This window comes from Pelodiscus sinensis, chromosome 13, assembly GCF_052426305.1.
Source record: "Pelodiscus sinensis isolate ZL-2025 chromosome 13, ASM5242630v1, whole genome shotgun sequence".
Lineage (NCBI taxonomy): Eukaryota > Metazoa > Chordata > Testudines > Trionychidae > Pelodiscus > Pelodiscus sinensis.
In genome coordinates this window covers 46,823,344-46,892,632 of record NC_143064.1, presented here as the reverse complement: position 1 = coordinate 46,892,632, position 69,289 = coordinate 46,823,344, and the positions used below count along the sequence as shown (strand labels likewise).

Genomic DNA, 69,289 nt, shown 5'->3' with positions numbered 1-69,289 from the left:
CTCAGGGGCTCATTGTGCCAGGTGCTGAATAGGCACGTGGTCAGTGAGCCGTAGCCTCTGCAATGGGGTAGGGTGGCCCAATGGTTAGGGAACAAGGGGGGAGTGAGCCAGATCTGGGTTGGTCCCTGCTCTAGCGTGGGCAAGTTCCTTAGCCTCCCCGTGCCTCAGTTTCCCAGCTCTACAATGGGGACCAGGGAGTCAGACCTCTCACAGCTGTTGGGAGGCAGAGGTGGTGAGGGGAGCAGGGACCGGTGGCAGCTGAGCTCTGGCCATGAAAAGTGGGCCGCCTCGAGCGGGAGACGAGGGGGGTTAGTAATAACAATGTTGTCGACCACACAGCCGTGCGGTGGGGATATCACCCGCCCCCCTCCTTGGAAAGAGCTGCCAGGAGCCCCACGCAGCCACAAAATCCCTGGGGATAGAACCAGTGTCCACGGCAGGGTAACAGAACCAGACCCCTTCTCAAGGGAAACTGAGGCAGGCCCCTCGCTGGAGCTGCTCTGGCGGGGTACAGCCCTGCTAACACATCCCTCCTTTACCACGCAGGCCAAGGCTGCGGTCTGAGCTGTGGGCACACCAGGGGCCCTGGGATGCGGGGAGAGGGGCATGGCCCGGTCACTTTTTACCAGCTGTAAGGAGGAGTCATGGAGGAGGGGGCAGCGAGGAGCAAGGGGGATCTTGAGGGGAAGAGGTGGGGTTTGAGTGGGGCTTTCGGGGGGAGGGAGCAGTAAAGGGGGTGGCATCACAGTTCAGGCCCCCAGGGTTTCCACCGGTCCTGCTGTGGAATGGGAGGGCTTGGTCCCCCACCCCCAGTCAGAACCCGGTTCCGAGCATTGGCTGCCCCAAGCCGACCCAGCAGGGGCCTGGGCGGAAAGCTGAGCCCGCGGCGTGGTGGGGACATGTCCTCGGTACCTGCGGCCTCCTGCGTTTCTGCTGAAGGAAGTTTTATTGGCACCAGCTGCTCCTAACGGGGAAGGCCACTCCCAAGGTTTGGGGGAAGCAGCCTCCGCAAATGCTGGTAGCAGCAGTGTGTGTGGGGGGGTCCCTCTCCCCCCGTGGGATGAGCACAAGGTACCCTCACCCCCTGCCCATACTGGGGGAGGGGATACAGAGGGGGGGGGGCTGAGCTCCAGCTCCAGCCACCCCTGAACATGGCATCTGCTGCCGGCTCCCAGCTCTACATTTGACCAGCACGCTCGCCAGCTGCCCGTGGACGGACCCCCGGACTCCATGGGAGGCCCCTGGGTGCTCCTCCACCCGGTGACCCTGTGGAGGGGCAGGGAGAGGCTGAGCGCAGGGCACTGAGGCTGGCCTGCGTGGCCTCACTCACACAGGCTGACGAGCCTCCAACCCCATTGGAAATGCGTCATTTACCGGAGTTGTTTCTCACGCAAAATCCCGAGCAGTCATAGCGCTTGGGGGAGCCGATCGTCCTTTGCCGCCACCGACCCTTTCTGCCTGTCAACACACACTCCTTGGCCACCCACGGACGCCCTTTCTGCTTGGCGGTTGATTTCACTCTTACCCACACCGAGATCTTAATCACAAGGGAGGTAACTGGGTGGCTTTCTCCACGCAGGACTCTGCATCATGGCTGGTTTCAGTTGTTTGCAGGTTACAGTCTGTGGCAGAGGAACGATGCGAGAAAAGCAGAGCGGCCGGGACACCCCCAGCTGAAATCAATTCAGGAGCCTGACTTGATTGTTGTTGTTTTTTTTCAGGCCTCTGACCCCTTCCACAGCCGCCCACTTTAACCACAGATTGTGTCTCGGTGGATGACATGAAATGCACATGCTCTTCTGTGTGGGTGAAGGGCTGGGAAACGAACCGGATTTTTAAGTTCACTGAGCAATTTCCAAATGTCCAAAAAGGTGTTTTTAGTTGGACTGAGAACCAATGAATTTTTTTTTAAATTCAGCCGATCAGAAAGGGGGAAAACCACATCATTTTGAGCTAAGGGAAGCATTTCACACCAATGGCAACCAAGATTCAACGTTTTTGACATCACAAAAGAAAAGGAAAGGAGATTTTGAAACTGACATTCATTTCACATAGAACAATGGAAAGAGGCAGTTTTCCTTTGGACATGTCCACAGGACACTCTGCCATGACTTCAGAGTTTGGGAAGCGCTCAGATATGAAAGGTTTGGTGGGCGCAACAAGCATTCATGCCGGTTTTGGTGTTGCCAGATCGGCGGGTTTTTTTGCAGATCGGCAAGCGTCCACTAACAATTTTTGCCCCGCTGCCTTGTAAAATGAGGATGACTCATGAGTATGTTATAAATTGTGTAGGGCCTGCTGTGTGCACCTATAATGTGTGTAATCAACTGTGTGGGGGCATGTTGTGGCATCATACCACTGCATGCATTGTGTCTGTGTGTATTTGTGGTGTGCATCCTCTGGCTGTGGAAGGTACTACCTGCTGCGTGTGTGTGTGAATTGTGTCACTGTGCAGGGGGGGGGGGTCTGTTGTATGAAGGCGCGTGACTTGTGTGTCTCCATGTCCCCCTGCCCTGTGTGCGCGCGGCTGCATAGTGTCTGCATCCTGTGTGAAGTGTTGTGCCTGGAAATTCTCAATGAAAACATTCAGGCTGCAAATACAGCCGAGGAGGGACGTGCCTGAGCCTGGAAAAAGTAACCGGGGTCCCCCGGTTGACCCTGGGGACCCTGGAAAGGCCAGAGGTGGGTGCGCGCAGCTCGGGGTCTTGGGGTTTCTTTGCAAACTTCCCACTCTTGCGACACTGCGCGCGTGGGCAGCCCCCCTGTGCCCTTGGCGCGCGTGGGCAGCCCCCGGGTGCGCGTGGGCTCAATGGAACAACACCCCCCCATTGAGAAATTCGGCGGGCGGGAGTAACTTTCCCTGCTCGCCCCGCAGCTGGCGATGACTCGCCGGCGTCGGGAGACACCCCCAGGCCGGAGCCCAGCGCGCAGAGACGCTTCCTGCTTGCGAGCCGCAGAGCGAGCCGCCGGGGACAGCGAGCCGCGGGGCGCCAGGGGCGGCTTGGGACCGGCAGCCACAGCCCCGAGCATGGAGACCGGCCCCCTCCTCGCCCTGCCGCCGCAGGGTAACGCCGGGCTCCCGGCCGAGCTGGACAGACGGGCCCCCACGCTGGATCTGTGTCTGGAGCAGGGCGCCGGGCTGGGCAGCCCCCAGGACGCGCTGGATTTCAGCAGGTGGGTAAAGCGGCGGGCTATGGGGAGGGGATCCCCTCGGAGCTTTAGCTGGGACAGAAGGCACCTGCTGTGACCCCCCCCCGCCAGGGGTGCCCTTACACCCCCCCCCCACCTCCTGCCCTGTTCTTTGGTGGTGGTGGGGCCCTGCAGGGGGCTTTTCAAAGGGGCTACATGACTGCTTGGGAGCAGCAGGACGTTGGAGAGAAGGGCTGGTGGCCCTGGGTGCCGCTGAGCCCCGGAGAGCTGTGCGGCCAGGTCCCACACACTGACACCCGCAGGGGTGTTGCCAGTGGGCACGGGCTGGTAGTTGTGGCCAGAGTGTGACATCAGTGCTGCTGTGAGACAGGTGTGGACGGGGCGTTCCGGTCTGCGGGAGCCAGAATCCAACATGGGGTGGCTGCGATCGTCTCTGCCCCCCCTAATGCCCACATCCATCCCCCCAAGAACACGAGTAGAAGCCCACACTGCCCGGCCTGGCCCTGAGAAGAAGGAACAACCAGACTTGTGATCTGGAAGGCTGTACTAGATCCCTATTCCCAGTAACCAGTGTAAAGGGCGGCTCGAGTCCTTGGAAGGGACTGGCCAGCGGCTCTGGCTACTTCCCCATTTGTCTCACTGGGCTTGGTCTGCGAGCGATGTGAGTGAGACCTGACTTTCTGTCTGACACACTCACAAAACCCAGGAATCAGCCTCATCATAAGGCTTCTCGGAGCGACACTTGGTTGGTAATAACAATAGCCACAGACCAGCTAGACTGGAACCTGGCTCCGCTTCCCAGAGCTGTGGCTTGGCTGAGGTGGCAGGAGTAAAACACTGTCATTGCAGGAAATTGCATCGAGTTAGGTATGTTTCACTGGCAGCAGATCTGACTGTTGGTACCCAGGAGGGGCAGCGCTGTGGGACGAGAGGGTGACTTTTCTGTACCGTCGTTTTCCTGCTCCGAACCACCCACCTAACCCTCTTCTACCTAGTGTAGCTTCCTGGCTTGCGGGAGGGTGGGACAGCATTCCGGGGAAGCAAATTATTTTTCACAAACAGCGTCACTCTGAGCAGAAATGACCCAGATCCCCAAAAGAACGGAGGCGTCCAGGGCCTGGAATGAGGCACCGACATACCTCTGGGAATCTGGGTCAGAGCATTTGAGGGCCAGACTTTTCAAGTGCTCAGACTACTGGGTGGCTTCCCAGGCCTGGAGATCTCGGTGAGTCACACCACGAGTTGCTGGCTGCTTGGCCTGATCCTCATTTAGGAGCTGTCTGACTCAGACCCTACCGCAAGCAGCCGTGCAATGCTTTGCAACTAAGCTGGGGCGTCCGTCCTGCGCCGAGATTGACGCTTGATTTCACTTTGCAGTAGGTGCCGCCCTGCCACTAGATCTGCAGTTCTCAACTGGTGGGCCGTGGTGACTTTTTCGGTGGTCCATAGGAACAGTGTCCAAAGTCCACAAAAATGTTTTGGTTGGCCGGGTGGTCCGTGGAGTGAGAACCACTGCACTGGATAGGCTGGGAGAGCCAGGGCCTCGCTGGCAGGGAGCGGTGTCTTTTCCATCACTCCAGTGGAGTGGTGTCTATTGACAGCAGCTAGGGATTGGCCCCTGCCATTTTACTTGTCTCCCCCACCCGCATGCTTTCCTCCAGGTATTTAAAGAAAGCAAATAGCAGCCTGGCATCATGTGTGCGACTACCCTGCGGCCCAAACCAAAGGGAGCAGCGAAATGCCTCCGGGCAGAGGGAGTTTGTACATGCTGCATATCAATAAGCTGGTGATTTGCATAAACTAGACAGAGCCAATGACAGGCGAGCGTGGTTGCCTCCAGGACTTGGGAGCGTTGTTTAGAAGACGAGCAGGCCCCGTAGTCATACACTGCCCTGTTTTCTTTAACGTACGCACGAGATAGCACCACGCCACCACCGCTGATGAGGATTTCGATTGCATTAGCTCCTAGGGATCAGGGCCCAGTGGGCAGGGACCAGCCTATCTATGCAGCAGACTGATTTTTCTGAGGCTGGGCCGAGACTGCAGAGTGAACTGTCCAGGGGCTAAGGGCCGTGACTGTATGTACAATCTTATGGGGACTAATTTGGCCACAACTACTCGAGAGAGAGATCTCGAAGTTATTGTGGAGAGTTCTCGGAAAACATCCCCTCTGTGTGCAGCGGCAGTCAAAAAAGCAAACAATGTTAGAAATCATTAAAAAAGGGATCTGTAAAACCATGGGACGCCCACATCTTGAATACTGCGTACAGATGTGGTTGCTCTTCTCACAAAAGATGTATTGGTACTAGAAAAGGTTCAGAGAAGGGGAAAAAAAAGAGCGGTTTGAAACGGATCCCATATGAAGAGAGATTAAAAAGACTGGGACTTTTCAGCTTACAAAAGAGGAGACTAAGGGGGGATATGATAGAGGTCTATAAAATCATAATTGGTGTGGAGAAAGTGAATCAGGAAAAGTTATTTACTTGTTCCCACAATATACGAATTAGGGATCACCTAATGAAGTGAATAGGCGGCAGGTTTAAAACAAACAAAAGGAAGTTTTTCTTCATGCAGCACATAGTCAACCTGTGGAACTCCTTGCCAGAGGATGTTGTGAAGACCAGGACTTCAAAAAAGAGCTATATAGATTCATGGCGATTAGGTCCATCAATGGCTATTTGCCAGGATGGGTAGGAATGGTGTCCCTGGCCTCTGTTGGTCTGGAAATGGATGACAGGGGAGGGATCACATGAGGATTCCCTGTTGTGATCCCTCCCTCTGGGGCACCTGGCTTTGGTCACCGTTGGCAGAAGGGACACTGGGCTGGATGGACCTTTGGTCTGACCCAGTCTGGCCATTCTGATGACAAGGGAGCTTCCACTCCAGGTGTCAGGCAGACTGCTCCTGCCTGCCCTCTGACACACAGTCAGCGCAGCACTGAAAAAATAAACCCCCAAACCAAATCCCTGCCCGGCTCCCCCTGCTCTCCCCTCGGGGAGGAATGCATGAGAGAACCAACCACACCCCGAATGCATGAGTGGATGCAGGGCACCTATCCCGGTGGGGCGCTGGGCTTTCCTGGGACGCTTTGGTCTCAGCCGAATACAACCCCCCCTTGCACTGCGCAAACAAACAACACAGAGGCAGCCCCTGGGCCTGGCAGGGCCCAGCCTGGGATTTAGACGAAGGGGGCAGGTGAACGAGCAGACCCGGTGGGACAAGGGGGGAGAATAAGGCTCCATGAGAGGCAGGGAGTCTCAGGAATCACGGGGTGAGCTGTCGTGTACGCGGTGCCTGCTGGGCACGATTTGGCGGATCAGCAGAGGGAGACATTAAGGAGAAATTCAGAAGAGGCAGAACTCAGGGGGGAAAGAAAAAAAAAGTCTGGGGTGGACCCCTCGCTCCACTGACGTCAATGGTAGTGTTCCCATTGGTCCCACCATCCCCGGGATGTCTCGTCTAGGAGGGCAGTGGAGCCGCTGGCTCCTCCCCCCAGACAGTTTCTCGGAAGCCCCGGGAATTGGAAAGCACCTTGGGTTGGGGAGGAGGGTTGGCCCCCGGGGCCCAGACGCCAGCCAGCCAGCCTGCCAAGATTTGTTCTGCGCCGCTGGTGCCATTTTGTGCGAATGGTTTCACAAGATCATTCGCACGGTTGGAAAGAATTTGAACGGCGTAAGCCGTTCTGGTGAACACGCCCTGTCCCGAGCTGCAGGATGTGGGTGGGTCACTCCAGGGGCCGTGGGGGCTAGAGAGGTCTGAGTGGGGGGGGGGGAGGGGGCACAGGGAAGGAGAGGGGATGGGCTGACTGCTCACCAGATGCTGCAGCAGCCTAGAGTGAGAAAAAGATGCAAGTGCAGAAAAATGCCCCCCAGGCTTTTCCTGCAACCTCCCCTGTCCGGGGGGGGGGGGGGGGGGGGGAGGTGCGATGAGAGGGCTGCCTAATGCAGGTGCCAGCGGTGCAGCCTTTGGCAGCCCTGCTTGTCTTTATTGTTACTGCTTGTGCAGCTGCGCTTTGTCCTGGGTGTGGGGCAAACGCACAACACGACACGGCCCCGCCTGGCCGAACGGCGACTGCAGTGCTGGGAAGAGCCGCACAATCGCAGTACCCTGCTCCTTCGGCTGGCTACATGTGCGCACGTTCACACACATGTTGGTGTAAGCCACGCCCACATTGGTGTAAGCCACACCCACACAACGTGGGGCAGTGTCGCTCCCTGGTGGTGACTGGGCCACAGAGCGGGGGAGCCCCTCCTACAGCCCTCGTGGCCCAGCAGAGGCTCGCGTCTGTGCATCCAGAAGTGCTAGGCTCTTGCCCCGGGGCCAACAGCCCACTCCTCTGAAAAGCCACCGTGGAATGACGGGGGATTAGGACTCCACAGCCTGGTTGAGCTTTGCCCTCTCTGCTGGGACCGCTTAGCTGGGAACAAGCCCTAAGAGCCGGCTGGGGCACTCAGCTGCAGGAGCAGGCAGGGCGTGCCCTCAGTGGGGTTCTCCTGCCGGCTGCCCGCTAAGGGGCTGGCTGGGGGTGCACCCCACAGCAGTCCGGGGGCTGCTCCAGCCTCAAACACCCCCCCCCCCCGGCTTCCTTTAGGGAGGCAGGGGGGCTGAAGCCCCCCCATTCCTACCAACACTGCTTGTTGCTTGCACTTTCCCTTCCCTCGCTGCCAGGGACGTTCCTGCTTCCCTCCCCTTCCCGGCTGGGGCCCACACTCACTTCCCTCTTGCTCTCTGACAGTGACGAAGGGGGAAAGCAAGCAACACGCAGTGTCAGTAGGAATGGGGGGGGGAGCTGAAGGCCCCCACCCTCCCTAGCGGGCACTCTTGGCCCCCGCCCCAACCCCCCGCTGCACTTACAGTTCTTACAGGTGCTGTCATATTGCACCTCCCCAAGTGAGCCCCCCATGGGCAGTACAACAATACCCACGAGAAATGTAAATGACTTTCACCCCTATTTATAAGGCATGTGCATGGTGGGAGCGTGGGGGGGTCTGTGCTAAGAGTGACAAGATAGCCCCCCCCCCCCAAAACCACCCCACATCTAGGCCTTTCCTCAGGCTGTGCACAAGCACAGGGCTCCTGGGACACGCCCTCCCGGATCTGCTGCGCCCACATCCATGGGTCTTCCCTCCCAGCTTTTTGCTGCACCCCGTGGACCTGGGAGCCACTGACTCACCCTCCAGCCCAATCCACACTCCGTGGGCAATCAAAAGCCCTCCCCTAGGTCCGAGCCCCCCGGTGCCTGGGCAAGTAGCTCTCCGCTACCCCCCGAGGATGCTCCTCGAGTCAGCGCCGCTGTACGTGCCGTGTCCGCACAGGGCAGCGCGCCTCCGGAAACGCACCGAATTACAAATCGACGCCATGACATCATGGCAATTAACGCTCTGGCGCCTGGCGGGGTGAGCTGGGGATTTCCTGGCTCTGGCCTCTAGGGCAATTTGCTCATGAACAACAACAGAGACTCATCTGCCCAGGTGAAACCTTACCCGCAGCCAGCAGGTACTTGGTACTTTCCCATCGCAGGTTCCAGGGCTGCTACTTGAAGGGCTTACCTGTGCCTGGCATCCTGGGTAGTAAACACATGGTTCAACACTGACTCATCTGTACTGCACATCATCAGAGCCCCAAGGTGACTCTCATCCTAGCAGATCACAAGATGGAGATGCTAAAGTCACAGCATAAGAACATAAAAACGGCCAGACTGGATCAGACAAAGGTCCATCCAGCCCAGCGTCTGTCTACTGTCAGGGGCCAGCGCCAGGTGCCCCAGAGGGAGTGAACAGAACAGGGAATCATCCTTGATCTCTCTCCTGTCACCCATTCCCAGCCCCTGACAAACAGAGGCCAGGGACACCATTCCTACCCACCCTGACTATAAGTATTGATGGACCTAACCTCCGTGAATGTATCTAGTTCTTTTTTGAACCTTGTTAAGGACCTGGTCTTCACAACATCCTCTGGCAAGGAGTTCCACAGGTTGACTGCGCTGCATGAAGAAAAACTTCCCTTTGTTCATTTTAAACCTTCTGCCTAGTCATTTCATTTGGTGGTCCCTAGTTCTTGGGAATCCCTACTTCTTGGGAACAAGTAAATAACTTTTCCTTATTCACTTTTTCCATTCCTGTTTTGATTTTATAGACCTCTGTCCTATCCCCCCTTAGTCTCCTTTTTCCCAGCTGAAAAGTCCCAGTCTTTTCATTCTGATTAGTATCCTCTTTCACTTACACAGATCTCTCACATTCATGAGTTGCTGTCATTTTAGTGAACATAAGAACGGACACACTGAGTCAGACCATAGATCTATCCAGCCTGGTGTCTTGTCTGCCAATAGCGGCCAATTCCAGGTGCCCCAGAGGGAATGAACAGAGCAGGGAGTCATCCTATGATCCCTAGCCGGCCTGTTTGTGTGAGAGAAGGTTCCTCCCCAAAGTCAGGGTGAGCAGGACTGGGCCTGTTCAAAAGAAACCTGACCAGTGATCTTGGGTGCCCATGCTGAGACCCAAAGCAATGCCTGACCCAAAGCAATGCTGCACCCCCCGCACGCTCTCCAAGCAGTGGGGCTGTTGGACGTTGCGCCAAATTACAAGGCTGAGCTGAAGCCCAGTGTAAACACAGTTGTGGCCTAATGGGGTTCCTCACAGGCGGGCGGCGTAGTGCGTAGTGCGGGCGGGGTAACCCGATGCGAGTGCCATTCAAGATCCATAGAGGCCTGGGTTGAAGCCGGGTGTGTCTAATCAGGGCCGGCCTTACTATGAGGTGCACTGAGGCGGCCGCCTCAGGAGCCAGAGTGTAGAAAATTGTGTGTCTGCTGGTGCAGATGTAGGGAGCAGAGCGGGACCATGAGAGGAGCAGCAGAGGAAGGAGGCAGAATCGAGACCTTTCAAAGTTTTGGCCCAAGCGATGGGCAGGGGGGCGTCATTTGAGCTCCCTGCCTCTGGTGCCAAAATGCTGTGGGCCGGCCCTGTGTCTAATCCCCATAACAACCCCACCACCCCGGATCATCTTCAGAGATCGTCATTGCCAAGAGCACGAGCTTCTGCCACCTGCGCGAAAGGGATCCCGTCACTGGTTAGCAGCAGTAGTAGGCTGCTATCCTCTATCCAGCCATGAGCGATGTGAATGGACCCGCTGCTGTGGGGGGAGAAAACAGACAGAGCCCCCCTGCTCCAGAATGTACCGAACCACGGCTCCGTGCGTCGGCCCACAGCCGCTGGAACGACCTCCCTGTGCTCTCCTCCTGGCCTGCCTGAGAAAGGACTGTCTGTACTACTGCAGGCAGGGCCCGGGTATCACGGCTTCTCTCCCCCCATCCCTGCCTGAGTCGGGCCCTGCGGGATCCAGACATCGAGCCTCCTCTCTGTAGAGCGCGTTGAGATCCCCTGCGGGATGAGCGCCGATCGTCACCAGACGTGGTGCCCCCAAGCGCTGATCCTGCCCGAGGCCAGGGCCAGTCCTGTTTGCAGTCCCAGGCCACGTGCGGCAAAGGGACTGCTTTTTCTTCCCAGCACTAGCCTTTCACACCGGGGAACGGCGCCCAGGCCGGGCAGCGTGGGGGACGCTTGCTGTGCACCATTCCCTTGGGGAGTGCAGGGTGGTGGGTTCAAGTCCTGTCCTTGCCTCTGCCCATCCTGGGTGTGACCAGGCAGCCCCATGGGGATCACAATCCCGCCCTCCAGCGCTAGGCGAGCGTCGGAAGCAGCGTCGGCGCGCCAGGTAGCGAACAGCCTGGCCCTGACACAGGCACCTTTCCACGCCTGGGACTTTTCCGGCTCGGCGCGTTGGCAGCCAGCGCGCGTTACTGGAAATGTGCTGAGAGGGGGGCTCTCCGCTCCGCACGGGGAACCCCATTGTTGCTCAAGTAGCTAGAAGCAGGGTGGGTTTTTCGAGCCCTGTCTCGTGTCAGAGTTTCCTGTCGCCGGGGCCCGTGCATCCTGTAGCAGCATCACCACTTCCTGCAGCCGTGGGACTGGCCGGGCGGAAACGGTGCTGCCTCAGATTCTTGTTCCCCCCACCCCGCTGCAGCCCCCCTGGACTTTTAGGGGGGCTGCAGGCCGGGGGCGTGCGAGGGAGTCCGTGGGGTGTCCGAGCGCCTGCTTGCAGGGGGCATGCTGATTTGGGTCACGGGGGAGGGAACCTGCTCCGGGACTACCCACAAGCGCACGACTCTAACCAGCCCCTGGTCTGAGCCAGGCTCTAGGGACGAGCTGGTTTCTGGTTGAGGAGCATCCTGCAAAGCAGCTGTAGGCCCAGCTCATTTCTAGGAGCCGCCAATTGCGTGTGAGAGAAACGCTGCTCGCGCCTCCTCGCGGGAAAGGCTGGTCCCAGGAACGCGCCCGAGAGATCCGGCAGCAAGTTCAACCCACTCCAGGAGCAAGCCCCGACTGAGCCCTTGACCTAGAGATCCAACATAGCCCTGCTGGGAAAGATCCCGGAGTGGAGCCGGCCTTCCCGTGCATGGGTGTGGCACACAACACGGAGCCTGGCCTGACCAGCCAAGCAGCCTGGTGGGGAAGGCAAAGGAGCTCGCCTAGAGCAGAGCATGGGCACCGCAGGCGGCCCTACCGCTCCGGGGCTTTGCTCGGCCAGGCACGAGCCGTACCGGAGAGAGGCAGGAGCTGGGGATCTCCCTGGGAGGCGCCTGAGCTTGGCAGCACCCCAAGGGCTGTGCTCTCATGGGAGCGCTGTGCTCCCTTGGGGACCCAGCGGGCAGACTGGCACGACCCAGCGCAGGAGGCGCGTTTCGTCTGCGTGAGAGTCCATCGCTCCTGCCGCCGGGGATGCCGTGCCGAGCGCGCGCTGCGGCAACGTAAGGCCTTCTGCCATCCACGTCTCTGCAGGAACACCCAGCACGGGCTGCGTGCCAGCTAGTCCAGGGGACACAGGAAGGTTGCAAGGTTCCATAATAAAGCACAAGGCCTGAGGTGGAAAACAGGTGAAAATTGCCAAGGCCTGGCAAGCGGCTGGGGATTGCAGCTCCCACTGGCGCCCGGCAATTCTTTCCGAGGTGGGCAGGCCGAGAGGCAGCAGCCCGTAAAATTCTTCCCATGCCTGTCTCATCCCCCCTCCTCCCCCCGGCTTCAGAGCCCAGATCTCAAGCCCTGGCCCCTTACTGAGATTCAAGCCTCCTCGGTGTTTTTGCAAAATGCAAATCTATGCTAATATTTGTGCTTCTGCTCTAGTTCCCCCTTCCAGTGAACTGCCTGGGGCAGCGTGAGGCTCAAGAGGCAGCTGCTGGCCTCAGCAGTTCCAGTTTTCAGTCCTCCAGGGGGACTAAAATGACACAAGGTGGAAAAAAGAGCTCAGCGCCCTGGGATTTCCGCCGGGCCGGTGCTCTTGGGCCCCAGCTAGCTTAGCTCTGGTAAGGGCGCCAGGGTGCCACCGGGCCGGCCCTGGCAAGGGATCTGGCTTTCAGTCATGACCTTGTGACTTCCCCCACCAGACGGAAAATGCAGGCAGCTCAGCTCTTAGTTCTGCTTTGGGAAGCACAGGGGGTCAGCTATTCTGGAGGCATCAGGCCTGGATTTGGGCTCAGTGACGGAGGTTCAAACCCTTTGGTAGACACGACACCCCCGGGTTCTTTTTTTGGGAAGGCTACAACTCAAACTGGGTCTGTTTGCCCGGGGAAGAGGGGGATTTCTGACCTGGGCTTTGTTTTAATCCTGTCGAGTTAAACAGCTGGCTGGAGATCTGAGCAATAAGGCCGGGGCCGGCGGTGCCCCCCGCCACATGTGGCCTGACAAATAGGCATGGGTCACGTAACAGAGGCACTCTAGCCACGATCACAGTGTAGATTCCACTCGCAAACCTTCCATGGGGCCATTTCTGGTGGCACGTCGTCCACTGGACCATGCTAGGGCCTGCCTGGCCGGGTGAGCGGATTGGGGGCCCGCCCGGGTGAGGGGCTGGGGGGCCTGCCCGGGTTGCTGGGGGGCTCAGCAGCTTGCAGAAAGAGGCTGCAGGCACCAACCCTGGCTCAGGGCATCTCCATCTGACACACACGTCCCGCGAGCTGAATTCCCCTTCAAAACCCCGAGCAGTGAAGCTGCTTATGCAAATCTGCTGTATGCAAATGCCACTTACCAAGAACTTCCCCAGAGCAACCGGAGCCCTGTGTGCTCTGAGCCGGCCTCAGTCCGGGACTGTGCGCCGAGCCGGCAGCAGAGAACTTGCTCTCCAGCTGAGGCAGGGAGGAGGCGGCTCAGCTAGGCTGGGTCATAGCCCCGTATGTTGACACGCAGGTAAGGGGCCCGGGTCCAGCCCGACTGGGTTTCTGGGAAGCCAGTGTGGGGGAAGGGCAGTGTCGGCGGGATGGGGAGGACACTTGGAAGGGTGCCAGGGGCAGAGGGGCACCCTGGGGTGAGGGCCCACAGGGGCCACATGCAGGGGATGCCTGATGCTGCAGCCAGACACCTTCCTGTTCCCCTCATTGACTTTGCTCCTCTCTGGGTGGCCCGGGCAGGGAGGGCGCCCTGCGAGCGCTCAGCGAGCCCGTCCTCTCCAGCCAGCATGACTCGGGGGAGATCGTCACCTACATCTCCGAGAGCATGACGGTGACCTCGGCTGACGAGGAGAAGCTGCTGCTGCTCAACAAGAACACGGAGCTCCGGCGCATCAACAAGGAGGTGAGCAAAGCGCGAGCACCGCCCGCCTCAACGCCCGGCCCATACCAGCTCCCGGCAAGCTCCCTGGCCCCTACACTACCGCCCGCAAGCTCCCGGCAAGCTCCCTGGCCCCTACACTACCGCCCGCAAGCTCCCGGCAAGCTCCCTGGCCCCTACACTACCGCCCGCAAGCTCCCGGCAAGCTCCCTGGCCCCTACACTACCGCCCGCAAGCTCCCGGCAAGCTCCCTGGCCCCTACACTACCGCCCGCAAGCTCCCGGCAAGCTCCCTGGCCCCTACACCACCGCCCGCAAGCTCCCGGCAAGCTCCCTGGCTCCTACACCACCGCCCACAAGCTCCCGGCACGCTCCGTGGCCCATACTCCACTGTCTGCAAGCTCCCGCCAGCTCCAGGCAAGCTCTCTGGCCCATACACCACCTCCCGCAAGCTCTAGGCAAGCTCCCTGGCACCTACACCACTGCACACAAGGTCTAGGCAAGCTCCCTGCCCTGTACTCCACTGCCCACAAGCTCCCAGGCCCATACGCCACTCTGCAACCTCCAGGCGAGCTCCCAGTAAGCTCCCCGGCCCATACGTCACCACGTGCAAGCTCTGTGCCCTGAGCTGCTGCCTCTGTGGCTGGTGGCCACCCCCACCCCACCTGTCCCTGTCATCGCTGCCCCGCAGGGTAGGACCAGACTCTGACCCAGAAGCTCCCTTCCACTCCACTGGACAGCAGGGGAGTGGGGCAGGTGAGCTAGCTGGCCCCCCTCAGGCCCCAAGAGCCCTTCCAGGCCGGTGCGCTGCCCCTCTCCCCCACCCCGCAAGCTCTGTTCTCCAGCGCATGCCCCGGCCATAGTGCTGGGCCACGGCAGGAGACGCGCTCTCACCCGGCCCGTGGGCTAGCGCCCGGGCCCGTGGCCTGCTGGGGGCTGGCCTGGCGCAGAGCGCTCCCTCCTCGTGTGGCCAGTGTCACTCCCCCCGGCTCTTCTGCCCCCCTCGTGCAGCTCATGAAGCTAAACCAGGAGTGGGACCAGATTTACCACAACACTACCCTGGCGCTGCAGCAGGAGGTGCTCTCCCTCAAGCAGCAGACCGAGAGGCTCTCCATGAAGCTGGAGCACGAACAGGTGAGCAAAGGCGCCCCGGGTTTGCAGCAGCCGGCCAAGGGCGTGGCCCGGCCTGAGGGGCTCCGGCAGCACATCTGGAGACCGGGGCTCAGGGTAGCTCGCCCGAGCTCCTCGCCTCGCGTCTCACTGGGCAGGTGAGGGTTTCCGTGGGGTAGCAATGGTCCCCGGCGGCCCTCGGGGGCTCTGCCCTGCTCCCCCTCAGCCGAGCGTGGCCTAGACGCGGTGGCTGCAGAAACAAAGCGCCAGGAGCGGAGGCCTGATTCTCCCCTGCAGTCAGAGCCACCGCGGTGGGCGGTGGGCGGCGGGCGGAACACATACGTCACCTCCAGCCCCGCTGCCAAACCTCCTGTGCTCACTGGTAATCCCCGAGTCCTGGCAACCTCTGGGCAGCTGTGTGGGGGGCGGCGCAAAGCCCAGCAAGCCCCCCTCAGGGCTCACTGGCGCCACGTTCTAGGTAGCGCTTTACAAAGGAGGGCAGGAGCGTCATCTCCTGGGTAGGGAAACTGAGGCACCAAGCTGCAAAGCAACTTGCCCAAGCTGGCCACTGCCGGAGCCAAGCCTCGAACCCGGCTCTGCAGTGCCCTACGCCCCACCCCCCAGTTGAACCCACAGTGCGGGAGGTAACAGGACATGGGCTTGCGGCACCCTGCCCCTCCCCTCGTCGCATGGGTGAGGGAGGGGCAGCAAACAGAACCCCCCTCTGCCCTGCAGCAGTAGCATCCCTGGCCCAGCGGCTCCCCCAGCTGCTGTCCTGACGGCGCCCGTCCCCTTACAGAACAAGAGGGAGTACTACGAGCAGACCCTCATCCAGGAGCTCAAGAAGAACCAGCATTTGCAGGAGTACGTGAGGCAGCTGGAAGGCAGGCAGCACCACAGCCGGGAGAAGAGGACCTTGGAGGTAAGCGCCTGGCAAACCCCCCTCCTCCCTCTCTCCAGGCATAGGAGAGCAGAGGCTGCCCCAAGGCAGCAGGGTTACGAACCCAAAACTCATTGGCTATGTCTAGACTGGCATGATTTTCCGCAAATGCTTTTAACAGAAAAGTTTTTCCGTTAAAAGCATTTGCAGAAAAGCGCGTCTAGATTGGCAGGACGCTTTTCCGCAAAAGCACGTTTTGCAGAAAAGCGTCCGTGGCCAATCTAGACGCGCTTTTCTGCAAAAAAGCCCAATCGCCATTTTCACAAACGGGGCTTTTTTGCGCAAAACAGCTGAGATTTGTCTACACTGGCCCTTTTACGCAAAAGGACTTTTGCCCGAACGGGAGCAGCACAGCATTTCCGCAAGAAGCCCTGATTTCTTACAGGAGATCGGCAGTGTTCTTGCGGAAATTCAAGGGGCCAGTGTAGACAGCTGCTTTTGCGGAAAAACTTGCCAGTCTAGACGCAGCCATTGGGTTGTACTGCATGGAAAACGCTCTTCACTCTGAGGGCAGGGAGTCCCAGCTCCTGGCTGGGCCCAGGGGCCTCCAGAGCATGGCCTGCACCATGGGGCTGGGGGGGGGGGGGGGAGGCACTAGGTCAGCACTGACACCTCGCCATGGCTCCAACGTGCCGGGCGACACTGTTAGCACCCCCCAGCTCGTGCGGCTCGGCCAGTGTTACTGCCCAGGGTCTGGATGCAGAGATCAGAACGAAAGTAGTAGATATTCCCAGCAGTGCAGAGGCCAGCTCCCACCTCAAACCCATCTGGCTCCAGCCGGGTGCTCAGAGCAGGGTTAAGGGACGTGGAGATCAGAACCCCCCCCCGAGAATGCGGGTGTAGATGGGGGGAGGCGCGAGAGTTACTGACCACGTTCCCACCTCATCATGTGACGCAGACGTTGCTTCAGTAGCCAATCAGCACCGACAATTTCCCTGACTTTCGGAAGGACTCAGGCCCCATGGATCCTGGCTTTGCAGAACAACTAACACCACGCCCAGTACAATTGCACCCAGATGTGCGCCAGCATTTGCTTGGCTCGCACGGACGGGCATCCAGCTGTGTTCAAACAGCAGCACTGAAACCTGGGTAGGAATCAAAGCTAGATGACGACGCCTCTTTCACTTCACCCCATCCACACAGCACCGGATTACTTCAGCTACAGCTGTGCTGAAACTTTTTGCAGCTGCTCGAAAGCCAGGGCACCTATCGTGTTATGTGTAGCAGAGGAATATCTATGGGCCCCAAGAGGGGTTGTGCCCCTGTTCTACTAAGCCCTGGCCACCCACACAAGAGTTTAATTCTGAGCTGACAAGTGGTGGGAGGGGAAACTGAGGCACACAACTGGGAAATGATTTGTCTTATCCTAAGGAACGGGGACTGGGAAGAGAATGAAACCCCCCCAGACCCCTTTCTAAGAAGCTGCATGATGCAAACAGCTGGCTTTCCTTCCTTAGGACCCCGAGTTCTTGGCATCTGTGCCCTGGGGGGAGTTTGGGGATGCCCGCTTCCTGCTTCCCAGGAAAGGCCTGAAGGAGAACTCCCCCAAAAAGCCGGAAGAAGCCAGTCGGAAAGCGCCAGGGAGTGAGAGCCACAAGGCCAGGAGGTGCAAGCACATGGCCCTGACGGGTACCAGCCCGGATCCCGGGAAAGAGGTGACTGACCTGAAGGACCAGCTGGAGGCCTTGAAGTGCCAGGTACGTTCGTGTCCACAAGGAAGGGCAGAAGCGGGTGGGGACGGCAGAGAAGAGAAGAACTACACTGAACGGCTTGCCCAGGCAGGCGGGAGAGGGAGTATTCTCAGGCTAGCGTCCAGGGGCTGTGCAGGAGGGACTGAGTATTGGCCCTTTTGGCTACTGCTGTCTGATCACGCTCGCTCTGCTCCTTCACTAACTCCCCCTCCCCCTGCATCATTTTAATCCCCTCTCCGCCCAGTCTGGAAGCACTCTTCCAGCCCCACTCGTTAGCAGGCAAGCAGTGTTTCGGACTGGCTAGAGCACAGGACCTGGGTCCTCGTCCCGGCTCTGACACTGGTTTGTTGGGTAACCTTGGGCATGTCACTTTGTCTCTGCGCCTCACTTTCCCCCTCGGTAGGGGACAATGATCCTGGAGGATTTGCCAACGGCTTTAGAAGAATGAGGTATTATTACTGGAGTAGCAAGGGGAAGGCATTTACATGGCCAGTCCCCAAACAGTGGCAGCGCCTCTCGCCTGCTAATCAGCACAAGAGCATAGCCTTATCCCTCCCTAGCCTGCTGACTGGTTACCCAGCCCTGACAGAGCTTCCAAGCCCCTACTGATGGGCATCCCTCCCTGCTTCCACAGACAGAAATTTATGAGGCGGATTACAGGACAGAACACAAAGACCGGGAGCGGATCAAAGCGGAGAACGAGAAGCTCCGGAAGAAGGAGGAGGAGATGAGGCAGCAGATGGTACTTCTGCGAGAGCAGGTGAGTCCCTGAATGCACTGGCCAGCCTGGAAACACAGCTCAGCTGCAGGGAAGGTACAGCAACAACCAGCAACGAGGCTTTCCCAATAACATGGGGCTTGCCCTAGTCAGACCTTTGACCCTGCTGATTCTGTCTCCTGTGTCTGGCACTGACCAGCGCGTGACGCATGAGAAAATGGGGGAGACACTTTATAAAATACCTTGCAAGTTTTTCTGCCTCCAGTTAACAGAGCTGTGTGCGCAGGGGAATCCTTTCAGAACCCCGACAGGCCCCCCTAAGCAGGAGATGCCGTTTTCCATATTGTCTTTTGGTTTGCAAGTGACACCCCTTAGCTCGTGTTATCTGACAGAGTCAATAACACTTCCTCATTCACCGTCTCCACCCCATAGACAGACCTCTATCATATCCCCCTGTCATCTCTTTCAATCCAAAACGCCCCAATTGTATGACTCTCTCTTCAGAAGGAAGCTTAAACATTTTCGCTGCCTTTTCCATGTCTAATACATCTTTTTTGAGAGGGGGTGGCCAGAACTGCCCCCAGTATTCCAGGCCTGGATTTAAATAACGGCATTATGGTATTTTCTGTCTTACGATCGGTCCCTTTTCCAACGGTCCCTAACGTGGTTCGCTTTTTTTGGCTGCTGCTGCACATTGTGGAGAGTTCTCTGAAAACACCCAGGACTCCGAGATCTCCCGAGCTAATTTAGACGCTTGGAGGTTGGACTATGGTTTTCACTGAGCATTACTTTGCAGTTATCAATGGGGAATTTTCTCCACTGTTTTTGTTGCCCAGTCCTGTTTGTGTAGCTGGGGTGGGGGCTGGTACAGATCAAGCACCGGCTTACGTGCCAGCTACTAAGTAGCTGAATAGCTGGCCAGGTTAGTTTGATCTTTGGAAAGTCCTGGCCAGGTGGGAACAGCTGGTTGGAAAACAGAAGATGGGAGCGATTCCCTCCGTGAATCAGTGCGAGCTGCGCTGACACCGAGTTCCAAACCGGTTCCTGGTGCGAGTCGCACGAGAGCGAGTGCCACGGCGGCACGGAGCTGTCCAGAGCTCTCCCTGCTCACTTTTGTTTCCCCTTTGCCTTCCCTGCAGCTTAAGATCTTTGAGGATGACTTCCGGAAGGAGCGGTCGGACAAGCAGCTGCTTCAGCGCCTCCTAAAGAGCAAGGCCAGCTCCAAGGAGCCCATCCTGGTGCATCGCTGCAACGGGCACGAGAGGCCGCCGGTCCCCACCTCGCCCGCGCACTCAGCTTCCACCACCGCCAAGCGAGGCGGCTGCAGCAAGCACTGCGAGAAACACAGCCACAAGCTGGGCGAGTGCGCCAAGCACCACGCACGGGAGACTGCGGCGCACACGGCCCCGCCCAGCGACTACTAGGACGAAGACACAGGTCTTCCCGGCAGCACTTTTTAAGCTAACACACGGGCTCGCCCGCAGGCGCCTGCTGCGGGGTGCGGGCCGCCAGCCCCAGGATGCAGCAAGCTCTCCCCACGAGGCCAGCGGGAGACGCTTTCGAACACCATAGATGCTTTCGGCAGCCAGGTCTTTCATTGGCGAGCGTGCCGACCAATCAGGGCCAGGGCTAATCTCTTCCAGCCAGTCCCATCTTGCTCCCGGGGCGTCGCCTGCTTCTGTCTGCCCTGCAAGGAATTCCGGGGTGGGGAACGCTGAACAAGAGGCAGGGCCCTTGGCCCCGCATCAAGAAGAGGGTCGCGCAGAAAAGGCCCTTGGACCCTGTGGGGCGAGGCTAGCGTCTGGAAAGGGCTCACCCCAGCTGTCCTCCCTGGAGGCCAGGAGTCCTTAGCTGTAAGCCATCCTATACGCTAGCAGCGCCTCCCCATGCTGCTGCTGCTCCAGCAAAGGGTTCCTCAGCGCTTCGTTCTGATTCTCGAGGGATTTCTGCAGCTCCTTGCTCCAGCCAGCAAGGACTGGGGACAGCTGTTACCTTTATTTATTTGAACCAATCTCCCGGATCCTATGGGGCTGGTACTTTATTCAAGTGATTACAAAATAAATTAAAGAAAGACAAATGCTCCCCTTCCTTCTGTTTCCCATGTGCCTGTAAGACCAGAGCAAAGGCGCGTTCTTTCCTTCCTTAAACACCAAGAACTGTGGATTTGGGAGCCGGCTCGACAGCACCGGCGGTGAAAGCTACCTACCAACAACGAAGCCGAGCCCGGGAAGCAGCAGGGCCCGCTTCCCCCGCCCTGCCCCGAGCAGTCCCCGGCTCGGGGACCGTTCAGTCTTTGTGACCCCTCTCTGCCTCCGAAAGAAGGAGGCACAACCAGCTTCCTGGCAACACTAGACTGTTGCCTGTTAGCAACTGGGCTGAGAACAACGAGTCTCAGTCTCTGCTTGGCGACCGCTGACCGAGACAAAAGCCTCGAATTCCATCAAGGGGTTTAAAATCCAGTTTGAGGCCTTTCAGGCTCTCCTGTCCCTACTGAAGGCAGCCACCGAATGGGCCAGGTTACCTGCTGTCCAAAGCCAGAGCAGGACTATTTGATGCTACATGCTGTGGCACAGAGGAGATGCCTGTGCTTATGGGACGCACGGATGTGTCGGCTCAGACCCCAGCAATGAAGATGGCTCAGCTACTTAGGAGCCCAGATGAGCAGGTCCGAGCCATCGCAGCCGGGCTGCTGGAACTTCAGAAACACCCGCGTGTGCCAGAAGTTCTGGCAAACACCCGGAGAGCGATGGATGGGTCGTAGTGGGTCAGCTGCTTCAACTGTCTCATTGGACAGAGGGGGAAGGTCCCCAGGATCCCTTTGGGAGGCTGTAGAAAGTCTCCAAATTACAGAGCATCTTATCCTTGGGGTCAAGCGCGAATCTCAAGTCTGAGGTAGCTTCATAGCCAAGCAGCTTCCGTAGCCACTCGACAAAGTGCAGCTCTCCTGCACGTCAGCTTCCTTCACTAGTCAGCAACAGAGCGGCCAGGCGGGGCGAGACCAATGGTCCAGCCAGCCCAGTGTCCTGTCTGCCGACAGCGGCCAATGCCAGGCACCTCAGAGGAAGGGAACACAACAGGGATTCCTCACATGGTCCCTCCCGTCGCCCATTCCCAGCTTCGGGCAACAGAGCTCGGGGCACATCCCAGGTTGGTTTTACATCCCTGCCCCTCCTGGCTAATGGCCATCGATGGACCTCGCAGCACTAAGCAAACCAGACTGGGCTTGGGGTTTTTTTTTTGTCCCGGAGCGGCGCTATCTAGTCTCTACTGCCTGCCTTTGCAGAGAGGCATCAATTTACACTGGCACCTCGCAGCCCATCTGCCTGGGGACCAGAAAGCACGGTGATGGCTTGGCTGTTTCCTCTAAAGCAGGGGTGGGCAATAATTTTTGGCCGGTGCAGCCCAGGAGGGGCAGAGCCAGAATGCATCGAAGCCAGCCCGCGGTGGCCCTTTTTCCAGCCCTGCTCTAAGGTGTCTAGTTTTTTTTTTCAAATAACTAGAAGAGCCTCTCGAATTATTTTTTCCCCTAAAATTGTATCGTGGCTATCGAGTACCAGCATGACAAACACACAGCATATTGCCTATAGTGTAGGAAAGCTTTAGTGAGTAGATGAGCATCCGTCCTTAAGCTGACATCTCATTTCCCTCCCTCGTGTTATGCCCGTGGAAGGACGTAGAGGAGGGCATTCAGTCAGTCACCAAACTGCTGGGAGACTGCTGTACTTAGCTGAGGTTACAGATGTGGAAACTGAGGCACATGGAGATTATGTGACTTGCCCAAGGCCATGCAATGAGGCAGTGTCAGTGTTGGAAATGGAACTTGGGTCTCCCAGCTCCTAGATCAAACGTCCAACTCTTACAAGTGGACGGTGTTAGGAGATAGTAACACTGGGAGGTATGCAAGAGCCCAAGCTGAAGAGAGAGTAATTCAGAGGTTTTTAAGGCCAGCAGGCACCACTGGGACCTGCAGTACACAGGCCACAGCCTTTCCCCTAATATTTGCGGCAGCGTAGAGAATTATTTCTTTGCCGTGTGATTACAATCAAGTCACCCCACCAATGGGTGCACCTGCCAATGGACCAAACCACCTTCCTTACCTGCAGCCCTCGCGGAACTAATCGCGCCCGTCGTGTTCATTCCAGCCCTCGCAGGCACTTGCCATGCCTCCAGTTTCAACACCAACCAGAGATGTGATCACTGAACACAGAGCAAAGGAACACGCAACAAGCAGCCACTCAAGACCACAGCAGTAGCCCGGTCTGCCTTCCTCCCCGTATGTAAGGGAGACCTGTCTTACTCATAACCAGGCGCAATTGGTGGGGAGGGTGGAGAGAAGGACATTAGCCATAAATCTTTGTTTTTTTTCAAACCCATCACTTTTGGGCATTTGAATCTCCATTTGTGGTACAGTCACTCAGCCCCCCCTGCAGGCCAGAGCCCCTGCTAGCCCAGCCAAACGCAGCATATCGCTAACAACTCGTGGTACACTGAGCATGTAAGTCAAAAAATCAGCACAACCCCAGGCTTCCTGACAGCACAACTCCCAACCCCCTCCGCCCAGGGCTGTTGGAGACAGCGCCCGTCGCTATTTGCATATCACCCACGGTACAAAGCCACGGCCGTACCTTCGCTAGGTTCCCCTCCTTGCACCCCATTGTACTGAAAGCCTCTTGCTTTGCTAGGGGGCTACTCCCTACCCAAGTGACTGTCGAGGAGGGTGTACATTTCCTCCTTACATTAATTATATAAGCTCAAATGTATGGCCTAGAACTCCAGGAAGGACGAAGGGCTGGTACGGTTGTTCTTCACCTCAGGACATGCAGGTTCTTTGAGTCCTATCACGTTTTCCATCAAACATCTAATAGCTCCTGTGCCCGTCTGCAGCACCACTGAAGAGTGGATTGCTCTTTCTATTAGGGATGTAAAATCCCCATCAATCAGTTAACCATTAGGTTAACCTACCATTTAACCAATTAAGTGGGATCTCACCCTAGTCCTGGGGTGGCTGCTGCCGCCAGCCACAAGAAACTCCCAGCCCTAGAGCTAGGGTTGCTGCCAGCTCCCGGTCCTTCTGGGGTGGGCTGCGGGCAGGGAGCTGCTCCCGGGCACCGCTTAACCTGGTAAGCACCGCCCGGTAATTGATTACCCATTCACATCCCTACGTTCTATACCTGCAGTGGACTCTGGCTGTGATGCCCTCAAGTAAGGTATCTGGCCAGCTACTAGTTTAGACCCAACAGCTGCTGATGCTGCTCAAGCCTGATTGTGGTTTATTGCTACACGAGTGGCCATTTGATAGTTCAGCGTTGTGTGCGCGCTGGGCCAGGAAGGCTTTGGAGGGCCTGCTGTTGCCTCAAAACCATCGCTAGCCAACACAGCGGAGCGGGCGCCAACCCGCACAAGGCTTGCGAATCATCTCCCAGTCGAGTGGAGACAAGACGCCTGCCCTCCAGTAAGACCCTGGCAAGGGAGGCTTATTCCAGGAAGTAAGGCGCCATCGCCCAGCCAGAGATGCACATTTGTGCTTGCGATCATCACAGCAGGCAGGGAGCGGGCCCAAAGGCGGACAAGCCCCCTGCCTGTGCGCGGGGAAGGAAAGGTTGCAAAAGGTGCTTGCTATATTTCAAGGACACCACCCAGGTTTTGCATCCGTTAACTGCTCAGAGCCACACGCCGTACAGGGAGAAGGGGTGTGTGTGCGCGCACGCGCCATACAGGGAGAAGGGGTGTGTGTGCGCGCACGCGCCATACAGGGAGAAGGGGTGTGTGTGCGCGCACGCACCATACAGGGAGAAGGGGTGTGTGTGTGTGTGTGTGTGTGTGTGTGTGTGTGTGTGTATGTACGTGCACGCCATACAGGGAGAAGGGATATGTGTGCACGCGCACACGCGCTGTAGAGGGAGACGGGGTCTGCATGTGTGTGCATGCACGCGCCGTACAGGGAGAAGGTGGGTGTGTGTGTGTGTGTGGAAGCAGCTTTATAATATGAAAGGGGCTCTGAGAACCACCGTAGATACCTTTGTGACCCTAAGATCAGTTGATCTCACAAAACGCTTATGGGAAGCGAAGATTCATTTTTATAGGCTACGTGCCAAGAAAGGGAAGGATTCTAACTTGGAGAGTGAGTCGCTTCCTCTCTGCTGTAGCCTAGCTCCGACAGCAAGGGGAAGGAAGTGGTTATGGAGCACACACACAGCGTGACAGCGCTAAGACTTGTACCAAAGGACTGGCACTGGTGCAACCCGGCCTTTTCCATTTCGAAGGAAACCGCTGAGCCTACAACACCTGCCCCAACCTCAGTCCTGGTAAAACTGTCTAGACTAAAGACAGGTGGCAAAGAGTTGAGATGATGTGGGAAGGAAGGGTCAGAAAGACAAGCAGCATGGCAGGAAAAAGTTAGCGCCCCAGGTACGCTGAGGACTTACAGTGAGACTTAGCGAGCAGCTGAGTTTTTGTATAGCGAGCAGCTGAGTCGTGAACCCAATACAGTATTCTCTTCCTCTCAAACATGTTCACTGAGCGTGCAGCGTAACACTACATCCGGCATATACCCGTCACACGGAGCCCTATGAAACCTTAGTTCCTGCAACACACGAGTTACATTTGCATCTTTCACCAAGACTTTCGTTCCATCCACAAGGTGGAGCCAGGCTGGCCACAACGGTACCAAAATCGTGATTTAAATGCCACTGGACCAGTTGTGTGGGACGATGACCCTGGTCTGGGAAACACGATTTCTGTAACAGCCGCAGCCACCACGGGACGGGGGCGGAGGGGAGGGCCTCACAGCTCCCAAAGCTCAACACTGCCCCCTGCCAGCCAGCAGCACTTGTAGCTCCGATTCACGCAAGGGCACCGACTGCTTTTCAACTGATGGTTGCGATTGGACTATCCCTACGCTGCACCGTAGAGGCAGCAAGCTAGAGTAAGCCCGTAACGATTCAGCCTTCACAGCAGGTAGGGCGTGGCACCAATCGGAAAAGGAATAGCCAATCCAGTTGGATCTGCCTTCATCACAAACTCCCCGTGCAGTGTGCACCTGTGTGAGTGATGCAAGAGCCCTTCCAGCTGACGGATCCAGACTGGACGCTGCTGCTTTGGCATGCCACAATGAAAAGTGCAGCCAGCAGCCTGTGAAGGGCCCTTCCTAAGCATACGTGCACTTCAAAAGACTTACAGTGCCCCCAGCTAACAGCACTGTGGGCTTCTCTCAAAACACACCTGACAGCAAGAGTTTAGTGTGAAAAGCTGAGCACTGGGCTTCGCTGCAGGCTCACACCCATCTGTACAAACAACTAGGTGTCCTGGGTGGGACTTTCTACCTCACCCTTAGAGACTAACAAAATTATCAGGGCATAAGCTTTCGTGGGTAAAACCCACTTCATCAGATGGATTGGAGTGGAAGTTACAGAAGCAGGAGTGAATATAAAGGAAGATGCTGCTCGTGTTAATGAAGCTAATCAAGTCAGGGAGGAAGATTAGCATCGTTTACACAACCAACTTCTTCTGTATATATACTTCTGTAACTTCCACTCCAATCCATCTGATGAAGTGGGTTATACCCACAAAAGCTTATGCCTGGTTAGCCTCTAAGGCTACGTCTTTCACTATGCGGAAGATGGACTCTTCAGCGATCGATCTTCCAGAGTTCAATGTAGTGAGTCTAGTAAAGACCCGATAAATTAAACTCAGAGCGTACCTTTGTTGGCGCTGGTACTCCTGCTCTCTGCGAGGAGTAAGGGAAACGGATGCGAGTGTTTGTTCCCAGCAGCCTCCGCTGTGAAGACTATGCAGAAACTCAAATTAAGGTCCATCAGCTCCGGCTACATAAGTAACAGCTGGAGTTGCACATCTTCAATTTGACCTTCCCACAGAGTGAAGACATGGCTTTAGGTGCCACTGGCCCACTCCTTGGTTTTGCAGATACAGAGTACCGTGGCCACCCCTCAGACTAGTCTGTGCAGCAAACACAGGTATGTGGAATGAGGAAGAGAACTTGTATCTGCCTGGAAATGGTCCTGTGATACATTGTCAATATGGTTCTGCTTTTACTCGCTAGCCACAGCCTGATTCAGTTCTCCCGCAAAGGAAGCAGAGAGGCAGTTTTCACACTCAGAGCTACTTTTCCATTTTTAGCATTCGTTTTAGTACTCACGGAAAAGTAATGGTGGGACTTTCTACCTCACCCTTAGAGGTCCAGCATTCAAACATCTTCCCAACACACTACTCCAACCTGCGCTGATCTGGGAGGGAGAGGGGGAAGTATGGTTCAGCTGTGTCGGGTGGGGCGCAGGGAGAGAGAGATTACATCCAAGTCGTAACGACAGACGTCTCCGCCTTCAGAGGCTAATGTTCAGAATCTGTAGCCAGAGGCCATCTTCCGCATCCTTAGGAACGTTGGGAGTTGACTTCCTCTGTAGATGAGAGGATTATTCCAGGAGTGGGTGGGTGAGATTCTGTGGCCTGCGTTGTGCGGGGGGTCGGACTGGATGATCATAATGGTCCCTTCTGACCTTAGAGTCTATGAGACTCGAGAGCCTCCTCCTGCAGTGTCGGGATCCTCGTTAACTGGAGGTTTCACTCAGTGAAGTTCCGTGAACCTTGCCCGCATAGTAGCTCAGCACCGAGTCGGTCTGCTTTGTCAGAAGAACACTGAGGGGAATTCTTGGGTGGGGAAAATAAGCAGGAAGAATTCCCCTGGCTGAACTCCGAAGAGGGACAGTACGCAGTAAGATGGCGGGGTACGTAACAATTTCACCACTTGCTGCTAGAAGCAGGGACGAGGTAAAGCTGGTAGTGGCTGGCAAGCCATGCCAACACCTCCCAAGCCACTTCTAGACAACTAGGAACTCTGTTGTACTTTTATAGTCCAGTCGGAAGCCTCACAGGTATTCAAATGTCTGAATTTTCCACATACATCTAGGCTATGTCTAGACTGCAAGCCTCTTTCGAAAGAGGCTTTTTCGAAAGTATCTTTCGAAAAAGCCTCTTTCGAAAAAGAGCGTCTAGACTGCAAGCAGTACTTTCGAAAAAGCAAGCAGTACTTTCGAAAGAAAGCAGCGAGTGAGTCTGGATGCTCTCTTTCTAAAAAGCCCTGTTGGCATTCAAGAACGCCTTTTTTCGAAAGAGCACTTTCGAAAAAAGGCGTTCTTCCTTGTGAAATGAGGTTTACCGCCGTCGAAAGAAAAGCCGCGTTCTTTCGATTTAATTTCGAAAGAACGCAGCTGCAGTCTAGACGCAGGTGATGTTTTTTCGTAAAAAGGCTACTTTTTTCGAAAAACCCCGAGTCTGGACACAGCCCTAGGTAATACTTCTCTCTGTCTTGACAGCGCTGGTTGATGATAGCTCTGATCATACAATATCTTTATAGAAACATGCCTGTTTAGTAGATGTTTGGGGCACTAGTATATCATGCGAAGATTTAGAGAGGATAAAAATGTGGGGCCATCATATTAGCTTGTCGTAAGATCAGATACATGTCACATTTCAGGGCTCACAACTTGAAAAGCTTAGCATTTACTAGGTTGACTTTGAGACGATAATAGAGTGAGGGATTATAACCCGTTTTAAACTCAATACAACCTGTTTTTCCTAGACTATCACTGTGTATGCAGAAATAACCGCTCAATGGAATATCGGCCCATTCAATACCTTAGAGGTTACAGCTTTTCCTAATTGGCTGTGCTTTTGTTTTCCAATGTTTACTGGTGAATCAAGCACAAGTCCAGTTGAAAAAAAAAAATCAGACCATCATGTAGAGGTGCACCGGCGTCTAATACTGTCATACTGCCTTTCTGATTTACTACAGCCAAAGGCGAGTACAAAGGGACCTGACAGAGCCAAATGAAGCAGCAGAAGACAGCTATAAAAAAGGCAGATAGAGTTCTTATTTCAATGCCTCCCTTATGGTCTAATGGTTAGGATTCCTGGTTTTCACCCAGATGCCCTGGGTTTGACTCCTGCTATGGGGAGTATTCACTGGACTAAATTGCCCAGGGAGGTTGTGGAATCTCCATCATTGCAGTTATTCAAGAGCAGGTTAGAGACACACAATGGTTCCCAAACTTTTTGGCGTCACGCCCCTCTTCTGATTTTTGAGAAACCCTCACGCCTCCCCTCCCAAAAAATAGCAGCAAAACTTGGAGTGGGATTGACGGGGCTGTGTGTGGCTGGGTCGCCTTGTGCCCCCCTTGGAATTTCTTCACGCCCGCCCCAGGGGGACATACTTCCCAGTTTGGGAACCCATGGTCTAGACGGTGCTTGGTCCTGCCGAGAGGGCAGGGGACTGGACTCGATGACCTCTCAAGGTCCCTTCCAGTTCTTGTGTTCTATGACTGAGTGCAACATTTTCAGGGGGCAACGAGACCTGTTAGCTCATCTGACCTCCTTAGACTTATTTGCCCTTCTCAGCATCTCCTTGCTCAGGAGGAGCAAGACCTGAATGCAAGAACTATATCTTACAGGACTATTACTTTCAGCTCCTGCTGTACAACACGGATGATTTTCATTCTGGTAAGCCTAAAATCATAGCCACAAAAAGGATTACACATGGTCTATGACTCTTCTGCATTAAATGAACATTGACACAGAAGAAAATCTCTCTCAAATGAGGATCTGGATTAAAAGGCCCAGTAATACAAAGAGAGAAATGCAGCTGTGTATAATGCAAAACCACAACATTTAAAAAAAATCACTTCCAGAACTCTGGAAATCAAAGTTCCTGGTAGCAAAAATTTATTTCCATGACTGAAGACAAGGAGAAATTTATAAATGTATCCCAGCAACTTGTTGATAAAATAGTAATATTCCATCCTTGTGATTTATACAATCTGAAATACAGCAAAACACCCACAAAGGCGTCAATGTGCGTGACTACAGCAACCAGGCTTATCAGGCCAAGTGCAAATCACCTGCCCTTGCATCTTCCCCAACCCCTCGTGTGCCAGGAAGTCTCTCTTGAAGGTCCACTGTGTATCCAGACATTATCCGAGTGACTAGTGTCCAATGTTAAAAGGAGAAAAAAAATAAAGAAGATTGCGGTGGTAAGCAGCACACTCATTTCAAAGCCCACACAGACACCCACATTGTTAGATTCTCCTAAAAAACCCTGCAGTTCCAACTTTTCACCCCCAAAGACCATGTGGCCTGGCCAGTGTTCAGCGCATGAGCAGACTGTGCTTTGGTCCATCCACTCTCTCCAGCTTCTCAAAGTGTTTCCTAGCGTTGCGGATGTTGATCAGTGTAGCTGCAGAAGCTAGTGGGAAGAAGAGGCGAGAGAGGAAAGGTTGTGAGTAATTAGATCACCAGGAGTTCACACACGCAGAATGGGAAGCGACTCTCTAGGAAGGAGTATGGCAGAAAGGGATCTAGGGGTCAGAGTGGACCACAAGCGAAATACGAGTCAGCAGCATGACACTGTTGCAAAAAAAAAAAAGCAAACATGATTCCAGGATGCAACAACAGGAGAGTTGTGAGAAGTCACAATCTACTTTGCGCTGATTAGACCTCAATTGGTGTACTGTGTCCAGCTCTGGGCACCACATTTCAAGAAAGATGTGGAGAAATTGGAAAGGGTCCAGAGAAGAGCAACAAGAATTATTAAAGGTCTAGAAAACATGTCCTATGAGGGAAGGCTGAAATAACTGGGCTTGTTTAGTTTGGAAAGGAGAAGACTGAGGGGGGACATGATAGCAGTTTTCAAGTACCCTAAAAGGGTGTTACTAGGAGGAGGGAGAAAATTTGTGCTCCTTGGTCTCTGATTTTAGGACAAGCAGCAATGGGCTTAAACTGCAGCAAGGGAGGTTTAAGTCAGACATTAGGAAAAACTTCCTAACTGTCAGGATGGTTAAACACTGGAATAAGTTGCTTAGGGAGCTTGTAGAATCTCCATCACTGGAGATATTTAGCATTAAGTTAATTAGACATCTATCAGGGATGATCCATTCTAGACAGTGCTTGGTCCTGCTGTGAGGACAGGGAACTGGACTCGACTTCTCACCGTTCCTTCCAGCTCTAGTGTTCTATGAGACACAAGCTTCCTGGGAAGGTTGGTTAGGAAGGTTCTCCGTAGCGTACAATGCAGGGGGATTGGTTCACCGCAGCAGGACTGAAGCCACAAAGCTCCGTGGTTTTGGTTCAGGTTACCCCCAAACTCCATAACTATAGGTTTCACCGAGTGAAATAAACAAGATGAGTTACCACCTTGTTTAGCACTAAAGAAGGAATATTTTACAGTGACCAGTGTCGGATTTCACTGATCCAACTCTGGAGAGGAAAACTGAGTGATGGAAACAGGACTGTCCCTCCTAAAGGGCCTAGTGCTTAAGAAGATGTCTAATGAGCTCTAGCTGGTCTGTTCTGCTACTCCAAGGTCCTGGAGGATAGACTGTAGGGGGTTCAGCAAGCCGGTTCAGGTTGTTCTGCCGGATGATGCCAGAGTGGCACCGTTTGAGACCCGAAAGGCCATCACCCTAGTGATGGTGTACTATACTGATGCAAGGTCTGTTAACAGGAATTGGAATTATGGGAAGAAGTTGTGTTAACTTTTTCTTAGCTTCCCACACGTCTGCTTCCAAAGGATAATGTCACAGCTGGTAGCAAGCCCCCGGTCTGGTTGAATTAAGTGTATGGGGCTAACTTGATAATGGTAATTAAAAAAAAAAAAAAAAAAAAAAAAGGCAAATCGTGGCACCAGGCCCATGAGCCATAGCGAAGTCTCCGATCGTGTAACACAAATAGCAGTTTCCCAGTGAGCAATAGGAAAATATTGTATATACAAGGGCCCGCACACTCTGGCTGTAAACAACGGTAACTGTACCCATCCATTTCTTCTTTAGCTAAAAAGGGAAACGCAGCCATAACTGAAACACTAACAAAGCAAAGACATTCACCTAGGAAATGCCCAAATTCTAGTTTAGGCCCCAAACTCCCAACCCAGCTGCCAGATGAGGTCCGTCAAACAATATTGACTGTTTGCAGCTTCACTGAAAGAGACGGGTTACCTGCCATTCGTATCGATCACCATGCTGAGAAACAGAAGAGAGGACGACACGCAAAGATCATACTGTTTGCAGTGCATGATCAAGCCTCCTTTCAAGCTATGTTCCCAAACCTTGGTGCTGACCAGTTAACACATGTCAGGCCTACCCACAGTTCCAGAACTCAACTGCTTTCACTGTCCTGGGGGACGGGTTGATTGTATAGCGTACACAGGTGCTCATCTACGGTATCAAGAGCCAAATGCCAGTGTAACTCGCTCTTGGCCCCTGTAAAAATGACACAATCGATGCCTAAGCATTATTAAACTTACGTATGGAAGGGTCAGACATGACCACCATGACATATGTGTTTGATGTGAAGATGTCAATGAAAGCAGCAAAGTTAGAGTTCCTGACTTCCATGCTCTGGAAAGAAGCCGCCAGCTTACTGTGAGGAGGAAAGAAAAGTGAATTAACTCCTGTTACGGGACCCTTTCAGAAGCATGTACATAGCACCTCATGTCTAAAGACCAGGTTAATCACATCATAACAGCACAGCTTTGTCTGTCAAATAAGAATTGAGCCAGCAGGTGCCACTAGGGTTTTTTTTTAATCTATCCAACACAAAATAGCCACAGATGTTGTATTTACTTCCTGGTTACAAAGCTTGAATACAATGTAAGCAAGGCTCTCTAGTCAGTGCTGACTGGCGAGTGTGTTAGAGTTCTCTCTTTTTACACTCAAGTTAATTAAAAAAAAAGTTTTTACGCTGCACAATGATTGACTGACCCGTTTGCTTGAGTTTACCAGTGCACGTGGGAACCATTCAGCACAAAGTTGACAATAGCAGAATGACCTGGGACCCACAAGAGAAAAGAGTAATGAACTGAAGACTTTGGAAGCAGCCTACTAAATCACGCATGTAGCAATTCAGCTGCACCTGCCCTATTAGTACATAAGGGCATAAGAACAGCCAGACTGGGGCAGACAAAGGCCCATCTAGCCCAGCGCCCTGTCTTCCAACAGTGGCCACTGCCATATGCCCCAGAGGGAGTAAACAGAACAGGGTATCATCAAGTGATCCCTCCCGTCACCCATTCCTAGCCTCAGAGTGAGGCTAGGGACACCATTCCTACCCATTCTGGCCAGCAGCTATTGATGGACCTAACCTCCATGAATTGATCTACTTCTTTCTTGAATCCTGCTAGTCCTGATCTTCATAACATCCTCTGGCAAGGAGTTCCACAGATTGAATGCGTGCTTCATGAAGAAAAACTTTCTTTTGTTTTAAACCTGCTACCTATTAATTCCATTTGGTGACCCCCTAGTTCTTATGTTACGCTAAACCTTTTCAAATATTAGGAGTAGAAGGGCAAAATGGAGCAATTTGGGGGAAAAACACTATTTTAAAGCTTAACTTTGCCTTACGTCTTCTGTCTTCCTTTTCTGACTGTTGCTAAATTTGTTTGGACAACTGCTTCCTCTCTCAAATCAGCTTTTTGGTTCTCGCGCCCATAACTAAGTGCTTATCTTAGATTTACAGTGCCAGCAAGGGTTGTCATTAACTGCCACTAGGTCACGAGTTCAGTGCTGTAGCTTCTCCGCAGAGCCCAGAAGAGGGGGAACGGGAGCAAAACCATTCACAACAAACCTCTTTCAACGAGCACCAAAAGAAAACAAGAAAGGCATGAAAAACAGAACGAGGGTTAAGTAGGATACATTCTAACACCTCTTTGAATAAGAACTTTTTGGGTGGTCTGTTATTCATAGAACCATTACTCACTTCAAGGCCTATTTGTGCTACAGAGACGTTACCAGGCATATCTGGCTGGACAGAGTCATCCTGTCTGTCTCGCCAAGGCAGATGATCAATGCAGCAGAGTAGAGAAGATGGCACTGACCCCATCTGAAGATTTCCAAGTCTTAAGAACATAACTACACAGATAATCCATCTCACCTGCAGCTCAGCTTGAACTGTTTAATAATGTTGCTGATTTTCTCAAATCTGTGGATATCGCGCTGTTCTTTGCATTGATAATGGGAAATAACCTGCAAGGAAAAGCGCCACAACTTAGCAATCAAAGCACAAGCTCTTCCCCTCCACCATATTTTCTAATAAGCCCCGAGGATCTCGTCCCCCGCAGAAGGATTCAACGTGCCCCCCGAGACAAGGAGAGGCAGAATGCCATTCGGAAAACTGTCACTATGGCAATTTAGATTGTATTTACATTTAAAAAAATAATAATTTAAACTATTTAATTGCATCGGTGACACCAAACCTCTTATTCTTCAGCAATACTATAGGATTGTGACGCATTCTGTGCAAAATAAGTCATGTGGGAAAAGCTGGATATGTTACAATAATCAAATTTGTACGCATCATTTTTGTATCAAGTTAGGAATATTGACTATGTATCTATTTCACATCCTGGGCAACGCCCACTAAGCAACATGCTCTCAATCTAGGTGGTGGGCCAGGAAAGATAATGAGTCATTAGGAGGAAACAACAAGACTTACGAGAAGCGTATTTTCTCGAGAAGGCTACCAACAGCCTTGCAGGAACAACTGCTGTGACACTAGAGACACGTGACCAGGTCATCTGGTGCTGAACTCCATCTGGGCACGTCAGTATTTTTCCACTGACTGGCATGGGAACCAAGCTTTGAAAGAAAGGATTCCCGCCCCATGCAAAAGCTATGTAAGGGGGGGGAGGGACATCACTTCCTACCCAAGACGACTCATGGAAATGGACCGAACTAGGGGAAGAGCTGGGCTCAGGCTAAAGGGATTTTTAGCCTGGGAGTGGAACACTTGGGGATTCCAAGCTGTACCGAAGGGCAGCTTGCCCCTTAAGAATCTGCAGCCTGCTTTTATTTCCTCTTGGGGCGCGGCTGCGACTAGCAGAATCTGTTAGTCTAGCTATCTTTTGTAGTTAATACACTTGCGCCTGCTTTACCTAAAGCCAGCGTCCAGGAATCATAACTTGGAGGGAGAAGCTGCTGCATATTCCTCCCCACTGAATTTGATGGAATTCTAGTTCCCTACACAGCGCAAGGCAGTATAATTTTGAGTTTATACTCCAGACAGGGGGTGACCTGAGAGCTGGAAGATGCCTTCGCTGTTGCCTTCCTTTGCAGGGGCTTGTTAAAGCCCCTGCATATACTCAGTTGGGTATGTCTGGATCTCTGTGTATGCTGGTGAAAGTGCAGGCTGAAGTCTGGAGTCTTCGGCAGCTTGTCACAGCACCACAGTGTAAAAAGGAGCCCAGGATGGTAGGTTTGGGGGGGGGGGGAGGAGGCCCTCAGTGGTACCCCAGTTCCAAGTGGCACCCAAGTGAGAATCTGTCACAACACATGCAAATGAACATGCTTGTATCTGGACCCAGCAAACCCTCATGCTGTATGCCCATGCAATACGATTACCAAACATGCATAATGAAGGGTTTGAATTTCTTTAAGAGTGTCTGAAGGATTTCTCCTTCTGCGGGGAAGTTGTACAGATGTGAGAGCAGAACAGACTCTAAAAACCAGGTATTTTTAGTTTTGTAAAAAAGTCACTTTCAAGCTGAGTGAGCGCGAGAAGTTTTTGCACCAAAAGTACCTGTTTTCTAGAGTCGTGAAAACAGCGGTTTATTAAAATGCATCATCGATCACTGGTGCTATCCTTATTTACAAAAAAAATTCCAGAAACTAGCAGAGCATGTTGGAAGATAGCAAGTATTTACAAAGAGTTACTTCAAGAGAAAGAAAAAGATGCGGTTGCCTACATTTTCCATTAGAAAAACAAAAATGTGGTTTGTTGAAAAGTAGACTTTCCAACAAAATAAAATTTCCACAACAGTTTTCATTTAGGAAGTAGGATGCTGTGTCCAGAAAACAACTTTGAGGAAAGTTTCCAACCATCTCTGAGTATCAGGTACTCAGCCACAGAGACACATGAACAGCTGAAGCATCACGTAAGGGAAAGTGCAAACCTGCAGCTTTTTCGAGTCAGAATAAGGCTTTACCCTTGTGTAGTATGGAAGGGAATTCCCTAAAACTCCAGGAGTGGACCAGTGAGCGGGGATACGAAACTCCCTTAGGGCACATCTACATTACAGCGCTATTTCGAAATAACATGGTGAACATCCACACAGCAAGTCTGTTATTTCGAGATGACAGGTTTTTTATTCCAGACTAATAAACCCTCATTTCACGAGGAATAACACCTATTTCAAAATAGCAGTAGTGTAGATGCTCCACTGCTGCTATTTCAAAACAGCGCCTCCCCAGGGCCATTTAAACTAATGACTCCCCAGCGTTTCCTGGGGCTCTCAGTCGAGGTAGTGCATCCACGTTAGGGGAGCCTGCCTCGGACTAATTGTGAGGCTTCCCTGTAGTGTGGACGTGCTATTTCGAAGTAGTTATTTGGGGAGTTGTTATTCCGAAATAACTTATTTCGAACTACCCTTGTAGTGTAGACATACCCTTACAGACTGGAGCAGGCAAAGGTGAATCAGGCATTGCTCAGAGCTGAATTGCTGAGTGGGAGTTTCAAGAATTTCATAGGAGCACCCGGTTCATGCCAAAAACAAGAGAATTGGGCCTTGTCTACAGGGGGGTAATAGCCCTGAATAGCTATTCTGCCACAACTCTCCATGGGGGCATGGATTCCGCACCGACTGCCTTTGTTCAGTTTAGCTCAACGCACAAAGCTCCTGCGCTTCACATTCACATCCCACTGCATTTCGCAATAGCCTCCCCGAGTAGGCAAGGCGGGACTTCCCCGGTCACAAGACACTGCAGAACTTTTCATTCAACCTGGGACTTCTACCTAGATTGTATTAGAAGCACCAACCCCACAAGAACCCTCTGCACTCTGCAGTGCTTTTCATGCAGGGAACCCTCCCAATGATTCTAAAATGCCCCCTAACGGGATCGTTCCTTGGAGCCAGCGGGCACAGCACACAGCGGGGACGGCAGTTCTCACCAGGAAAGTGGCTCTCTCAAACAGAAGGACTTCGTCTGCCTCGATAATCTGAGCAAAGTTCCTCAGGTTCATTTCTAGTTGCTGGACATTAGGAATCAGCTGATAGACTATACTGGACCAAGCCTGTCAGAAGATAGAAACACAGTAAGCGCGAGGAGGATTTCGTAAGTGCGCCCACAGCCTCCCTCTTTCATTATGAAAAGTGACAGACATGGTAAATTCAGGCTACGATCAATAACTGAAACGTGAGTTATGCAAGCTTCTCCCATCATCTGCCCACACGCTTCAGTTACAGCTGCGGACCCTCCCACGGGTGTTACCTTCCCCACACTACTTCCTGACCTATCTACCAGCAATGGCACATTGTGAAGCAGGTAAAAACATGGCCGAGATTAATCTGATGCCATCAGATTGTTGGTGATGTCTGGGCTGAATGTGAATCCACATTTCCAGAGGAGAAATGTTTATTGTTCCCAGCTAAAGCCTCCGGTTTTACTTTTCTGCTAATTTACAAGCAGATCTCTGCCGGGTGGCCATAGAATTAGCAGCATTCCACAGAGATGCATCCCAGAGGTGCTGAGCACTGAACTACAGCTGGTTGCAGTGAAGTTACAGGTGTTCAGCCCATCTCAAGATCAGGCCCTCAGTCTATGCCTATGCCAAGGCTAGTAGAGGGGGATTTGCTTGTGTGCCAGAGTTCCAACATACAGCAAACTAAACCAAACCACTGGTTTTCATAGGCATTTCTATGGTGCATACGAGAACAGCTGAAGTTTCACCCTGTCTAAAGGCAGAAGGTGCAAAACATTACTTTTCAGTACAGAGCTCTTATGGGGCTCCTACAATGATGTAGCTCTGTCTCTGGGCACCTCCAGTATGGAGCATAAACAAGAGCTCCCTCAATGATTGACGGCAGGGATCCTTGAAGGAGAAAGGGTAGCCAATCGGTAACTAGATGGCTCTCAAAAGGGAAATGAGATCGCTGCCTACTGCAGGAGACCAATGTACACACTAAAGACACTGACAAAATCAATTCAGGAGGGTGTAGCCCGGACCAGCCTCATTCGGGCATGCCATGCCCTGTAGGCTGGGACATTCCCTGTCCTCGTGGATGGATTTTAAGAGGCGTCCAGTTTTGCCTCCCAGTGAAATTGGTCCTGCCTTAGGCAGGGGGCTGGACTTGATGACCTGCTGAGGTCTCTTCCAGCTCTATGGTTCTATGAAATCAAGGGAATTGCCAGAAGAACTTCAGTCTAGCAAGACACTCTTGCTGCCTTTGCCCTCTGAGATGGTTGTGCCACATTTGTGACAGACCACTAGAACTGGAAGGGACCGTGAGAGGTCAAATCCAGTTCCCTGCCCTCACGGCAGGACCAAGCACTGTCTAGATCATCCCTGATAGATGTCTAATTAACCTACTCTTCAATATCTCCAGGGATGGAGATTACACAACCTCCCTGGGCTACTTATTCCAGTGTTTAACCACCCTGACGGGTAGGAAGTTTTTCCTAATGTCCAACCTAAACCTCCCTTGCTGCAGTTTAAGCCCCTTGCTTCTTGCCCTCCCCTCAGAGGCCAAGGAGAACAATTTTTCTCCCTCCTCCTTGTAACACTCTTTTAGATACTTGAAAACTGCTATTATGTCCCCTCTCAGTCTTCTCTTTTCCAAACTAAACAAGCCTAATTCTTTCAGTCTTCCCTCCTAGCTCATGTTCTCTAGACCTTTCATCATTCTTGTTGCTCTTCTCTGGACCTTCTCCAATTTCTCCACATCTTTCTTGAAACATGGTGACCGGAACAGGACACAATACTCCAAAATGTGGAGAATTGTCATTTGCTCTCAGTCTGATCCATTTAATACCCATCAACCCAGTCTCTGCAGGGAGATCTTAACAGGTAATGGGGAAGGATGAAGGTAAGGAAAGTCTAGGCTGGATATCAAGACAAGCTTCCAGAAGGGGGAGTCATCTCCCAAGCAGCGATGGAAGCCCAATAACTTTAGTCGCTGATTATCGGACAAGGTCTTAGAAAACGGAATATGGAAATAATTCTGCATTGGCTGCATATAGTCCTGTGTTAAGGGAAGTGGAGGTTCCTTCTAAATCAACTGGGCAGGGAGGACACAGGCAGCGTTAACCGGACGCTATAGGACTATGTACCACAATACCGATGGGAGAAGGGAAAGGCAGATTTATTTTATGAAGCCAGCAGCTGAACAGCCATCAGCCTCGCCCCTTGAAAACCCAGAATGGAACCTCCCGTTTCAAGACAGCATTTCAAAGTTAAAGGGCTAGAAGAGACCCCTATAGCTATGGAATTCGGCAGCAGCTGACAATGCAGCTTACGCACCCAGAGAGCAGGAGGCAGACGAAAGGAAATGCCACACAGAAGAGGCGCATTCAAATTCAAACCTTATAAAGCGTTTCATCCCAGATGGACGTTCTAAAGCACGCACACTCCAGTGGGCGGGACAGACGCCGCAGGTCTTCCTCCCTCTCTTTAAAAATCTGCAAGAGGGAAGTTTGGTATTTTTAGATGCACACGCACATTCCCAGGTTTGGAGAATAGTTCTGCTGCGGTCATAGACGAACAAATCTGAACAAGGACTTCATGGGCATTCAGGTCAAAAGATGGAAGAAAACCTCTCCAGTAAAGTGAGCTGCATTAACTAAGCTGGTCTGGGTTAAGTAGTCACTGCATAGCCCCGTCCTACTTACTCTGTTTTTGTCAGTTATGATTTAAAAATATCAGAGATGGGTCAAAATAAGACTTTGCATGACTTGAGAAATCATTACAAATGGCGAACAGCTAGCAGTGAGCCCCCTGGTGTGGGAAGAGTAAATTATTCATAGTAAATTCACTAACAAAATGCAGATTGCCGGCTCCACCCACACCTATGAGACAGGTAGTCTCAGAAGTGAGCGTTAGGAGCGAACTGTGATATGGAAAAATCATTTCTGTTCCAGACCGATGTGTTAACAATATGCCGAAGATAAAAAACATTTTGATTTTTGACATTTCTCCTCTTTCTCTGATATTCAAATCCACAAGATACAAATCCACAGTCCTTAAGATATTCAAGATTCATATGCGTAAAAAAAAAAAAAAAAAAAAAAAAAAAAGAGCCCAAACAGGAAAGCTGACCCATGTCACAGGGCTAATCGTCTTGATTTCAACAAGTTATTTTTAATTGGTTTTCAGGAGCATGAAAGCGGAGAACATCCATAAATCTCCCAGTTGACTGCGAAACCCACTAAGACAGACACCAAGATCCACAACATAATTTGGCACTACTTTCAAATGTCAGAGCACCAATTAGGCACAAGCAAGCAGACAGAATCCATGACTCAAAGGAGTCTAGCAGATACCTCAAATGAGTTCCTACTACAAGGAAAACAATGCTTTTGAGTCACGTCACTGTATGATTTTTGCCCCATGCCCTTCCTTATTTTCAGGGACTGGCTAGAATTCACACCAACCAGCTGTACATGGATACTGGTGTTAAATGCCAGATAGCAAGCTGAAATACCAGCCTGACAGATCCAGTTTTCATTTAACTTAGGCTGAGTACAGGTCCTTCCTGGCCCCTTCCTAGGGAGGATGGAAGGTAATAGTCCAACAAGCTCCAGAAGCAAAATGCTTTAAATGACAGCTGGAGTGACAAAGTGCAGCTTGGAACCCTAGCTAGTATCTGCTGAGTTAAGAGCCAATTTGTTTCATTGAAGAAGTTTGTCTGCCCAGGGAAAGCCAGCCTGTGGTTTCAACAGGGGACCACTTCTCTTTTCTGAGCCTTGTACATCTGGACAGGCTGGAAGGACTAAGAAAGAGTGCAGGCTTCTCTCACTGGAACGCGAGGACCAAAGACAGGAGCTCTAGGTCTGAGCCAACTGCAGAGCTAGGGGTGTGCATGTGTCATACGGACACACGGCTAACCCACAATGTGAACTTCTCTTCTAACACAGGAGTTGGGTATAACTCTCATTGAAATATTACGATGGCTCAGAGTTAAGGGAGAGCTCAGCCCCCCATAGCACCCATTGAGAAGAATGGGGAACGCTACTCCCGTCCTAGCAACAGGAGCTGCTGGGCACTTTAGAACGCCATCCTTATGAGTTGCCACAGCATGAGCACTGTAGTACTTGGCTCTCCTTCAGCCCGCCCAGACACCTGAGCAAGACGATAGATCAGACTCAACGCCAAGTCATAGACCACGGCCCCATTGCTTACTACTGTGCAGCCTCTGCGCTGGCTAGCGCCAATGGTGGCGTGGACCTCTGTGCACTAGTACTGAGACTTCCCCAATTCACAACACAGCTAAGCAGCTGGCACGTGGTACCTATTTTTACTTAGCACACAGCTGAGCTGGATTTGGACCAGCAGCATAGCAAGTACAGACCTGATCCTTTGCAGTGCAACAAGGAGGTTAAACCTTTTGGGTTCTTCTTTGCTCCCTATCCCAAAAGTCAGTAAAGATGCGAAAACTGATACCACAAAGGAGAAGACTGCAGGTTCTTTGGCATGGAGAATCCATCCTCTCTGTGGCCATTAGACAGGCATTATACACAATGGGCCAGGAGGAGCTGGGGAACTAAGGTTTGGAGGTGGAGAGAACCTCAACTTTTCCAAAATTTCCCCACACACAAGCCTGAAACAAAAGCTTTTTGGAGGAAGTGCTCACCAGGCTAGGTTTACAGTATGCATGCTCTGTTCCAGAGCCCCTGCTGATCAGGCAATGCTCAGCCCCTTACCAGATCACGCTGGTCTTCCTGTACTAGATCCATCTTGTGCACCAGGCAGAAGATCTTGGCATCAGGAGAGTTCTGCAGAATAGCCTCCAGACATGACTGGTAGTAGTGCATGTCCTTCTCCAACTCACGACTCTCCACGTCGAAGACGTAGATCAGGACCTCCACGTTGCGGAAGATGTTGTCCCGCTGGCTGGTGAAGTAGTTCTCCATGAAGGTGTCTTGTCTGAGAAGGAGCATGACAGCAAGGACCCTGGTTAGATCAATTGGACGTGCCTGGCTTAGCCACACATCTGCATCGCCAAGGAAGTCTGCTATGTATGAGGATTGAGCTTTCAATACAGCAACGGTGGAGACTGAGGGTCTCTGCTTAGTCACAGACCAAGTACAGCAGGGGTGGCGTACGCTTACCCTTCCAAACGAGCCTTCTCTCAGTCCCACTTCAGTAAATCAAGTTTTTACAAGAAACCAAGGCCATTCATTAGAAGACTGTTCAGCCACCCCTCAATTCATTTCACCAAAGCCAGTGGGGCCAACTCCACCCGTCCGGTCCCATCTGAAGCAAGGCCCCCAAAACAAAAGGTTCTAGAACCCATTTCTAATTATCCTTTCTCCAGCCTTACAGGTAGCTCAGCCAGGTTGCAAGGCTCAGAGTCACTGTTTCAACAGGAGAAAGGGTCAGTGAGGGAAGGGAGGGAGGGTCTGCTCCCCCTGTCCCATGGATAGGTTACCTTGGGCTCCAGGATTATCACGTCAGCCCTCCTCACTCATCGCCATGTCTGAGTTTATGATGTGCGGGCTGTTAATTATATGGCACTGCTGACACTTCTAAGCGCCACTGTCAACAGTTCATTGACACACAAAGCATTCCTCCCCACCGCAGCTAAATGGACAGTCTCCTAACGTATCACACGACTGTCCTCGTTGCCACAGCCACCTCCCCGGGTTTCACAGGCAATGGAAGGGAGAGCACCTACCCTCCACAGTCCCACAGGTTCAGCACCAGGTTTCCCAGAAATCGAACATGGGAGTGCTCCACGTCAACTGGAGAGACACAAAGGAAGCCGCATAACTGCACCACGTGTACACCAAACACAGTCCAAGCGAAAAGGGAGACAACTGGAAAGTTACCACCCAGCACAGTTGAAAACGTGATTCATGGGGACTCTTTAAAGCCCAGAGCTGGAAGGGTGGAATTCAAGCTACTCAGTTTTACTAGTTATATTCTGCCATGGATGACTGTAGAATCACAGGAATATAGGGCTGGCCGGGGGACCTCACAATGTCATTACGTCTTGTCCCCTGTGTTGTGATAGGACTAAATAAACTTAAACCATCTCTGACAGGTGTTTGTCCAACCCCTTTTTAAAAAACTTCCAATTATGGGGCCTCCATGGAAATCTACTCTAGAGCTTAACTATCGTTATAGACAAGGAGTCCTGTAGCACTTTATAGACTAACAGATGTACTGGAGCATAAGCTTTCGTGGGCAAAGACCCACTTCGTCACATCCGTCAGAAGTGGGTCTTTGCCCACGAAAGCTTATGCACCAATACATCTGTTAGTCTATAAGATGCTACAGGACTCCTTGTCGCTTTTGCAGATCCAGACTAACACGGCTAGCCCTCTGATCCTATCCTTATAGAATAGTCCGAAATGTTTTCCTACTATCTAGACTCCATGTTCTACCTTCAGTGGATTTAGGGAGCAATTGATCACCATCCTCTTCATAAAGTCTTCAGATACATTACGGACATTTACCAGGTCCCACTCATGCCTCTTAAGACTAATTATGCTCAGGTTTTTTAACCTTTCCAAGTAGGTCAGGTTTTCAAAACCTTTTATCATCTTTCTTGCTCTTCTCCAGACTGTCTCCAACTTGTCCACATCTTTCCTGAAGCGTGGTGCCCAGAACTGGACACAATACTCCAAATGAAGCTGCACTAGTGTCAGCCAGAGCAGACCATGTCTTCCTGTGTCTTACCTACAACACTCCCTTTAATACACTCTAGAATATTAACCATTTCTGTAGCTGCAGAATATTGCTGACTCATTCGATTTGTGACCCACTATAATCCCGAGGACTTTCAGCAATACCACCACCTAACAGGTTATACCCCATTTGGTAGTGGGGCATTTGATTTCTCCATCCTAAGCAAAGTTCATCTTGTTGAATTCAGACCAATTCTCCGATTTGTAAAGGGTCGGTTTGTTGGTTTGAATCCTAATTCTGTCCTCCAGGTGTTTGCAACGTTGGTGTCATCTGTCTATTTTATGAACACTCACCACGCCATTATCCAAGTCACTGATAAAAATATCAAATAGTACCAGGTCCGGGACGGATCTGTGTAGCACCTCAATAGATACATTCTCCCAGTTCAACAGCAAGCCAATATGGCCAACACTCTGCTTTATAAATAACCAGCATCTTGTTCTTCTTGGAATACTTATCTATCTGAAACCCCTTTTAAGCACCTTAATCTCTGATATATTTGGTGTCTGAAGACTTTAGAACCAGGGAGGTCTTCTAGGCCCAGGGAGACCTAACTTTCTTTGGAACCCACTTTGTGACAGAACAGGAAACCCCACCATACATGTAATCCCCTGTAACATAAGGATTTCATATTTCCCAGGGAGCAGAGTGTGTCACACTGATAGATGTGAGCCATGTTGAGATTGAAGGTTGCAATTACAACCCTTCCTTCAAATTAACAGCTTTGCAATGTGCAAAACAAATGCACTAACTCAGGTTAACGAATCATTCTGCAACACATAGAGGTCTTTCTTCTAAGTCTGCAGAACCCCACATTCTCCTGCGGACATGGAGAAGTCAGGTCTCTTCTGGAGGGTTCATCAGCCATTCTGAACTCTTCATGAACAGGCAAGGTCAGGGGAAAAGCACCAGCGTGCAAACTATTTTCATCAACATTTAAAGTCACCTTTTGTTCCACAGCTTAAAAGGGAAGGACCATGCCACCTCACCCACATCTAAGGTATTTTGACTCAGATTTTTAGCCAGACCCCACATGGAGGGGTCCAGCAAACGTCAGAGACACCGTATTGCTCTGTCCGCAAAGGAAAGGTGAGCATCTCCTTATATCTTTCCGCAGACGGTGTTAAGTGTTAACCAGAGATCAAGATCTTACTTGTGGCACCAAGGCGCCGTGTGTCTCTGGCGATGTAGTTTGCAAAGATAATGGATCTCATGCTGGTCTTCCCAGACCCACTTTTACCCATCAACAGCACCTGGTAAGGAAAGGCAGGAGAGGAAAGAGTTAAACTACTACGAATACCGGCTTCTGCGTGACTCTTCAATGGATAAATACAAATGGTTTAAAGACAAAAGGCCTAGGTAGCCCCATGCAGAAAGGGCTTGACTTGCATATGTTGCGATTTGGCCACCTCAGAGAAGCCTAGCAAACAAAAGGGCTTCAACCTGAGTGACTGGGAGACAGGTGTCCTTAATTCCTTGATATTCATGGCCAATGAACAAGCATTACACCACTAAAAATTCTGTAGCTCCTTGTCACTTTTACTCAACACTCAAATAGATCACCATCTTCTCCTTGGCTTGTGCTTTCTTCTTTCCCCTCAATCAGACCACTTTCCCGGAGCTGCATGTCCTGTTTCTGCACAGACTGTATAGTTGCCTAAAATCCAGAAGAAAAATAACTGTGCTACCTGATGTAGGGATGTTAAATTTTGATTAATCAGCTAATCGAGTAGTCGATGGAATTTCCATCGACTACTCAATTAGTCGATAACGGGGGCACTCGCTGTCCCACTGCACCTCGCCCTTTGAAATGTACAAGAGCTGCCAGCGGCTCTTGTATATTTCAAAGGGAGAGCGGCAGCAGGTTTGTGCCTTTGAAATGTACAAGAGCTGCTGCAGGCCCTGTACATTTCAAAGGGAAAGAGGCAGCAGAATGCAGAGCAGACACTGCTGGCAGGGTTCCCCTCTGTGCATCTTCCCATGAAATGTACAAGAGTCGCAGGTGGCTCTTGTACATCCCAAAGAGAGAGGAGCAGGAGTGGGACCAGCACGGGCGTCACCGCTCACACCGTCTCCCTGCTGTCCCTTCCTTCCGCGGAGACAGTCTCACGGGGTGGGGAGGGGACCTGTTTTTAAACCGGCTCCCCCCAGCACCAGCTTGTGCTTCCCCCCTTACTGCTTCTCTCTAATAGAGGCAGCAAGGGTGGGGGAAGCAACTAGTTGCTTATCGGGTAGTCAACTAGTCACTTACATCCCTGACTTGAAGCTTATTCATCCTCCTCTTGATCTCTGTGCCAATATAAACTAGTCACTATGCACAAAGGCATCACAGAACAGGACAACTAGGCACATTTCTGCTACCCACCTTGGGAAGAGTTCACAGCTGGATTTCAGACATCCAGAGAAGAGCGCTGTTTATTTTTCACTTTCCCAGCCTCCACACATGTTCTCCAAATGCACTGGCACTTAAGGTGAAAGCACGCTGCTCCCGACTCATCAGAGCCCAAGGATTCACTGAGCCCAAAACATTTCATCCCGAACATTTAAAAAAAATACGTGTCCTCACATGAGCTCTTGACCATTGTGTCCTGTCCTGCCAGTCACCATCCTTACATTTTGTACTGTAAGAATAAGATTCTCCTAGTGGCATAGCGAGGAGGGGCGGGGGGAGGGGGAGTTGCCCCCGGGCGCCACGCTAGAGGGGCACCAAGTTAGCTGCCAGGCCACTTGCTTCCGGCAGACAAGCCACCAAGGCAGGGCCAAGCGGCGGGAGCGGGCACTTCAAAGGCCTATCTGGGAGCCCACAGCCCTTGGCTCAGGATCCGCTGTCGCCCCCGCTGTGCAGTTTGGCACAGTTTTGCCTATGCCCGGGTGGGCACATAACACCCTCGCTATACCACTGGAATCTCCTCCCTGACTGAAATGAAATCCAAGTCCAGTGTTTAGATGTGAACATGCTGGAAGGCAGAAAGAAGTTTAAAAGCAGACAGGGTAGCTTAAAAGCTAAGGTAGCTTAGTTTGACTACCCACTACTAAGGCATAAAAGCAATCTCAATCTTGCTTTCCAGATCAGCAGGCCATGGAAGGAGACATGGTGATTAGTTTCTGGTGGGGAAAAGACTCATTCTGCCTTTGACAACACCTCTGAAATCTTATTTTAGACAGCAGGATTTAAAAAGAGATGCAACTATAGGCTGAAGCTATCCCACAGAATCTTTAGGACTGGCAATAGAGTATGAGTTAGAAAGACACCCACTTGACTCTCCAATTCCAGAGTTACAGATCTCAGAAAACAAAATCTCAAACTTAACCAACAGACATGGAATCCACACTCCCATACCTGGTCACTTTTCTGAGAAGAATCACATTTATAGGCTAACTAGTTCCCTTTCAAAAGTAGCTCAACCACATGGTCGAGGCACAAACTAGTTGAATACTCTCACTGCATAACAACATTCAGGATAACAGGCTCTGGTGGACTTTGCAGCAGAAGAATGGAAACTTATTTTTCTTCAAAGAGGCAGACAAGGCCTGTAATGTGTTTCAGACTTTTTGAAGCTAACCCTTAAGTATCATGTTGCCGCCTGGTTGCATACAAGAGGCAAAAAGAAGCGAGATCTGATCTTGTTTCACAACAGTGATGAAGAAACATCTGTTTGAGTGTTAGCCTGTTGTAACAGTCAAACATAGCACTATCCAACTTAAAACCAATTCTAAATTCACAGATGTGAAATTCCACCACCAATCCCTTCATTGGCTTTTCAAAAGGACTAGACTGCAATATATAGGGGAAGAAGTGAAATCTAATCCAAGCATAACATACAAGAATAGTCACATTCTTTGGATAACAATCGTACGCATTTCTAATAATTATCACTGTAAAATCTACACTCCTAGGTCCGAGCAGAGGAGCTGTATTTTCATCCTTGGTTCCTATCACTGAGGCAACAAAACTTCCCTTGAAGTATCACTTGAACCCCTCACCAAACACATTTTTCCAACTGAGCTCAGATGTGTTTCATTACACATTTTTCTCCCCTTACTTAGGTAAAAAATTAGTGTTATTTGTCAGGAGGCTATTCAACTAGCGGTAATTGGAAGGTTCCACCTTGCAGAAACCCAGCTGCTCAGGTTACCAAATTATTTAAAAATGTTACTTTACCAGGATCAAAGGGGAACTTGATCAGTATTTGCCATTCTAGGTATCAAAGAGATAGCAGGCACAGAATCAAATTCTTACCTTTTTCTTCATGGCTGTGCTTGGCATCACCCACCTACAGATTTAAGACAAGACACAAGCACCCCTGTTACACAGCTGTACTTTCCTCTGCTCCAGTTAACAACTCCATCCCAACCCGGATAACAGGGCCAGCTACAGAAGGCACTTTACAACTTTTGTCCCAGGCAAAAGAGCTGAAGGAACAAGCACCCTCATAAAGAGAGCCTTAAAATGCCCAAGCTGACACGTCCCTTGGTTACATAGTTAAAATAGATCTAAGCAAGATAAATTCAACGTGGGGTGGAAAGTAACCCCATTACACTGCCAGATTCCCTCCACCGGCATGTCAAATGCCTAACTTACTCCCTCCCGCCACTTAGCACTGCCAATTAGCAGCACTTCTATTCCCACATATAAAATAACCCCCGCACTACTGTTCCACAGACCACCCACTTTCTAAACCTCCACAGTAAGCCATTCCCTCCAAACATGCAAACCCGTGATCCTTCTCTTTTACACCAAACCCCTCCCCGTTAGGCACCCAGGGACACACTAACCACCCCATGACAAACTAGTCACATGCCCCAACATCCCACAGGAGCCTCCCGCTTCCCACCACCCCACAAACTCTGACATTACTCCCTGGGCAAGCTCATCTGTAGCCCTACACCAACCTCCCCAAACACAGCATCTCCCCCTCCCTGCCCCTGCCACCCACCCCTGGCCATGCTAACTCCCCCGCAGTGGTCCCGCTGCGCCCCCATGCCCCTAAGCCCAGGGACTGATACCCCAGTGAGATCCCACTACCCCCCCCCACAAAGACCCCCTCATAGTCCCTGTCCCCTCCACCGCGCTCCTCCCCCCAGCCCCCCCCACACCCTGCTCCCCCCGCCCAGCCCGGCCCCCCCACACCCCGCTCCCCCCCAGCCCGGCCCCTCCACTCTGCTCCCCCCGCCCCCCCACTCTGCCCCCCACCCTGCTCCCCCCGCCCCCCGGCCCCCCCACACCCCCTGCCCGCCCCCCCCGCTCCCCCCCCGCCCAGCCCGGCCCCCCCACACCCCGCTCCCCCCCAGCCCGCCCCCTCCACTCTGCTCCCCCCGCCCCCCCACCCCCCCACACCCCGCCCCCCCCCCTCCACACCCCGCCCCCCCACCCCCCCCTCCACGCCCCCCCCCCAGCCCATCCCCTCACCTCTGGCTCTGAGCGCGGCGCCTCCTGGGCCAACCCCGGGCGGGGCGGGGTCCCTGCTCTGCGCCCCGGGCCGGCTCCCTGCCCAGCGGGGTCTCTCCCGGCCGGGGGGCGGGGTGCGGGTCCCGGCGCGCAGACGGAGCCAACCCCCCCGCTAGGCCCGAGGCCTCGGCCTTGCCTGAGCCCGGCGGCGTCTCCCCTGCCTCGGACGCGGCTCCCGGGACACCCCCGGCGCCCCTGGCTCACGAGACTGGGGACTGGGCTGGCTCCGCCGGTCACGTGAACAACCGCCCGGCCCTCTCCTCCCCCGCCCGTCAGGTGACTGAAGGCGGAAGACGGGCGAGCACTGCCGCCGGGCGGAGGGTGGGTGACGCCAGGGCGGCCATCTTGCGTGGGGGCAAATTGCCCGTAAGTGCGGCAAAGTTGCCGTGCCAGAGCCCAGCGCGCGCGCGCTGATGCCAGGGGGGTGCCAGGCGTGTCCAGCGCCTTGCAGGACGGGGCTCACGTGTACGACAGCGGAGAGTGGGGGTGCGGAGGGTGCAGACTGGGGTCCTGTCCGCATGGACTGGGTGACTTGTGGTGACAGAACCGAGCCCCATCTTCCTATGGGGCCCCATGTGGCTAATGGGGGGCATATCAGGGGTGTGGCGTGCACAGTGTGTCCTGTGTGTATGATCGTTGCATATATGGGGTGGTGCATCATGTACTGATTGGCATGTATGGGGTGCAGCTGATGGGGCACAAGACTGTGCGTGCTCCACAGGTATGATTGGAGCATGCATGGAGCAGCGCATGGAGTGCAGCGTTGGGCCCTGTGGGTGTGATTGGTCCATGTACACGGTACTGTATCAGTTTCCAGGGGTGTGATTGGTGCACATATGGCGGCGTCATGTGTGATGCAGCATCCAGTTCCATGTTTAGGACTAACACCTAGATAGGGCATAGAAGCAGGTCCCACGTGTATGACTGGTGCATGGACAAAGTGCAGAATTAGGCTCAGCGTGTAGAATTTGCATATACATGGGACATCAGGCCTCAAGTGTGGGATCATTGTGGGAAGGGGGGAGCACTGCAGGATCAGGCCCCAAGTATACATATTAGAGATGGGCCTTAACTGCACAATTTAGATTTAAAATTTCCCAAGATTTTGTCTGGATAAAGGATTTGTATCAGCACATTAATCAAACATTTCCAAACATCAGCACCATTTGGGGGTGGTTGGCTTTAAGATGTTGATTCCTCCGGTGATTGAGACTGCAAAATTGAGATCCAAGTTTAGTTCACACTCATCCTGGGAGCACATTGATCCTTTCATGCAGTTCCTCAGATAATACAATGTAACCTACTGGCTGGGGTGAGTGCAGATCTCTATAAAGCCATGCATGTTATAATCCCACATGGGCATGTCTAGATGGTGTTCATTAGGTCACATCAATGTGGTTAGACCTGATTTGTGTTTGCACACTGGATTTAGGGTTAATGTTTTTTAAATGCTTTTCCACATGTCACAACTCACTGCATCACCACCAAAGACGTAGCACATTAGTATTTAAGAGGCATCTGTTTTTCTCCATCTGATTACTTTTTGTCTCCCTGTAGACACAGAGGACAATTTTACTTGGGGTGATATGATTGGTTCTAGTGCTCATCGTCTCCATGTACATAAGGGCGTTCTAAAATCGAATGCTAGGCCTGTTTGCTACAGCCAAATATAAAGAAAAAGGAAAGTAAGAGAAGCAAAAGAAACTGCCAATTACAGCTATAAGAATGCTAGAGAGAAGACGTATTCTAACGCCTCCCATATGGTCTAGCGGTTAGGATTCCTGGTTTTCACCCAGGCGGCCCGGGTTCGACTCCCGGTATGGGAAGTTTCAATTTTTCCACTTTAAAGGTTCCAAAGCGATCTTTAACCGGATACACTAACCCGCCCCGCCCCAAACCCACACCCCGCTTTTTAAAGGACGAACCCCAAATCTGCGCCACATGGGCAAGGCGCCCGGTGGAAACATTGGCGGCAGGCGGCCGCTAGGTGGCGCTGATGCGTCGCACAGCTGTGAGTAACAGCTGGACTAGGAACTGCCCACTTGGGGACTTTGCAAGCTGGTGAGAGGCAGCTGCAGGGGGAGCCAGATCTCTGCGCTGCTGCCCTCTTAGCACCCGCGGGGCTGGGAGAGCAGGTGGGTTTATCTGCCCGGGCTGGATTGCAGGAATCCAGTGCTGGTGGATTTGGGGAGCTTTTGCCCTTTTGGGCCCTGGTGTAAAACTCAGGCTGGATAGTCCTGATCTGGAGCAGGGAAGGGAGATCAGTGTGGTCCCCTAAGTCCCTGGGGGGGATGAGGGGTGTAGGACTCTTCCTGCCCCAGTGTACACAGTCCTCCTGGAGGGGGCTTTGCTGGGCACTCTTTGCAATGTCCATAGACAGCTGACCCAAGGAGATGCTGGATGTGCTTTGAGCACCTAGAACTGATTCCATAGTCTGCCTCCCAGCCTGTGCTAATTGTCCTGCATTTTGCTTCTGCTTCTTAAGGGGTGTTCTTTGTTCAGTGTTTACAATAGCTTCCCTGTTTCCAATCCCAAGTTCCCCAAAATCTCCTAATACAGAACGGAGCTACATGCCGAGTGAGAGCTGAGATCATGGGTCAGGCATATGGCCTTAGATCCCATGTGGCCTTAGATCAGGGTGGGGAACCTTTTTGGGTCAGAGGCCACTGACCCACAGAAAGATCAGTCAGGGGCCGCAAGTGAGAAGCAAAAAACAAAACCCAAACCCTCACTGACGCGGCCCCCAACTGAGAAGCAGAAAGACCCTCCCCCACGTCCCCCTCATGCCCCAGGACCTAGGGGGCCAGGTTAGTAGAAAAGCCTCCAGGCAGCACTTTCCTACACCAGCCAGTTGGGGGGAGTGGGAGTAGCAGTGCACAGAACCGCTTCCTCCCCCCACCAGGCAGAGCCTGTGGGTTAGATGCGGCTCTAGCTTGCCTGACTCCCGCCCACAAGGCTTAGGACTCCTTTCCCCACTGTGGGGAGATAGTGCTGGTGTTTCAAGCCCTGTAAGGGGAGTTGCAGGGGGGATGGGCGTGGGGCTTCCCAATGCTAGGATGGAGGCTCAAGCCTCAGGGGCCAGATCCAGGCAAGTCCTGCCTTAGACCTTGTATCCTTCTTAGAGAGACAGAGTGAGCTCAGGACTCTGGATCAACCCCTCTCTCTTCTCAGAGGCATGGGGACTTGAACCGACGTTGGCTAGTGAAGCACCATAAAGTGCAGGGTCTGCTCTGAGAGATGGTGCCTCTCACGTACCCTGTCACACGTACAGGTAGCAGCAATGAATTAACCCTTTTGTCACAAGACTAAAAATACCCTCCCACCCACACTCCAGCCCACACCCAGCGATGTGAAAAATCAAATAGCACAGACACCTCTCCCTCCCTCCCCCTCCTTTCCATTTGTCTTGGCCCATCCAGGCGATAGTTAACTACATCAACTCATCTGCAAGTGTGAGTTTGGCGTGGACCCAACAGCTCTCTCCTAAACAGAGGGAGCCAAATTCTCTGCGGGGGTAACAGCTCAGTTCAGCTGGGATGGATGGAGCTGTCTCCACTGAAGGCAGCAGAGAATTTTGCCCAGGGGCTCTGCTGTGGTGTTTTAATATCCTAACCCAGAGGGGTGACATGTGGGTACGGCAGGCAAAGCTGGATGAGACAGGAGTGGCTTGGTGGAGAACAGCCCCAGAGAAAACTGTCACAAAGTGGCATCATACCCTCCACCTGCCGCAGGGCATCAGAGTTGCCCAGGGAGCGGGCTGGGCAGTTCAGGAGGGCGGGAGGGAAGGGCTGGTTTCAAAGGAAAGCGATGGTGACACCTTGTGTGCAAGTCTCCTGGCTCAGGGCGGGATGCTGGCAGGCCACGTGGCAGGTAGGGCTTTCCCACACCCAGCACGTGCTGTCTTTGCAGCTGGCACAGGCGAGAGCTGCGAACATCTGGAGCATCCAGCGATACTCAGTCCGGGGGGAGCCAAAGGGTTTAATGAAGCAATCTGTGTACGTAGGCCTTGCTTCTGTGAGTGCTAATGCGCTGGCTTGCCTAGAAGGCCGTTTCCCTTCAAAATAACAGCTGAGCTGCTAGTGTTCCAGGGGGCAGGTCCAAGCTGACACGGGAGTGACCCCTCCCATCTGGCTTTCCGATAGAAAACCAAGGCTCTGACTTCGGGATCGTTACAGAGTGCCGGACGCCTTTAACCGTGAATCCCAGTTCTGCCATGGGGAACTACACGCTGTGCGGACGTCTCCCGGCCACTTGAATCAGAGACGTAATTCGGCATTTTCCCCTTCTGACAACTGCTGCCTAGTGCTGCTGGCACCGAGAGGCTGCTGCTTTCACCCGGGCAGTCTCTGTATTGAAGAACTAAGTGAGTGATCCCCACGGATCCAGCATGGAAATCGCTTTGGGATCTAGCATTACAACCCATAGGCTTGCAAAGGATTCACTTTCCTGTGTCTTCAGAAAAAGGAGCCCTGCAGTCAGAATTTCATGCACCAAATATGCAGTGAGAGGGGACATGTGCTGGGGTAGGGGTGGGGAACCCAAGGCCTGGGAGACAGATGTGGCCCACGGCTTGCTTGGATCCAGCCCCTAAGACTCCCCCCTGCAGTATTGGGGAGACTTTGCTGGCACTCCAGTCCACTGCTGTCCCCCTCCCCCCGCCCGTGGGACTGGAGCACACAAAATCTACTAGCTTGGGGCCCCCTAGGCTCTGGGATGCGAGGGGACAGGGGGAGGGTCTTTCCCCTTCTCATTCGAGGGTTACATCAGTGAGGGGTTGTTGTTGTTGTTTTGCTTCTCACTCATGTGCAGCCCCCGACTGATTTTTATGTGGGTCAGCGGCCTCTGACTCAAAAAGGATTCCCCAGCTCTGTCCTGGGGAATGAGGGAGCAGGTTGCCAACGCCAAGGGAGCCTCTGATCCCTGTTGAAAGCACACACAGATGAGAGCCCCACGGCAGAATGCTTTGTCTGTCCCAAGGCCCCTTCTATCCCAGGCTTTGCCATCCCCCACCCCGAACCCTCATGCTGACCCCTTGTCCGGATGGCATCCCTCTCTCCACTTATTATGTTGTAATGTTTTCTCTATATCAGGAAAGTTAAACATGGTGGGGGGCAGGGGGCGGTCACCGCTCGTGTGTCTCAGCTGGCCCCAGACCCCTCTGCCGGTCACTTCTCATACCACTCTGCGGGCCTCTCTGCTAGTCTGCCTGCCATTCACCTGGTTGCAGGCACCTGTGTCAGGTATCCCCCGAACCTCTGCGGTGTGTCATATCTCAATCCCCCCTCCTTTGTCTGTTCGTTTGCCTCATCCCCTGTAAGGGTGGCGGGCAGGGGCCCAGCGCATGGTAGACCCTGCTGCAGCTGACACCCCATACAGTGTCAGAAGACAGACACGCTTCCCCCACCTCAGTATGCCCCAGCAGCAATGTGAAGGCGGGCAGGGCCGGGTGGTCTGAGATAGCAGCTCTGTCTCCATGGTCGGATCTGTCCTTGGCCTCTCTGCTGCAGCTGCCCAGCAGGGTGTAGTGTTAATGTCCCACAATCCCCCTAGGACTTACACACAACCCAGACAGGAATGAATTGCTGCAACAGCTCTCCTGACTCATCTTAGGACTCACTCCTGCTCATCTGGTGAGGTCAGCAGGGACTGATCTCTCCAGAGCGGAGCCAAAGAGATGTGTCACGTCAGCTGTGAGGCTGCCCAGCAAAATTACACGTAGCCAGCAATGGCAAAAGCCCCAAGGTAACAGCACCAGGTGCTCGCCCGCAATGCACATGCTCTGTGCATTCAGCAGCAGCAAAGTAACCAGCCGGAATAGAAAGTAGCATGTGAAACAGCTGCATGGCGGGAGCTTGCATTCTGCTGCTCTTGGCCTGGCATCGTGTTGGCCTCCATTACTGCCTCCCCCCACCCAAAGCACGGTGGCCAACCCCGAACATTACGAAAAGGAAGAGTCCACCTGTCCCCTACCCCAAAACATGAAACTGGCTTAAAAAATCACAAGTTAAAAAAAACCAACACTTTTTTTGTTTGTATTTTTCTTTGCCTCCTGAGTCTGTGGAGTTACTTTTGGGTCACATTTTTCAAGCTTTTCTCCCCAGCCAGGGCTTTTCAAATGGAAGCAGCTGAGATCCTGCTGCCATCTCATGACTCCTGAAGCAAAACACTAAACACAGCGAGATTTGAGCTCAAAGCATCACAGCCAGGAACACTGCCCAGGGCACCACAGTGAAGGAGCAATGGAATTATGTCAGCACCAAGCTGAAGCAATGGAGGCCCCTTCTTTGTGTGTGGTTTTAACTCTGCTGCACAAAGGCGGGTTCGCTGAATTAGGTTTTTTGCTTTTTAAAAGACGAAAAAGACAGCACTCCCAGTTCGGTGGCGGATACAGACTCCCATCTTTGTAGCAGGTGTGTTCTTGGGAGGACTCTGTGCCGAGAACCGGAGGTGTGGAGGTCTCACACTCAGCACCCGTAGGTTGAGACCTCGATCCGGAATGCAGATCTGTGTGGCAATCACGTGCACATGCATAGAACTCTGAGTGGGCACAAGATTGATGAGCGGAGTTGATTTAAGGACACTTCCCATCATTTATGCTAAGGGCTTGTCTACACAGGGAAGTAGCCTGGACTGGCTAGGGTGGGGAAGTTTTTGCTCTTTGTATTCACACCCTTTCTTATTTCCCAGTAGCTCTCCCCATGTAGACCAACCCATTGTGTGCAGGTTTCAGACTTTCTGGTCTTTGCTAAATACAAACCGGGGCCCATATTTTCAAAAGTAGCTAGTGAGTTTTGGGTGCCCAATTGGAGAGCCTTTAAAAAGGCAGATTTTCACAGTGCTGGGCACTCATCTTCTGAAAATCAGACTCATTTGTGGTGTTGAGACTGGGGACCCTTAAAATCAAGGCACCCCAAATGTGAGAGACACAGGTTTAAAACACAGGCGGCCTTTTTGCCAGACCAAGCCAGGCCTTTCGTCCTCAGTAACATTCATGACACGTGTCCAGTTAGGAACTGGGTGTTTTGTTTTTCTTTGCACCACCCCCATCCTTGTCCTGAATTTTGGAGTTTGGTTTAATTAGAGGAAATACGTAGCACTGTGCTAGGGGTAGTCACAGCTCATGTAATCAGATTATGCATTTATCCTAAATACTCCCGTCTGCATCTTAATTGTAGATTAACACCCTCAAGCCACAATCATAGAAAGAAGCCAGTGTTCTCAGCCCAACTAATTTGGGATTTACTGGTAAAAATAAGATTTACGGGAAACATGACACCTAACAAAGCGCGTGCGCTAAACTCAGATCTTTAGTAGGGTGTTCTGCTTTTTGGTTTGTGTCTGATACTGTTTATGGCAGTCCTGGGACTGAGGAAGGAACTAGAAAAGGCTGATTTTAGCTACTTGGTGGAGTCCCCCCCCCCCCATACTCTCTCTGAATAGTGCTCAATCATTTCTGCCCCCGAACTTTTCACCCCGTGTACAAGGGCTCTCAACAGCTACCAGGATGTGCAGTTATGGGGCTGCCCCTAGATTCTGTAACACATTGGGGTGCTTTCCTTGTGTAATACTGTAAAGCCCCCTTGCCCCAGGCTTTTTTTGCTTCTCACTTGGGAACTGGGGACTGGTTTGGTTTGGGTTTTACTTTTTATTTGCGATTTTTCTGTGGGGGAGGGGCCCCTGACTGTAAAAAGGTTCCCCACCCCTGCATGCAGGGATTTAGTCATTGCTCCCCTCTGCTAGGGGTTTATTCTCCCAGTGCGATACCCTTCCTCTCCGCAAACACCCTCACCGCCTGTACTATCGAGTTTGTCACCCTTTCTGTCACGCACCCCACCCTCCAGGATTCTACTTTCTTCCACAAATTCCTCCAGAAACACCCAAGTTAAATACTCATGAGCCTCCGGCCTAGAAGCCCCCTTGTGGCCTGCGCTGGCCCCGTCTGCAGGTCCCCGAGCAATCGCTCGAGGCGGCGTGTGTCTATTTTCAGCCGGACACACAACATTCTTTCCGGTACGAACGTTCCATCCCATTCACAGGAAACCCCCTTTCGGCTGCCGCTTCTTGACAGGCTGCTAGGCGGGCCCCCGTGAGCGGCCTCTCTGATTGGCCTAGAGCGAAGGAGGGGGCGTGGCCGAACGCATAAAACTTGGCGCGCCTGTCAAGAGCGCTCTTAGAACCAATTTAGTCGGTTTCATATTGTGAGCGTCTGTTTGCACCTCCAGAAGAGACGAGCCTTTTTTCAGCCGATCATCATGGCCTCAGAGAACGCGAACAATGCAGGTTGGTGCTTCCTCCTTCTGTATTGACTTCCTCCCTTTCTACTGTTATTACAGATCACAGAAATGCTAATAGGCTTCTATTCATTAATACATTTGAAAACTTCTACTGACCTGTTCTGGCTGTTTTGTGACAAACCTCTTAGCGCTTTTGTATGTGTAACCTGCCATGTCCCCTTAGAGATCCCAACTCTTTAAAAGGGCTCAACTCGAAGAGGTTTGTGCATGGGTTTGAATGCTATAGTACGAATTAGCTGTATCCTTACCTCTGATTTTCTTAAGGGGGAGAAATAATTATTCAGTGTGTCTGTATTTTTAAAAGACCTTTCCTCACCCTCGCTTGCAAAACTTTTCTCTATTCAGTATAATTTGTTGCCATAGAGTGTTTGTTTGTTTTTTAAATCGCAATAGTGCATCATCCTAAATGCAAAATACAGGACTATGTAGCACTTTAAAGACTAACAAGATGGTTTATTAGATGATGAGCTTTTGTGGGCCAGACCCACTCCACGAAAGCTCATCATCTAATAAACCATCTTGTTAGTCTTTAAAGTGCTACATAGTCCTGTATTTTGCTTCAGCTACACCAGACTAACACGGCTACATTTCTATTATCATCCTAAATGGTGCAAAATAACCAAAAATGTTTAAGAAAACAATTAATATCATAATTATTTCTATCCCCTCTTAATACAAATCCAGTCTGTAGTGTTTATTTGCTCTTCGCCTAAAACCTGATCAGAGGAAAAAGCTGGAAAGCTGCTGCTTTGTTTTTAAACCAGCTCTTTCATCTCCTAATATTAGAGGGAAAGGTGCTTATCTTAGATATACATATTGCATGTGTCTTTCCTTTGCTTGGGTACCCCGTCAATGAAAAAGGAATGCCTCAAGTAATCCTTGACATATTTTAAAAATAAAGTGACACAAATAGACTCTCCTCTATAATTAACATAAATCATCATAGCAGCAACTAAAAACATCCCTCTGATCTTTATGGTCTGGCAGGAGTGTCCTTCCTGTGTCTCGCAGCCCCAGAAAACAAACGAGCCTGTACTTAGCCCAATTTTTGAAAGAAAAGAAATAGACATGTTCCCAAAAGTCCTAATCTACTGGTTTGTTTTGAAGAGAGAGCGCTTTTCTAGAAACTATACCTGTGTGAATACCTCCTTACCCCCCCTCAAAAAAGCTTAATCAATAATAAAAATCTCCCTGGTTTGTAAAACTGATCTGGAACCACCCATTCCAAAATGTTGAGAATTGCATCCTGCTTTCATGATGTTTAAAAATACCAGCAACTCTTCATAATTATTAAAGATTCACTTTTAAATAACTGACTTCAAGTAACATTTCTCCTTGTGCAATTGGAATAAATAAATAAAATCAACAACTCCAAAGCCCAGAGAGCTTTATCCAACCCGTTACGCTGTTCCATGAAGTTAGGGTGAGTTGTTTTCTGGATCTTGCTCCCTGTCGCTTCATGTTTCTTAAGAGCCAGTGTCTGTGTGGAACTATTTTTACTGTTTTGGGCTAGAATTTTGGGGCCTGATCTGGAGTTCATTGCACTGACTTTCTACTTCTTCTGGGGAATGCTAAAGGATGGGTAGTTGCTCTTGGTGATTTGTGCCCATGCATGCAGGGAGCCGTATCCGTGCACAGCCAGGTTTGGCTAAAACCCCCCATCCCTCAACCCACCTCACTTTATTTTTTTTCACTCAATGGTATACTGTGGGGAGCTGACCATTTGGGGCTGGTCAGTTTCCATACTTAAATTGTGTAAAAGAAGCAGCTGCAGCATTGAACCACAAACCCATAGCTCCTCTTTCACGAGCAGCCTCCAGTTTTAACCCTGTCTCCTTGCAAGGCTGTGGGGAAAACCCCGCCCTGGGCTCTCACTCCTGTGTACGGTTTGCTAACCATCAACTATCCCAAGCAGCAACTTCTCCTGTGCAGCTTTCTGCCCACAAAGCATATCTGCATAGCATTTCTGCCCAGAAGAGTCAATCCATGTTGTACTATGGAAGGGAGAAAGGGAGCCTGCTTGACTGAAGATTAGAGAAATGTTCTAATGTTTTCCCCCTCCAAGCTGTGGTACGAACCGCAAGGCAAGCTATTTACCAGGGGCTCTCGGAGCCAGGATCCCTCACTCGGAACATGCTTTTGCAGCACAGTTCTACCTCCACTAGCTATGCGCTGTAACTAAAAACAGTTGCTGGTCTAGAGAAGCCGCATTATGTATGTTTCCTGCCATCTGCAGATAACCTGTGGGCCGTTACACTCATTCTTAAAATGGGACAGGGAGAGTAACCATGATCTGTTACTCATGCACGCACCCCCGCACGTGCCTGTTCACACCCACACAGAAGTCTAGCCTTGTGACATTCTGTTGATTATCTTGTCTGCACTTGTGTTTGCATGTGGCTTTAATTGTGAGCAGCAAACGCAATGGGAGGAAACGAGAATTCTTAGATCTTTCTGAAAGCTACACCGGGGGAGCCAGGTTAAGACTGCAATGTTAAAAATAACAAGTAGTACTTTAGAGACATGTATTCGCTCATGAGCTTTCATCGGATGATGAAGTGGGTTTGACCCATGAAAGCTCATCACCCCATATGTGTCAGTCTCTAGGGTACCACAGGACTGTGCATTGTTTCTGAGAGCTGTTATTTGTGGGTGAGCACTGTCCTCTGAAAGTGCTACTCTACACAAACACCCCTGAATTCACAAAGTCAGGGCCAGACCCCAGCTAAGTTAAATCAGAGTAAGAAATGTGGAAATAAACCAGCACTGATGAAAACCGCGCTTAGTTGGTGGATCCCAAAGCCCGTGTCAGGTCTCTCTTCAGAACAATCATTTTTATGATTTTTTTTTTTTTTTTAGTCTCATGAAAACCTCAGAGGAAATGAGTGCAAACAATAGGCGCTTGGTGCGATTATTGAACTTGAAACTGGCAGCAAGGCGGCTGCCTTTAAAGGAGCAGATGGCTTTCCATCTTGACCTTGCTTGAATCCCCAGAGTATTGCAGGGGGTCTCCAAGTCCCACAGGACAGCACGTTCCAGACATTGTCTCCTCCCGACTCTGACAAGCTTTTCCTTGCTCCAGTCGGCTTGCGTCATAGCCTTTGGGCCCCATAAACACGTTCTATTGTGTGCTGTGGAGGGCGCAAGGTAAACAGACAGAGCTTTCAATGGTCTTTTGGAGATCACAGCGCTAATGTTTATCTTGCCAACTCTTTGAAGCTTAAGATCTGATTTTCAGAGTGGTGCGGGTGTGGTCCAAAGAACACTACACTCTTCTCTAGGATTAGCCTCATCCTTTCCCTCCAGAAGAGGCTAATTCTAGAGAAAAGGTGGCTTTGATCAAGGCACTGAATTGGGATTTTGGAGACCACAGTTGTATTCCAGACTCTCTCCCACCAGCCTCTCGTGGGGCCTCTGAGATGTCACATGGTCTCTCTGGGCCTTGTTTCTCCTTCTGTAACTTGGGTGTGTCCATGCTGTCCTGGGCGGTGTTGTGAGAACAGATCCATCGGGCGATCAGCTACCCAGGTTTCCAGCAGCTCTGTTTGTGAGCCAGCCAGGTGCTATGGGGTGGGCCTGTCTCCATGCCTAGACAGCTGGCGAGACCGACCCCACCCTCCAGGAGAGCAGAACCTGGCCCTGACTTGGTGGGGAGTGGTGGCTTGTCAGTGCGCTGAAGGGGGCCTCGCTTGCCTTTCTGCGGGGGAGCTGCACTTTCCGCGAATCTGTGAAGTTGCTGCTTTTATTCCCCAGCCACCTCGGGGTGGAAGTTTCCCCAGGCAGCTGCGTGGGGTGGGGGAAGGGCTAGGTGGCTCCCTGCGGGAGCTCTCCTGAAGGCGGTGGAGTTACCCCCGGGAGGACTCTGGCCCATTGGCACAGCCAGTCACATCCTCAATCACAGCGCGGCTGCAAACCGCCAAGCACCGAAGCGTCTGCTTCCATTGAAGCCCATGGCGGCAGCGGTGACGTGCTCCCAGGTTCTTTGGGCCCCTTCTTGCTGGTGGTGCTGCAGAAGCAACCTGCTCGCTCCTCGGGGGGAAGTACCTTGCAGCAGCCTCCTAGCCAGCTAAGGAGCAGCACTGCTGGCTCTCCCACAGCCCCCCCTTCGCCAGAGACCTGGTGCCCCTGCAGGCGGGTGGCGCGAGGCTGACGATCCGAGGGGCTGGGGAAGCATGGGCTGGCCTGTTGCCGAAACTGGTGGCCGGGGGTCTGCTCAGACCACCCTGCAGCACATCTGCTCTGCCCCGCGGCTGCTCTGCCCCGCTGTTTCCCCCTCCAGAACGGGCAGCGCTACCGTCCCGCCACGTAGCGCTACAGCAAGGGCGTCCAATGCTAGCGGAGACTCTGCCAAGCGTAGTTCTATTCCTTGGTCGGGGGGGGCGTGTGAGACTTGGTCCTGGAAACTCACTTGGCTCCTGGGGAATAAATACAGGGCCCTTGCAAAGTCCTAGCAACGCTTCCTCCACAGAGTTACATCCCTTGATTCCACCAGCCCTGCCCCCTGCACCATTCAAAGGAATCCGATGAACTGGCATGGACCCGTTCCCATCTCGCCTCGGCGTCCACGGGGAGTCACTACTGAAACTGCTGGGGGAAAGCCACATGCGAGCTCAGAACTGGGCCTGGTCTCTGGGCCAGACCCTCTGTGCTGCACCGGGGCATCCGCACCATACGAATCATTCTGGAGGTGGAGCCCTTGTGTCCTCAGGACACACGCCTTCAAGCGAGTGGCTGCATAGTGATTGACTGGCCAACGTGTCCTGACCAGCCAATCACCGGGATCCCTGAGAGCAAGGAGTGGATGAGTATCTGACCCACTAGCCCACGATGGGGAGAACACAATGCGTTGGCTGCTGGGGTGTACGTAGGGGGTGAGGAGGGAGATACCAGGGGTGGATAAATGCAGCGGCTCCTGTGTTCCATTACGGACGCAGCTAAGCGTGGCCGTCCTACAGGAACACTCTTCTATTCTACTGATGCCTTCAAAGTTGCTTTTCTAGTCCTACCCCCCTGACTCAGACCTAGCTCCTGACTCTGATCACTCTACAGTGGAGTAACATCCCTGACCTTGGGCCTCTTGTCCGTCCGCTCCCCTCGGTGCTTTGAATTTCTGGTTCTCCCCCAAAATCTGGCCACTGCTGGTGCGAGAGCCTTCTCCCATGCAGCCCCTGCCTCCCAGGACAACTTCCCTGCTGTTTGTCTTCTCCCCACATCATGTGGTTTCCCAGCAACCCTCTTTGCTCCTTTACCCCTCTTCCCGTCTGATTTGGGTGTTCTCACACCCCACCCCACGGAGAAGCACTCCAGGGTTCTGTGTGTCAGACCGTGTCTGTTGCCTCCGATTGACTCCTGGGCTGTCTGTTGCCTCTTCAGGGCTGGCGGACGACCTCAGCGACCTCCTGAGGGAGTTTGACGAGGTGATCGAGGACTTCGACAAGGGCGAGGTCTGTCAGTATGAGCAGCACCTGGAGGAGCTGAAGAGAAGGATGCTCCCCAGCGTCTACGACAGCGGCATTGAGGAGATAGAAAGTGAGTCGAGGGGGTTGTGTCTGCAGAACAAAACGAGCCCTGCTGTTCCCGGGGGAGTGGTGTTGCGTCCCTAGGGGAGCCCCATTGGAAGGAATGAGGAGAGCTTGGCTCTTGGTCTCTGAGCTTTCTCTGGCCCGTGCGCCTGTGATCAGCTCCCTGATCTTCCAGGATCCTGCATTCCACCCCCACTCCCAGAATGTGGGGCAGCCCGTTAGCCTGAATTTGGCCTCCCTTGGGCAGGTACATGGCTCCTTCTCCCAGCCGGGCCTTCCAGTGTGCTCAGCTAGTGGGTCCCTGGCTCCTTCTCCCAGCCGGGCCTTCCAGCGTGCTCAGCTAGTGGGACCCTGGCTCCCTCTCCCAGCCGGGCCTCCCAGCATGCTCAGCTAGTGGGACCCTGGCTCCTTCTCCCAGCTGGGCCTTCCAGCATGCCCAGCTAGTGGGACCCTGGCCCCCTCTCCCAGCTGGGCCTCCCAGCATGCTCAGCTAGTGGGACCCTGGCCCCCTCTCCCAGCTGGGCCTCCCAGCATGCCCAGCTAGTGGGACCCTGGCTCCCTCTCCCAGCCGGGCCTCCCAGCATGCCCAGGTAGCGGGACCCTCCAGTCCAATGAGGGAGCCCTGGTAGATGCACCATGTCAGCCCCTGTCCCCCCGGGCACCTTTATAATGCACCTGGGGCTAGTTGGTGCCTCGGTGCCGTGACGGATCCTGGCCTCTCCGCAGGTACCAGCACGTCTCCCCGGAGCAGTTTAAACTCCAGCGAGGAAGATCTCAACGTGTCAGCCGGCGCCGCTTGCGCCAAAGGTGAGACCTGGCCGAGCGCCATCCAAAAGCCCTCCCCAAGGGGTACTGTGTGGGATCCGCCTGACAGACCCCTGGCCTTCCAGCTGTCAGTTTTCCTAATCGCCAGCCTGAATTTTCCTTGGCTTAACGTCAGGCCACAGTCCCCTTGTACCCCCTAAACCTCAGCAGCCGGGTGGTTGGGGCAGTGTCTGAACTCATGGGGATAAAGGCTGATGGTGGTTCTGGGGTGACTGCCAGTGTCCCCTATAGAACTGAGACAAGGATTCCGAGATGGGGGGGGGGGTCCCCATGCACGTCTGCCCCACGGGGAAGGGACTGTGGCTTAAGTGTTTGATGCGGTCCTGTGGGGAAGGCCGTGGGAACCCTTGCTCCTCTGGCTCTTCCATCCCTAGCCAGGACCAAGAAACGCCCCCTTGCCCAGATGCTGGCCTCAGAGCAGGGCAGGACTCGGCGCTTCCCAAGTGCTTGTGTGGCTGCTCCGGCAGGGCTGAGGGGATGAGCTGACCGTACGCGCCCCTTCCTGTCATGTCTCCACGCCGGGGTGTTGGGCATTCCCGAGGCCGCGGGCCCTAATGCCGGGCAGAGCCATTGTTGGTCTCCATGTCGGAGCTTTCTCAGGAAGGCTCTGGCTGCCCTGCGAGCCAGGGGTGTGAGTCCTGGCTCCGGGACACACTTAACCCACCTTAAAACGGTGGGTATGGACCAGGCACGGCTCAGCTACCTCTGCAGCAGTGGCCCTGGCTACCGGGCCTACCCAGTCGTGGCTGCATAGAGGCAGCACCAGTACGTGTCCGCCAGCAGGGGAGTCCCACCCCAGCTCCTAGTGCAGACCCAGCCGAAGACAAGTCCGATGGTGCACGGCTGGAGCAGCCATGGGCAGACGCCGAGGGGGAAGCCCTCTTGTAGCCTGCTCTGGGCCGGGTGTAGCAGGCCGAGTCTCTGACCACGGCTCTTTGTCTCTGTAGCTAAGCTCGGGGACACGCAGGAGCTGGAGGATTTCATTGCCGATCTGGATAAAGTGCTGGAGGGTACGTATGGAGCCGTGGTCTCTGCCACGTTTCCGGGACCACGGCAAGCCAGAGCCTCTCCCGGGGGCCACAAGCGCGGCTCCCTGAACTGCAGCAGCTGACAATCGTCCCTAGGCATGACCGGGTCTGACCCTGCCTCTCCCCTTGCTCCTCACCGCCATCCCGTGCAGGAGCCCTGCCTGTCCTCTGAGAGCCATGCCCCACTCCTCCTAGGTCAGGAACTGGACCGGACAGCCTGGGAACCCACAGGCAGGGCTGTCCAGCCTGGGCCCGAGTGCAGTGTCCAGGTGTCCGTGTATCCTGGGTTAGTCTGGCCCAAGGCAGCCCTGGCTGGCAATGTAATATACTGTCTCCGGGTGGGATTTGTAATGGCTGCTTAGGTGCCCAAATCCCATAGGGCACTATTTAGCTCCTATGGATCAAGCCTGGGCATCTAACTCCCCTGGGCTTGTTGGACACGCCAGTGGAATCTGGAGATCCCAGGTGAAATCCGGGCCCCATTGGAGGCAGGATATCCCCGGGTTCTCGTCTAGTCTCTTCCACCATGTTGCTGGGGGCTTTGTGTGAATGTCCCCCCCACCCCACATGTGTTCCCCTCTGGTGTGTGGGAATGATGGTGCCTCCCTGCCTAGAGGGAGGTGGCTGGGGGGGCATAGGCAATGGGTAAACCTAGGACTGGGGGAGGTAACCCCCAACCTTGCCTCTTTCACCCAAGGCCCTGCCTCAAGCCTCCACCCGCAGGGGCGGGGCTTCTGTTCCCTCTCCCTGCCCCCTCTTCCCCCCTCCCTCCCCCCCCTGCAAGCTACCCCTCCCACTGCACGGCCAGGGCTCCAGCCCCCTCCCCAAGCACAGGGCGGGTGGGCGGCATGTGGCCCCAGCCTCAGTGTGGCTGTAGCCCGGGGGCAGCGTGTGGGCGGGGTCGCACCTGGCAGTTTGGGTAGGCAACACCTCCCCCTGCCTCGGATACCCGCCGCTGCTGGGGGCCTGACACGTGGGCGAAAGGCTGGGGGGGGCTCACAGGTGACGAACTCTACAGCTTTGGAGAAGGCAGGGGAAGTGACAGCACTTCCTGATTCCATTGGGCTCCGGCTTTGCTGGCAGGAAATCCCCCAGAGCGGGCCCAGCTCGATTTCCCCTCACTCAAGCAGCTGACGCAATAGACGCCAAACCAGCGAGTGTCCGGCAAGCAGGCCTGGCTGGCGGTAGCCGGCGCTCAGAGAGCAACTGGAACGGGGCCGCTACCCGCCCTGGCCTCTTGCCATGCCCAGGAAAGATTTTTCCCTGCGTCTCCCTGCCTGCCGTGTTGCTCCTGCTGAGAACACCCGGGGGTGGGTGGAGGCTACATATGCAGGTGGGAGGGGATTTCGAGCTTCAGTTTCATCCAGGGGAAACTCTTGCCCTTTCCAGCCCTGCACGTGCATGGAGACTGACCACAGCCTCAGACCCGCTTCTGGGGAACACGTCCAGAGTTGCCACACGCAGCCTCTCTCTTTGGGGAGAGCAGCAGCAAAAAAGAAAAGGCTGCTGCCCCGCCCCCCCCCCAGGCATATCCCCTCACTTTGCAAAGGCTCACTCTTGGCACCTCTCACTTGGGGAAACTGAGGCACAATTAGAGTCCAAACGTGTGTGTGTGTGTGTGTGTGTGTGTGTGTGTGTGTGTGTGTGTGTGTGTGTGTGTGTGTGTGTGTGTGTGTGTGTGTGTGTGTGTGTGTGTGTGTTTTGCCCAAGTCTGGCTGTTCGCACGTGTGCTGGGCAGGTCCCCTAACAACACGATTCTTCTTTGCCCTGCAGAGATGTGAGACCGGGTCTCTGGGCTGGTGCTCTGAGAAGAGGTCCTGGCAGATCTGAGATGTTGCTCATTCTCCCACCCCACCCTTTCACGCTCTGCTCTTCGGAAGAACAGGGGCTCAAATCCACCCCCCATGCGGCAAGGATTAGACCAGCACCTCCCGTCTGCAAAGTAACTGAAGAGGGACGCTCAAAGGAGGCAGGAGACCAGCCAGGGTTCTCAGGCGCTTGGAGTCTGGAGTTGAACAATCTGCAAATACTGATGCATCCGAGCGCTCCAGTTCACTTAGGCGCTGGCCTTCTGCATTTGGGGGACTGCGACCCACAAAGGCAAAACTTCTCCAGCTGTCATCCAGAGCACCCCCTCATCTTCCCCAGAGATTGAGTCTCCCCATCTCAGAGGGGAGGGGCTGGAATGGGAGGGGGCGGGCGGGGCTTAGGCTTCTGAACCTGGATGTGCATGGTTAACCCGTAAGCATCACTCTTACCAGTTACAGGTAATCGGCAGGGGCTGGCGCAGCTCCCTTCCTGCCGCCGGGTTAATTGATTGAACAGGATTTTACATCCCTGGTTCTGGGGACACCTCTTGGCTCCAAGCAGAATTCCAGGTAGGCCACCATGGAGAGCAGAGGCCTACCTGTGAGGAGGAGGAAAGCCGGCCGAGTCCTCCTCATTTCACAGCTCCGGCAGGGCCTTTCCCTGAGGAATTCCCAGTCGTTCCTGGGCCTGTGGACAGTGGCTTGGCTCTACTTCAACACGGCCGGGCGCTGCTTGGGTAGCTCCGCTGGTAAATCCCACCCACAGCAACTGTGGCATCTCCACTTCAAAGCTGCCTCCGTGTCCGCTCCTGCTCCGGGCTCCTTCCATAACGGTTTTAAGATGGGCCAGGCTTGCGGGTGATTGCTACCGACTAGCTTTAGAGTGGAGAGGCCCATGTCAACTCTCGAACTTCATGAGAAGGTGGAATGGGACTGGGCAAACCTCCAGAGCTGCTTTGGGCCACAGCTTTGCCGCTGAGGATGCCTGCTTTCGTATTGATCCATATTGACCAAGGGAGGGTGTGGAATAAATCAATGCCCTTAATGGCTCCAAGCCAGATACATCAGCATCTGGCAGCTGAATATCTCCATTGACTTCTCTGGAGTATGCCAAAGTACCACCAGCTAAAGATTCGTTATTGTCAGTTGGTTTTTCAACTGGGGATTCATGGACCTGTAGGTCCATGGGCTACTCCTAAGCTCCCAGCAGACATCACCCCACTATTGGAGGTTTTTTGGGGTCTGCAAATGTGGGGGGGATTGGAAAACCACTGGCGTACATAAACAGACAAGGGTTCTCACGTTCTCAGCAGTCCCCAGCAGATGGCTTCAGAGCAGACTCTCCGTGCGTCTGCCCTGGATGCTTATATCCAGTTGTAAATATTGTAAGATAAGGAGGATTCTAAAGTTTTATACAGACGTGCCTGGATTTTATGAATAAAAGGGTTCTGCGGAGTCTTTGCTCAGCGTGGATTTGCTCTGTGAACGCTGCCCCTGGGTCTTTCCTGTTCCTGGAGTCTCAGAGCTGTTTTATGTGGGTCACCCAGTGAAATATCACAGCCTGCAGACTGAGGTAGCCGAGCAGCAAGGAGGCCTGGAAAGGCCTTCGGTGGGTGTGGTTCATAAGCAGGGAGGGCCTCCTCCAATCCTTGGATTCCTCATGATAGTGGAGAGGGCTGTGGCGTAATTGCAGCTGAATTTTTGTTTTTCGATGTTCTCCCAGATCTGTAGGCTGGATCAGAGTGGGGTGGGGCTCAGGGCAGTGCTGGAAGCCCAAATGGGGCTGTTCCAGCCAGGGCTTCCACACATACACTTCCACCCCCCCCCCACCCCCAGAAAATCGAATGACCTCACACTGTTCTGGTTTCTATCCAGGGTGTGCACATGGGAGAGGGAGGTTCAAACCATGTCCTGGGGCCACCCCAACCTGACGTCACTTGCTGGCGATTGTTCCTGGCCAGGCTCTGGCAAACCACTGCCTGTGAGCAGAAGCCTTGTCTGAAGAGTCCCTCGAATCCTAGGGCTGCACTCGAGGGCTCTTCCAGCCCGCCGCTCAAAGCAGGAGCAACCCCAACGAAATCAGCCCAGCCAGGGCTTTGTCACACGAGGCCTTACACCTCTAGGGATAGAGGCTCCACCCCCTCTCTAGGGAACCCAGCCCACTGCTTCCCCAGCTGCCTAAGGAAATAGTTTTCCCTAATATCCAACCTAGATCTCCCCCACTGCAACTTGAGACTTGCTCCTCGTTCTGCCTCCACTGAGAACAGCCTCTCTCCATCCTCTTTGGAACCCCCTTCAGGGAGTTGCAGGCTGCTCTCAAATCCCCCCTCACTCTTCTCTTCTGCAGACTAAACAGACCCAAAACCCTCTGCCTCCCCTCCTAGGTCATGTGCTCCGGTCACCACATCACTTCTGTTGCCCTCCACTGGACCCTCTCCAATGCATTCATGGCCTTCCTGTAATGGAGCCTAGAACTAGACACAGTACTCCAGATGTGGCCTGCCCAGTGCTGAATAAAAGGACTACAGTAATTACTCGTTTAACACGTGCCCACTTAACATGCTTTTGCAATAGCACGATTTTATTTTTAGGGAATGTTTTTTGACTAACAGGACCATCCCCGAAATAACACGAAAATAATCAAGTGGCAGACTACTCGCAGCGGTGTAAGTTAGTGAAAACAGCGGTAATACGCATGAGCGGCTGAATATACGTGGTCACAGTGCTCCTCTGCTCACTCACATGTTTATCTTTGTGTTTTAACAAACTGCAGCGACTTGTGTTGCTAGATCTCTAATGCTGACGTTGACAACCCAGCGCCAACACAAAATTGACTTTGCCACCCCCACCTGAAATGCAACCCCCACCTTTTCCTTTATTTTTAATGGGAAAAGTGACCCCACATAGCACATTTTCACTTAGCACGAACATTTTCAGAAATGCATCTATAGTGGTAAATGAGGAATTACTGTAATCACTTCTCTAGTTTGCACCGATGCGCCTGAGAGACGCTCTTGCGTGCTTGCTGCTGCACGGGAGGAGAGATGTGAATCCCATATCCTGGGGGCTGACCGGCTTACGCCAGGCCTCCTGCAGCTGGTGCCTTGGCGTGGGTGGCTCCGATCTCACAACTGAGCTGGGCGGGGGGAGAGCGCGGTGTGCAGCTTGGACCAGCTGAGTTTCAGCGGGAGCAGGAGCGGCTTGGGCTGCAGCTGTCTGGCTCGTGTGTCCGGTTTCAGGGCGGTTTAAGCAGACGCTGTGTTCAGAACTGGCCGCTGAGCCAAGCAGAGCGCTGGCCCCAGGCCGTAGGGACCGGAGTGGATGTTTTGCAGCAATGACTTGGCACCTGGGGGCTTGGGAAGGAGCCGAGCAGGGATCTGGCGTGGAAGCAACGCGGCCGAGTGCTGGCGCTGTGGCTGGGTGTTGTCCCCTGGATGGGGGACAACAGGCATCTGGCTGCTCATCCCTGATTTTAA

The 69,289-nt window shown here is 53.0% G+C and overlaps 3 protein-coding genes and 1 non-coding gene across 5 annotated transcripts; 3 read left to right on the top strand and 1 right to left on the bottom strand.

Annotated features, from left to right (window-relative positions):
- The first annotated feature begins 2,472 nt into the window (after positions 1-2,472).
- On the top strand, positions 2,473-21,691 carry LOC102448795 (uncharacterized). 2 transcript variants are annotated; one of them, XM_075896669.2, is made up of 8 exons: positions 2,473-2,682; positions 2,876-3,174; positions 13,607-13,769; positions 14,756-14,878; positions 15,654-15,776; positions 17,252-17,491; positions 18,120-18,245; positions 19,343-21,691. In XM_075896669.2, the coding sequence occupies exons 2-8, from the start codon at positions 2,882-2,884 to the stop codon at positions 19,625-19,627; spliced, it is 1,353 nt and encodes a 450-aa protein (XP_075752784.2). In that variant the 5' UTR covers positions 2,473-2,682; positions 2,876-2,881; the 3' UTR covers positions 19,628-21,691. The 2 variants fall into 2 exon arrangements, with proteins under 2 accessions (XP_075752784.2, XP_075752785.2); XM_075896670.2 differs by having other exon boundaries at positions 2,473-3,174.
- A 7,223-nt stretch (positions 21,692-28,914) lies between these two features.
- LOC102449038 (ras-related GTP-binding protein A) lies at positions 28,915-48,606 on the bottom strand. Its single transcript, XM_075896672.2, has 10 exons — positions 48,298-48,606; positions 47,128-47,161; positions 44,041-44,140; positions 41,872-41,938; positions 40,898-41,120; positions 38,561-38,656; positions 36,150-36,272; positions 33,138-33,229; positions 31,513-31,628; positions 28,915-29,457 (listed from the first exon to the last, which is right to left on the bottom strand). The coding sequence occupies exons 2-10, from the start codon at positions 47,152-47,154 to the stop codon at positions 29,360-29,362; spliced, it is 942 nt and encodes a 313-aa protein (XP_075752787.1). The 5' UTR covers positions 47,155-47,161; positions 48,298-48,606; the 3' UTR covers positions 28,915-29,359.
- Positions 48,607-50,090: 1,484 nt separating this feature from the next.
- On the top strand, positions 50,091-50,162 carry TRNAE-UUC (transfer RNA glutamic acid (anticodon UUC)). The gene has a single exon. It is a non-coding gene; the product is annotated as a tRNA-Glu (tRNA).
- A 6,296-nt stretch (positions 50,163-56,458) lies between these two features.
- LOC102449434 (regulator of cell cycle RGCC-like) lies at positions 56,459-67,268 on the top strand. Its single transcript, XM_006118103.5, has 5 exons — positions 56,459-56,616; positions 62,004-62,159; positions 62,879-62,959; positions 63,925-63,987; positions 65,779-67,268. The coding sequence occupies exons 1-5, from the start codon at positions 56,589-56,591 to the stop codon at positions 65,784-65,786; spliced, it is 336 nt and encodes a 111-aa protein (XP_006118165.1). The 5' UTR covers positions 56,459-56,588; the 3' UTR covers positions 65,787-67,268.
- The last annotated feature ends 2,021 nt before the right edge of the window (positions 67,269-69,289 follow it).

Coding starts and splice junctions, on each gene's coding strand:
- LOC102448795 (XM_075896669.2), top strand. CDS start 2,882: ATGACTCGCCGGCGTCGGGAGACACCCCCAGGCCGGAGCCCAGCGCGC. Junction 3,175..13,606: donor GACGCGCTGGATTTCAGCAG/GTGGGTAAAGCG, acceptor TGGCCCGGGCAG/GGAGGGCGCCCTGCGAGCGC. Junction 17,492..18,119: donor TGGAGGCCTTGAAGTGCCAG/GTACGTTCGTGT, acceptor CTGCTTCCACAG/ACAGAAATTTATGAGGCGGA.
- LOC102449038 (XM_075896672.2), bottom strand. CDS start 47,154: ATGCCAAGCACAGCCATGAAGAAAAAG. Junction 44,141..47,127: donor GCACAGCCATGAAGAAAAAG/GTAAGAATTTGA, acceptor TTTCCTTACCAG/GTGCTGTTGATGGGTAAAAG. Junction 38,657..40,897: donor AGGAAGACCAGCGTGATCTG/GTAAGGGGCTGA, acceptor TCCCTCTTGCAG/ATTTTTAAAGAGAGGGAGGA.
- LOC102449434 (XM_006118103.5), top strand. CDS start 56,589: ATGGCCTCAGAGAACGCGAACAATGCAG. Junction 62,160..62,878: donor CGGCATTGAGGAGATAGAAA/GTGAGTCGAGGG, acceptor GCCTCTCCGCAG/GTACCAGCACGTCTCCCCGG. Junction 62,960..63,924: donor CGGCGCCGCTTGCGCCAAAG/GTGAGACCTGGC, acceptor TTGTCTCTGTAG/CTAAGCTCGGGGACACGCAG.